The 72,089-nt window shown below is 37.7% G+C and overlaps 1 protein-coding gene across 1 annotated transcript; it reads right to left on the bottom strand.

The window, feature by feature from the left end:
• Window positions 1–25,850: 25,850 nt before the first annotated feature.
• Window positions 25,851–65,836, bottom strand: Btc (betacellulin). Its single transcript, XM_090344022.1, has 6 exons — window positions 65,721–65,836; window positions 42,684–42,782; window positions 34,375–34,492; window positions 29,683–29,829; window positions 28,162–28,272; window positions 25,851–26,378 (listed from the first exon to the last, which is right to left on the bottom strand). The coding sequence occupies exons 1-5, from the start codon at window positions 65,782–65,784 to the stop codon at window positions 28,164–28,166; spliced, it is 537 nt and encodes a 178-aa protein (XP_090200148.1). The 5' UTR covers window positions 65,785–65,836; the 3' UTR covers window positions 25,851–26,378; window positions 28,162–28,163.
• Between the last annotated feature and the right edge of the window lie 6,253 nt (window positions 65,837–72,089).

Raw genomic sequence — 72,089 nt, 5'->3', positions numbered from 1 at the left:
CAGACATAAAACAACATGGATTTTCTCTGTAATTCAAGCTTTCTACAACTTGTTCTCTGAGAAGTCTTCAGGACTGAAGATTCATGATTTCCTTGAAAGAGAAAAAGTGATTGAATTTGAGAGCAGGTGAAAGGTCATGGATGAGCACTTCTTGGTTTTGGATGTAGTTGGCCCTGTGGGTTCAGACACACACGCCCCTGCCAGGTAAATACTCATCTGAAAAGCAAAGAGGTCACAAATAACCTTTCACAATACCTTTTACTTCTAAAAGTCTTACCCTGAATATTAGAAAAATGTCAACATTTGACATTTCCCCTGCCTTGTAATAATGAGTGTTTTTCTGTTTGTATTTACCTTGAAAGTTCTCATAAATAGCACCAATTCTAATCCAAATCAGCAAAGCAGTTGGAAAAAGTGGGGCAGTATAAATTGCATTTATTTTGTGTTTATATTCTAAAGTGCAAGCTTGTAAAGCCCAATTTTTTGGCTTCTGTGCTTACTTATTATCAAAATAGTCTCTTTTGTACTTCTTCGAGATTGGCTGTTAGAGATCGTGGTTGCCCGAGGTATGCTATTTTCTTCTCTCAGTCATCAGGGTTTCAAATTGGCATTAAGCACTACATAATGGTGAAATCAAGCAAGCCAATATAGACACAATTTTGAATAAAATCTACTGTTTTGTGTAGGTTTTAAGACCAATTTCTTAGTCACCCTTTGATTTGTGAGATAGCCCAAGAAATCTTTATTTATTTATTTGTTGTCAGTCATGGGGCTCGAACTCTGGGACTAGGCGCTGACCCTGAGCTCTTCAGCTCAAGGCTACTGCCCCACCCCTGGGCCTGGGTGTTGTTCCTGAGCTCCTCAGCTCAAGGCTACTGCCCTACTACTTGAACCACAGCGCCACTTCCCATTTTCTAGTGGTTAATTGGGGATAAGAGTCTCATTTTCTTTAGTGCCCAGGCTGGCTTTGAATGGTGATCCTCAGATCTCACCCTCCTAAGTAGCTAGGATTGTAGGCATGAGCCACAGTGCCCAGCGAAATCTTGTTTTAATCTCAAGATTAATTCCAAACACAAGTAAAATCTCTCTTATTCTCAGCTACTTACATTGAGTCTTCTACTTGAGTAGAGATTAATCTAGATACTTGAGTAGAGATTAATGTGGAAATTGGTGTTTTATATAGAGAGAAAGGTAAATTTTACTTTCCTAACAAATTTTAGATTTACCATCACCACTGTCTTACGTTCACTACGGAGTAGAATTGAAGCAGGGCTCACCTACCTGCAAGTTAGGGAGGCTGATAATTGATATTCACGTACTCCCCTTTGTGATCTTTCTATTTCTTTTCCCTCACCTACCTATGTAAGTTTGAAAGAGTTACCATGAACCACTATGGAAGCATCTCCTACTCCGAAAAATCACTTTACTCTGCAGAGAAATCCTTACCACATTCGCCTTTCCAAGTCTGGCTAAAATAGTTTCAGTAGTAGATAACAAAACTCATTTATTGAAAGTCACTCTTAATTTGTGCCAACAAGGTTTTACAGGTTTAAAGTAGCTACAAATTGCATCATATCCATGTGAGCGAGAAAAAAACTTAACTATGACTTTTCAGAAATTTTTTCACTAGAGGAGTTACTTCCACAGTGATCAAGACATAGAGAGAGGAGAATGTGCCAAACTAAGTAAGAGGGGAAAGAAAAAGGTCAAGCAGAGAAACCAGAGAAATCTCAAGCATGTAGACACCCTTTTTATCTTGCTTCTGAGAGAATCCAATTTCACTGAGCTGAGACATAGTCTCAAGAACTGTGTTCCCAGCCAACAAATTTTGTCTACCTCTGATGCTGAAACCTAGCCATAAAAGACAGAGACTAGGTCTGCTTTCCATACTTTGCCAACTGGAGTTTGGAGAGTTCTCAGTGTGTGTTTAAAGGGAGCCCACAGTCCCCACTTTCCTGCTTTGATCTGCTATACACATGGGTTCTTATATGATTTTGCTAGCAACAAGAAAAATTGGACTAACTAGTGATTAAAAACACAACATTTTGTTATAATTTATGAGTAATTCTATTCTACATTTGTCTAGTCATACAAATTCTTTTTTTTGCCAGTCCTGGCTTGAACTCAGAGCCTGAGCACTGACCTTAGGCTCTCTCAAGGCTAGAGTCCTACCACTTGAGTCACAGCACCACTTTCAGCTTTTTCTATGTATGTGGTACTGAGGAATCAAACCCGGGTCTTAGTGCGTGCTAAGCAAGCACTCTACCACTAGGCTAAACTCCCGGCTCTTCTTTTCTTTTTCTTTTTTTTATAATTTGTATTTTGACATTTTTTCCAGCACTAGGATTTGAACTGTAGGCTTCACACTTACATATAGCACTCTACGACTGGAGTTAGAACACTAGCGTAGCTTTATGCTGATCAGCTGGAGACAGAATCTCACAAACTTTTCCTCCTAGGCTGGTTTTGTACCTCAATCCTCCAGTCTTCCCTTCCTTAGTGGCTAAGATTACATGAGTCAACCACCTGTTTTCTTCAGGTAAGATCTTACTAGTTAGCTCCAGCTGGCCTCAAACTTAGAAACTTCCTACTTCTGGCTCCAATGTGCTAAGATTATAAACCTATATCACCAAACACTAGAACTAGTGTTATTTCTTTCTTACTGATAGAATTAATGAGGTTTGCTATATATAGTCTATTCTTCTTTTATATCTTTTTCAGAGTGTGACAAGCTATAGATAAGCAAATTGCAAAGAACTCACTTCTATGACCAACACCTCTATTTTCTCCTATGATTCACATTATTTTTCAACTCCAAACATATATCTTACAGTTTACCTCTCTTTCTCAAGAAACTTACATATATATTCTAGGGATTGATCCAGAGAGCCATTCCCAAGGAAAAAAATATCTTTACTAAGCATGAATCAATTGACCTAAAATAGACCCTGCATACACAAACTCTTATGTATTCACTACTTATTCATTCTAAAAAGATGCAAAGTGTATCATCAATATGCCAGTCCCTAGAGATACAGTGACAATCTAAGCAAAACTATTCCTTCTGCTATTTTTCATTCTGCATCCCTGGAAAACAGCCCTAGTCTTGGTAACCTCATATTATTATAAGGAAACTCAGTCATTAGAGAAACAGAGAAACCACTACTTAAAAGGCCAAATAGAGAGTTTCTATTAGAGAGCCAGAGAACTACTTGTGGACTCTTATCTCAAAGATACGAGCAGACAATGTAGATAGCCAAAGCTTCTACAGGCCAAAACCACAGAAGGTTTGTGAAATCAAACCCAACAAAAGTGTTATGCATAAGCAAAGGAGACCAGATAAAGACATTTAAACCTCATTTTTAAAAAAGCAAACCATCTAGGCAAACATTCAGGGGAAATAAACAGCTGCAGAGACCCAGTCTCCTTACTTCAATACCGAGAACCAATTGCCAACTTCCATGAGCAAAACAATCAGCTCCAAAGTTCACAAGATTTTCCCCAGGATGCCCTCTACTTTTCTTTGCAAAGAGTTAAAAATGTGGCATTTACAGAACCATTAATTCTGTAGTTTGGTAACCAAGCAACACTGTCATCCAATAAAGTATCCAAAGCAGAATTGAGTTTTGCAGCAATTAGATTGCTTAAATTTTGAGAAAGAGATACATGAGCCAGACAATGTTTCTTAGCACTTTCCTTTCTCACTATATTTTGTTTGCTGTGCTTGTTTTACCCCAGCACCCTGGAAAACCTCTCAACTGGCCCTGGCATATCTCTTCCTCTCTCTACTGCTTTATGTATTCTAGAGTCTGTATCACAACCGTCAGGTAGAAATTATCTCCTCAAAGTGCAGGACAAAGGAAAAAGCTGAGGAGATCAAACGTGGTCAGGGGAAAGGAAAAGCCATGCACCTCTATGCATATCACAAAGGTACAAATAATTTCTTTTTACTAACCTTATATTGTAGATAGGGTAATTTCAATCATACTAATATTTTTTCCTTTCTAAATATATATACATATATATTATAAACACACATTGTATGTGTGTGCATACATGTGTGTTTATGACATCTCTTTATAGGAAGATAGTGTATGTATCTTCTTTATAAATATATAACAAATATATTTATAAGTATGTAATAGAGATCTTCTATTCAAAAGACATTTCATTAGACCTACATATTTGTGCCCACCCATGGTACATGGTTGTGTTTGAATAAAACATCATTTCTTTTCCAGTTTAAATGCAACAGTCAGTTCTGCAATCCTGAGTATTTCATTTAGAAATGACCTTTAGTAGATTACAAAATAATAGAAACATGAATGTCCCAATTAACAACAAAGTACCTGCACTCTGGAAGCCAAAGCCAGGTTCAAGAATAAAAAGAAATGATAAGCAAGACAAAAGTAAATCACAGTTTTTGTGATATATGTAAATAATGATCTAGAAATAGCATCTCTATAGTCAAGGCACCTTAACATCCACAAGGATTATTAATGATCTCCTTTCACATCACAGAGAAGGAAACTGACAAGAGAAGTTACAACAGTCTCAATCAGTCCAAGCCAAAGATACAGAGACAGCGCAGGTAAAACCAAGATTTGAATCTAGTCTACTGTTCTCTACATTATCACAGAGGTACATCTTCTCAGCTCCAGCATCATCTAGATTTAGTGATTCACTTTAGCGCTATGATATATTCAACCACATTCGTGTTCCTTCTGCCAGTGGTTGTATTTATGCAACATCCTAAATAGAGATGAATGTTGTCTCACTGTTACATTTGATCAGCAACATTGCTTAAACTTATTTAAATAAGTGTTTCCCCAGAAGCATCTCTGTTACGCGGCCCTCATCTGACTTGTTCTTCCAGGTCTTAAACCTTTGGTATCACATTGCCTAGCACCCTCAGACTAAGGACAAATCAAGAACTAATTGTTAGTTCTTCATACTTTTCCTGGCTAATTTTAAACTAGTTTAAATCCAGAACTTCAAGGGGCAACTACTGACACGTGATGGCATTTCTTTCTGTAAACAAAAAACATCATCCTGAAAGTCAAGTGAAATTATAATCAATATAAACTTGACAATGAGAAAAAGTATCCTAAAATTGTCTATTTCACAGTAATCTTCTTGAACCAATTATAATACATTGTGTTCATATTGACAAAATAATCTGTAACTTTAAAAGCTATTTTTAGACGTTTAATAAACACTCCCAGTGTCTTTTCTGGCCACGAAGGGGAAAAAAGCTAGAATTCAGGATTTCTTAGTTCCTGTACAGCACTAAAATGTTATGTATATGTGGTTCTTAATGTTAAGGAGCCACTGTGCCCCCCCACACCTTTATTAGGAGATGTATTGGATGGAAAAATACCAAGGGCCAGGTGGAGTGTGAAGGTGAGTCAAGCTTGCATGAAATGGACCAAAAGGAATGTAAATCAGGCTAGATAGAATAATAAATCAAAAGCCAAGCATGAGACATGTTCTCACAAACATGAAATTCAAACCATTTTCCCAAGAAGAGACAACCAATCAGTAAGGCCCACAAGAAGAAAATAACCAATCAAAAGTAGCCTAGCCCAAATGACTTGGGGTCCTATACTTTAGCCTAGTTTTTCCTTCTATACTTCTGTCTTGGCAAATCTTTTTTTTAACCAGTCTTCAGCAACAAAATCCCTAGCACTGAGCACTCTGAGCTGTGTAGGGAGAAACTGGGGCATAGATTCAAATACGTAGCTGAGTGCTGAAGAATAAAATCTAACTCTGACCTGAATTCTCAGATGTTATAATTTTGTTTCTGTGGTATTGTACTTTGGGTATTGGAAATCTTGAGATCTGCATACTTTCATAATGAACAGTAAATATATATTTCCAAATAACACAAGCTTCTGGGGAAAATGTGTGTATCACAGCGGGTACCTGATGTCATTAAAGAATATGACAGCTGAATGCTGGTGGCTCACACATGTAATCCTAACTACTCAGGAGGCTAAGATCTGAAGATCACAGTTCAAAGCCTGCCCAGGCAAGAAAGTCTGTGAGACTCCAATAAAACACCAGAAAGCCATAAGTGGTGCTGTGGCTCAAATGATAGAATGCTAGCCTTGAGCTGAAGAGCTCAGGGATATCACCCAGGCCCAGAGTTCAAGCCCCACAACCAAAAACAAAATAAAACAAAACAAAAACAACAACAACAACCCAAGAATATGACAAATGTGCTCCTTCCATTATTGGGCTGTTTTGTAATGCAAACCCTGCAGCAATGCCATAAACATTTCCTGAAGTACTGATTCAAATGTGGAATCCCACAACACTTCTCTTACCCATTATATCAACAAATCAGGGTCATGGGCCAGAGAGGATTTCTTAGGTTGGACAGCAATAACAAAATACTATACTGTGGGTGGCTTAAAAGAAAGAATTTATTTTAGCATGGTTCTAGAGGTCAGTAGAATATCAAAGACAATTTGTAATGGACAATTTGGTTTCCAATGGTAGATCTTTTCCTGAATTGCCAAAAGATGTCATCTTTCTGCATCCTGAATCAGAGAGAATGGTCTCTTTCTCTTTCTCTCTCGGTATATTTCTCTCTCCTCCGCTTTCTTCCTTCCTTCCTTCTTTTCTTCCTTCCTTTCATTCCAGTTCCAGTACTTGAAATGAGGGTATCATGCTTTCACTCAATTTCCTTGCTCAAAAATGGCTCTCTAGAGGGGCTGGTGGCTAATACCTGTAATCCTAGCTACTCAGGAGACTGAGATCTTAGAATAGAGGTTCAAAGCTAGCCCCAGCATTAAAGTCTGAGGGACTCTTATTTCCAAATAACCACCAGAAAACCAGAAGTGGGGCTGAGGCTCAAAGGGTAAGGCAATATCCTTGAGCTGAAGAGCTCAGGACAGAGCCCAGGCCCAGACTTCAAGCCCCACGACCCACAAAAAAGGGCCTTTATCACTTAAGCAAAGTCTCTAGTCCAGCATTTTGTAGACTTTTCTGTCCAGGCTGGCTTCCAGTTGTGGTGCTCCATGTTTTAGCTTCCAAAGTAGCTAGGATCTGTAAATTATAAGTGCTTGACAGTGTTTCTTTAGTCAGAGTGGAGCGGGAGAGAGAGAGAAAAAAAGACAGAAAGAGGGAGAATAGAGAGAGAGGACAGTGAAAGAGGGGCTCTACTCTTTTAAAAAAAAAATGCTAACCCTAAAGGATTGGGAACCATTCTTATGTGCTTGTAATTTATTACATCCAGAAGCCTCATCCTCAAATATTGTCACATGGAAGGACCAAGTTTCAAGTGAATTTGAAATGAATGTGAGGAAGTGAGGGGAAACAAATTTTAAAGGAGGAATCTATAATTTTGAGAAAAGTCTCCTAGTGTTTCTTTTGCATGCTGACATTTGAAAACCACTCTCTGAGAAAGAATTAATTTATCTTCAAATAGCAAAGTTAAGATTCACATATCTTTTCCTGTTTTCAGATTATAATGAATAAAAGAAATAGACAAAATGTTCCCCACACAGAGAGAGAACATGTCAAGTTAAAATGAAATAAACCTTGAAACAAGAACTCTACCATGACAGCGAGATACCAAAGGGATCCAGCATGCCAATGGAAAGAGTATTCACAATGTAAGCAACAAATACAATTTAGTGTTGGATTATAACCTGTAATATGAAATAAATATCCAGGAAGTAATATTAATATATACCATTAAGTATAAATACAGGAGAGGAGAGACAAATCATCCATATAGAAACATTTGAAATAATTTATATTAATAATTTACCCCTAAGAGAGCAGAGTATAACTATATTTTCATATCCTGGCTATCTACAGTGATAGCCTTTTAAAAATACAGTAAGAGAAACATAACTAGAAGACTAACATTATAAAGAAGAAATGTGATAACTATTACCTTAATCAGATGCCCAACACCAGAGTTAATACTGATGCCATGTTAATATCTGTCATATAATAATTATGCATACTAGTAGGAGGATCTAATAATAAAAGATACTGGGAATAAAGATTTGTTTAAATTTCTTGCTATGATGGTCATATTTTTAGTAAATATAGTTTAATAAATATTATTTTTTAAATAATTTAAAAGAATAAGTCTCTAAAATTAATGTGAGGGCATTTTATAATTAGCTTTAATTAACATTTGCCTAACTCCTTTAAGTTCGTTCAATAGAAATAAAGTAAGATTTTTATATCAGGAAGCACAAATGAAAGCTTACAAATAATAATCATGTTTTTTCAACCTTGACAAGCGTAAAGGATAATATTCTACTAAAGCAAGGTAAAAAGACTTTCCTTTATTTTAGACATCACATTGCAATTTAATGTTGCATTTAAAATTAACAAGGTATAACATTTATTTCCTCAACCATTGTCTCCAGTGAGTCACACTGTTGGAGAATCAATTAGAAATAGTTCATGTGAAATTTTCATTAGACCAAATTTACTGTGAAATGATTGCCAGATAATTCTCTATTTCAAGTTTCTTGAATTCTTTCCTAATTATTCAGCCTTTTAGTTAGAGCTTCAAAGCACAGCAAGTACTTTAAAAGCAAGTTTTAAGTTATTGTTATATTACCCTAATGGAATAACATACTGGTTTTCCTTTGCCTAGACATGGCATCTCATCAATGTTTGATGGATGAATGCAATTGGTACTTACTGCTCCATTCAACACACTCTGTCTCTTGGCAGTTTCATGAGTGTGATTACAAGTTGTCTTGATGTCGTAGTTTTCTCCAGAATGCATTATCTCTCAGACTAATTCACACTGGAAGGCTTTATCATTGAAGATATAAATCTTTGTACCTTCATAGCTTGTGATTTGTATTTTTTACAGTTTTATTATTATCTTCATCTATCTGTACAAATAGGTTTTGGTTCATTTATGCATACAATGCATCCTGACATGCATGCAATGCTTATTTTCCATCATTTTCCCCCATTCCACCCATCCCTTCTTCAACCCTTTACTTAAAAGATTGCTAATTCCAATGTTACCTATGTGCATTGGGTATTATGGCTATACTCACTACCATAACGCTCTTTTCTCATGCATCCTCCTTCCCTGAGCCTCCACCTCTCTCGGACAAAACATGTTTCAGCTTCTTGCTGTTCATTTGGTTAAAAGTCTGTTAACTGATCAAAGGGAGTACACCATGGCAATCTAACCCATACTTTAGTCCAGCTGGCTGTATCAGCTTTCACTAAAAGTTGTTATGTCTTATCTAATAGTTTCCTTCTGGACTGTCTAAACTTTACCAACCACTTTATCCCAGAGTTAGTGCCATTTTTAGGCTATATTCATGAGAAAATTTCACTCCTTCACATTCTTATATTAATTTTTGCTGTGTAACAAATGACCCCAAAATGTGATAACATAAAACAACAGCCATCTCATTTAGCTCACAAACAACTCTGGGAGTAGCTTGTACAACTGAATAGCTGGGGTCATATTCCAGATCATTTTCTGCCCCTGGTGAGCTAGCTCAGGAGTCTTCCCTTGGTGTAGTTTCTGATTCTTTATGTAAGTCCCAATATACAAGCATTTTCTTGCACTAAACATATGGCTAACTCATATTTAAGGTGGAGGAGTGACAAAAGATCATGGCCATTTGATTTTAGCCTATCTTTCAAATAGCTGTTTAAATATCCTCTAAGAAATTCTCTCTGCCTCCCTCTCCCTCTCCCTCCCTGCCTCCCTCCTCCCTCTCTCTCTTTCTTTCTCTCTTTCTTTTTTCTTTATATCACTCACCCAACCCTTAATTCTCTCAACTTTCTTGCCATGAGACCTAGGTTTTATATCTGCTTCCCTTCCTCTGCCAGCAAACTGTAATTTTGGGTAAATAACTGCATTCCTCGGGGCTGATTTTCTTATGTAGAAAATGAGAAATTTTGCATTAATGAGAACCAAAGTCTTATGTACTTTAAAAAACACATTTACCTAAGCCCACAGCAATAAAAATGAAAGAATGCAATATTAAAATATAGTAGTATAATATGAAGATAGGAGGGAAATATACCTACTATTGCTAGGTGCTAAGGTTTAAACACAGGAACCATCCCTATCTGCCCAAATTCTGTTCTGAGGGAAGAGGCAGCTATTATTCAACCAAATAAAATGTGGTAACTACAACAAAGAAAATATGCTGATTCTAGCTTACTGGTGGGATTTCAAGGAAAACTGCTAGAAAAAGCAACTTATAAAGTGAGGCTTGAAGAAAGATGAAAATTTAGCCAGAAACAGAAATATTTCCATCTGTGAATTGTAGAACATTGAACAAGGTCCTTGATCACAGAGCCTGAGCCTGCTTCCTTCTCTGCATGATAAGAAATGTAATCATATCTATACTACAGAATTCTTATGGCAGTCCCTTGCAAAGTGCTTACTGCAATAGCTGGCACATTAGTAGGCATATGTGGCACCTTTTCTAGTAATGGCAATGATCAGGAGATCTGAGTGAGAAGCCAGGACTTGTTGCTTATCCAGCTATGTCATCCTGAACCACATTCACCTCATGTCCTTTCCTTTCTCAAGGTCATGGTAGCAGTGTTACCTGAGACATCTTCCCTAGAATAGATAAAAGAATTACACGAGCTCCTACATGAAAGAGAACAAGTCTTGGCATATAGGTACATGAATATATTTTGTATTGGAGTAAAAAACTCTCACTGTATCCAATGTGGTGGTTACACAGGAGGCTAAGATCTGAGGATTGAAGTCCAAAGCCAGCCTGAGCAGGAAAGCCCTTGAGAATCTTTATCTCCAATTAACCACCAGAAAGCTGAAAATGGTGTTGTGGCTTAAAATGATTCAGTTCTTGCCTAGAGCACAAAAGTTTAAGGACAATGTCCAGGCCCTGAGTTCAAGCTAGAACACATACAAAAAATATTGTGCGGCTTTTAAGTAAATTGAGACAAAAATTGTTAAGTGTGTACCAAGTTTATTAACTAATGTATTGTATGATCTCAAATCCAAATATAGAGTTTCTAATTCCAACCCTTCTTTCTGGGCCTAGTATGAATCACCTTCTTAGACCCTCCAAAAAGAGCCGCTTGCTAATGAACATAATATTACCATAGCAATAATGGGCTTACATCCTTTCAAAATAGTACTGTACCATCAAAAAATACGTAGTAATTCATATTGCTCTAAATGTTTTGTATCTGAAAACTTTAACATTAGCAGTGAGAAAATCATGTTTATTTACTAAAAAGATTAGAGTATGAGCAAAAATGGGATTGTTCTCAAAACAAAATAAATGGAGCCTTTAAAAACAAAGTGCTTTTATTCACCAACCCACATTGTCATGATGCTCTGTGTAATAAGAATTACCAGTGTGAAAATGCTCATAGGGAAACATCTCAGCAGTGGTGTGTACTAGGTCTGTCTGACTCCAAATCTTGAGCCTGGAGGACTCATTTACAATGGTGATGCTACCAGCATTTGAAAGAAGGAGAAAAGAGGTCAACAAGGAACTGATTGGAAGGAGAAGGACTAAAATACAAAAGTTACAGTGAGAAATCGCTCTAAATTTCAGAGATGGGAAAACAATGCCACTTAGAGCCAACAAATTCTTAATATTCAGCCTTAACTGGGTTTTCTCTTTGGGTTTGGTTTCCATGACAACCTATATTTATCGAGCAATTCCTTGTATATTTGCTGAAGGCAGGTAAATTGCTTTCTGTCAGCCTTAGGTGGATGGGGTAAGGTGAAGCAGTCCAAAGACCTCATTTTGAAGAAGGAATTTTAGAAATATATATATATATATACATATATATATATAATTCTTTAAAGTGTGGTACTCATTTCTTAAGCTTTGTGTCAGGCATTGTCTGAAAGAAAAATTAAACCAATTAAAGGGAAGAATTAAAAATGTATGTTTTGTGGAAATTCTTTTTAAAAAATGATACTCATTTCTAAAGTTTTATGTCAGGCATTGTCTAAAAGAAAAATTAGTATCAAAAGGAAGAACTAAAGGAGAGTTAGGACCTGGACAGTGACACCCCTTGCCTCTCGCTCTGTTTTTCCCTCCTATCCCCACTCACAACTGATATGGTTCATTTTCAACGTGGTGTCCAGTAAGTACCACTGCTGCATTTGTTTGCCTTTGTCATTCCATTCCTGGGTCTCCACTTACACCCCCAGGACATCTAAATGAGCAATGAACAAACAGAAAAAAACCAAACAAAAACAAAAACAGTGAAAAAGAAAATAAAAACAGCAACAAACAACAACAAAAAAACCCCTCTGTTTTCCATTTTCCTAGAGTTTCTCTTAGCTTTTTCATTCAAGACTGACATTCTTCCAATGGAACCGTATTACCATTTCTAGCTTTTTGCTAGTTAACTGGAGATACGCATCTCATGAATGTTTTTGCCTGAGCTGGCTTAACATCATGATCCTCAGATCTCATCTTCCTGAGTAGGTAAGATTACAGGAACGTAGGTACCCAGCGCTGGCCAAAATAAAAATGGTTGCAATTTGAGGTGTAACAGCAAAAGCAGCGTGATTTTCTCTTTTGTACTTCCTAGATTTCATAGCTGGTAACCTCAGCATATAATTTCCCCTTCTTTCTTACATCAAGAACTTTCCACATTTTCATACAAAGAAACCAAATTTAGCCTTTTACTACATACCAACTGCCATTTTACTGGTTTTTTTTTTGCTCCTTCCTGCAATTATGTGGAAAAATAAGGATTACTTGAGCATAAACACTATGGAAGTCAACTTCTCATCTGATAACCTAGCAAGCTTCGAAAAGGTAATATACAAAGGGTCCAGTGGACAAAGTGGGAATTTCCATTCTGGATAGCTAGAACAGAACACTTCTTAGAATAGTCCACAATAGAAAACTTACAGATTGTTTATCCTTGGAGACTTTTTATTTAAAATATATTTATACTGAGGCTGACTGAGAGTAACGAAACCTATGAAAAGTGAAACTGGAGCGTGCTATACTCTCCTAGGAGTTTCACAAAAATACTTGCTCAAAACATACTTGCTGGATCTCTATAAAGCTGTTCCCAGAGCCCTCAGATGTTTGAAACCTTAGCTGTATCTTTGCCATCTCACCAAGCCTTCATCTACAATTCACTCTTCCTCTTTGCATCTGCATTCCAATGACTCCTGCCTTCCAGAACAACTATATCAGGCTATTATTCTCGCCCGTTCCCAGTTCTGCAGATCACAAAATCATGTTAATTCTCTCCAACACTTCTTGACTATATTACAGTCTTTACTTTTCTACCTCCCATTTCTACCTCTCATTTCTTCTGCCTTCTGCCTTAGCAGCCTTTTCATTTAAACAGCTCTATAGTTTGCCTTTCACAATGCCTACAGAATCATCTTCTTAAATTACACATTTTATCATGTCACTTGTCTGCTTGAAATCATTTGTCTTCTCCATCGAGTAAGGTAATAGATCTTAGTGTGACATATCAGCCTCACTATTACTTTGCTCTGCCCACCCTGACAGCCTCATTTCTAGCACATTCTCCTCATAGTCTGTGTTACACTATTCCACATTGTCAGATTTAGCAAATAAACACAGGAGATACCCAACAAAACAGCAATGTTTGAAGCCAACTTACATTGACATAGTATTTGTTGTTAATGTGAAATTCACATTTAACCAGGTGACTTTTCTGGCAACATTTTGACCTTTAAAGCAGTCTCCAAGTGTATCCCACATTTACAAGCTTATGCTTGTCTTACCACGGTTGTTCTCTTTAAATGGAATTCTCTACAGCTGTTCCCTCACCTATCGATTTCCCATCCATCTCACAAATCTCTTAGCAATAGACAAAATCTGGCTCCCCTTCCCTCATGGGAGAGGCCTTGTCTAAAATGCTGTAATAAGGGAGCATATCCTTCCTTCCCTGTGACATAACTCAAAGGGGTGAAAGTGGGGGTGAAGGAAACATTGCCTAGCATATTAATGTCCAGGTATTCGTCTTCAAGAAACAGAAACTTTAAAATTCCCACGACGAAGGACCATGATTTCTTTCTGGCATTTAGCAGAGGTTGAGTCCTTCTAGGAACCGGGTATGCTTGATTAGATACTGAAGTAGGGAGGTCAAGTCCGCTGGCACCATATTGGCCACATGACCATTGGTAGGGTCTGGCATCTTGTCTTCCTGCTAGGGAAAGGGGAAACCACCTCCTCCCAGGCAAGGGACATGCCTGAATCCCTAGAGGCACAGGAAGGCAAGTGCTGATAGCTTACTAAACCTGTAAGTTCAGTGCTTGGGCCTGGGAGTTTTCCTGTGACCCTGCCCCCTGATCTGATCCTATTTAGGCTCAGACTAGCTCAAGCACCATTACTGCAATGCCACATGTCTCCATGTTCCAGTCCTGTGTCCTGTCTCCTGGCTCTTCTCTCCTCACCGTGGCTTCTCAGGTTAGCTCTCCATTGGAGCTGAATTGGTTTGTTGATGCCATTTCTGTTCTTTCTTCTCTGGCCTGTTTCCTAACTATGTTAAGTGTATTTGCTGGCTGCCTGTCTTTGAGACAGGAGTCCACCATGCAGTCACTGGCCTTTTAATAAAGACTCCAAGAACTGACCTCTCAAAATGTGGCTTCCCTGTTTCCTTACCTTACAACAACATTTGGTAAGAAACTAGCAGAAGTCCTGCACATTTCTCCACCTTAGCAGCGAAGGCTGCTGAGTCTGTGAGTTCCCAGGAGGATGAGAAGAGATTGAGCTTGGATTAGGAAAGATCCCAGGAAATGAGAAAAACAGTGGGTACCTAAGTAAAAGAGATTCTTTCAAAGTGAATGCTCTGGAGAGGGAGGGAATGCTCAGGGAAGAGCTAGGGAATTTATCCGCCCCTCCAAAGGCCTATGATGACCCTGATGAGGTTCCGGTTCTTCCATCCCCATTCCCAACTAGTTCATGAATACTCACCACATCTGCTTCAGAATGGCAGAGTTTATTCCGTAGCTCCTCAGTGCACCCTTGCTTTAGGGAAAAGTGTGCCAAGGGCATCTGGACAGAAAGGAAAGTGTTTCCTCATGTTCTGCATACAAGCATCACATCTGTCCTGGGAGTTGGGATGTTAAAGGATTGCTGAGAGCAACTTGAACACTGAATTGATCCTCCCCCCCAAAAAGCTCATGGCATGCTCTAGAGACACACAGTGTCAGGAAATATGAAAGGCACTGTGCAGACAACTCTGTGTAAGAACTTAATACCTCTGCTTTATTTTTACATCGAAGGTTGACTTGTTGAGAAATAAAATTTGCACTGTTGATTTATACTCAACAAACTTACTACTAGAGAAAGCATAAATATGTGTTCCTTCCTTCCCGGGATTAGGCAGACTTTTTGTATTCCTAAACCTTGGGCCTTTGGAGCTTAGAAAGATGATCTGGTTTTCTGTTTGACTACAGAGAAGAGGAAGCTGCCAGAGGAATGAGAGATCGAACCAATGAAATCGTAAACAAGACTCTGTGTCTCACATCCACTCATTTGTATTGACTAATAAAATGAAGAAAAATGGACTTTTTGTGTTTAAGAAGTTGAAAAAGTGAGAGCATCACTGTCAGCTGATTGCCAGGAAGAGGATCAGGGCACAAGGGACCCTTGTGGATGTCCCAGCCCACAGCCAGAGCTGACTAATGCTGCCTAGAAGTAGAAGCATGATGGCCTGGAAGGCCAGACCAGCTGCCTGGCTGAGTTTGACCTTGGGTAATGGAAGTGCAAAAGAACTGCTGACAAGTGCAGAAAAATTATGCCTCATGTCTGGGCAGAGAGGCTTCTACTTCAGTGGATACTGAGAGAAACCTCTGAGGCCTAAATACCTTCTTTATGGCCAGGCACGTCTCCAGAGTAGCGAAACAAAATGAAACAAAAATATATCAGGAAGGGGAGGAAGGCTTGTTTTCTCTCAAACTGAATTTCTGAATCTCATTCAGTCACCACCAGTCAGTTTACCTCCTATCTGCCCTCCCTCCCATTCTGGTTCCCTTTTATGAAAAGTAATGGCCATAACTAATACAGAGCTGTCAAATCTCCAAATTCTCATGTGTGGAGAACAGGGGCATATGCCTTACACAGGTGTGCAGAAAGCAAGCACATTGAGCAGGTTCTTCCATGTTTTGGTCACTCTGCCATACATAGCCAGGACCAGTTTGTGTGGCTCAATGCCATGTGAAAATGCTGAGATTCTTCCTTCAAAAATAAAGAATTTCCAGGGTGTGAAGCCCTGTCTCCCGATCCAGTTACATGCTCATAAACCCAACCAGAGACTGCTATGCACTTACCACTCGTGTGTGGTGGGGAACTATGTTATGAAAATTACAGGTCAAGAAACTGAAGCTGAGGAACAATTTGTGATTACAATTAGCAAGCAGTAGAGTTCCCATTAAAATTCAACTTAATGGCCCTTGAATTAAATCTCCAGAATACTGGTGGGCAGGAGAAAAATGAAAACTTTATTGAGTTCTGGTACAGATGTTATTTGTTATGGTAAAAAAGTATATCACATCATGCCTGCTGTTTTTAAACTCCTGTTTTGCATTTCACCCACAGCCAGGATTAGGGTAGAAGTAAGATACTCATTTGCTCTGGCTGGGCAATGCCAAAAAGGGTATGAAAAGAAAAAAAAGAAACTAAATTAAGGGCCAGGAGTTTGACCTAGTGGTAGAGTGCTTGCCTAGCATGCACAAAGCCATGGGTTTCATTCCTCAGTACCACAGAAAAAGCCAGAAGTGGTGCTGTATCACAACCAGTAGAATGCTAGCCTTGAGAAAGCCCAAAGACAATGCTTAGGCCCCTGAGTTCAAGCCTCAGGATTGAAAACAAAGAAAAAAAGTCAAATTAAGAGTCAATATTAAATTAAACAATTTAAATCCATACAAAATATGGTGAACACAAGATAAAATAATAAAGGTGAGCTGTGGTAATTATTTCACAATGTTGCATCATCATGCATAGCTGTCAGTTTCCAGTTCTGCAGTTCCTCTGTGATCAAGACCCCCAGACCCAGGCTTATGAAAGTTGATACAAGTTAGAACAGAGTACATGATGCAAAGCATTTAAAAATTTTTTTGCCAGTCCTGGGACTTGAACTTAGGGCCTGGGCACAGTCCTTGAGCTCTCTCAAGGTTAGCACTCTACCACTTGAGCCACAGGACCACTTTTGGCTTTTTTGTGTGTATGTTGTAATGAGGAATTGAACCCAGGGCTTTGTGCATGCTAGGCAAGCACTCTACCACTAGGCCACATTCCTGATCCCAGATGCAAAGCTTTATATGTAGTCATAATTTTTTTATTATAGGAATTTTATTAATTTTTTCTACTTGATTTAAATCCAAGGATCTTTCTGTAAATGTATACAGTGGCACACAATCTTCCTTTTGCCTGAGATTATATTAGGTCCTAGGATTGCACTGTTAAGAATTAATTATGTTCTTGAGTATCAACTTAAGTAATGTTCATAATTTATGGCATATTCAGCATGTCATAAAGTAAGTGACATACACCCCTCTTTCCCTACAAATGTAAAAAGTGCTCAAGGATCCCACTGGATTGCATTCTAGTCATTGTTATTAATATGAATATAACATAAGGATAATGCATTAGACACCTGATGTAAAGCTGTAGCATTTACTTGTTTTTGCCACCAGTTTAACACTCCTGTGTCCTTCTCCTCACTAGCCCACACATTTTAATGTCTTATCAGCCACACTTACCTATCTCATCCATGATTCTTCCTGACCTAGTTACATGCTGCTCTCCTAAAATGCCTTCCTTAATCCTCTCAGTCTCAAGTCCCTATAAGTAAAAGTATTGAATATTATTTATACATGGAAATTTTTCTTCTTCTCTACTAGAGATTAAAACTCTTGGAAAAGTCTAAATATAGTTCAGCTTTGTATCCTCAGTACTTGGCACTTGCTTTGTGTGAAGTAAATAATTATTCACTGGGTGAATAAATGAACTATGCTGCTTTTTTATGATAGCTATTCATTATTATGATAACTATAAGTGTGTGTATTCTTTCCTATTTAATAAATTCTTGGGGCCGGGAGTTTGACCTAGTGGTAGAGTGCTTGCCTAGCATGCACAAAGGCCCAGTTTCGATTCCTTACATACATAGAAAAAAGCCAGAACTGGTGCTGAGGCTCAAGTGGTAGAGCTCTAGCCTTGAGAAAGTCCAAGGACAGTGCTCAGGCCCTGAGCTCAAGCCCAGGACTGGCAATAAATAAGTAAGTAAGCAAATAAATAAATAAATAAAATTCCCCTCCACTTAACTCCCCTTGAAATTAGAATGTGTGTGTGTGTGTGTGTGTGTTTACAAGGTCAGCTTTCAGTAATTTCTAATCATCCCATTAGAATCTAAAGGAAGTTTATAAAAATGAAATGTCCACTTTTGCACATGAAACCAGTGTCACCTGAGGTGCTGTAACCAAGCCGATAATATACTGCTGATCAGGTAACATCTTCTATGCTTTGGAAAAGTTCATAACATTGGTACCACCTCTGAGATGTTTTAAAAGTTGCTACTGTTCAATTATTATGAAGGTATATATCTACCTAGTCCAAACCTAAATGATGAGATCATTCCATTATGGTTTTCATCATGGGGTCTAAACGGATGATGTTACATTGAACTCAACAAATCAGAACTATATGGAGTTGAATTTGGCTATGGATAAAGGAATTTTTTTCTAATGGCATTGATAAGTACGAAACTTTACTAATTACCAAATCATCAGGGACCATAAGTCTTCAGCATTTTACTTTTTCCTATCCTTAGCTATTTGGAAAAGCTATTTTGATTCTATCCCATTTTGCTTCCCTTCCCTGGAGCACAGCTCAACTCAGTGTGTATACTATGTTCTGTATCTCTACTTGCTCCACAACATCCTGTCCTATTACTTCAGGTAGGTTATAGGCTTAAGGAACAATATATAGCTCAGCCTATTAAAACTGATTGAAAGGTTAAATTTTAGAAAACTCTGGTGGTGATTGCTGAATTATCAGATTTTATTTCTGGTCATTCTTTAAACTAGTTCCAAGATGGGTCTACTTCATGAGCTTTGAAAGCCTTTACTTAGTCAACTGATAGATTTCAGAACAAGTTTCTTTAACTTTCCATTTGCAAGGTAGATAATCTCAGTGAATTTTTGTTTCGAAGTTGAACTTATCAAAGCTAATAGGGAGAAGACAATGATACATAAGCAGTAAGATTGTTATCAGGGTAAAAAAGCTTCCTGCCCTTTTTACCTAGGAAATGAGATAATAACACTGTGAACATTTGCTGTAAAAGACAAATTGAGAGGTAATTCCCAGTCTGTCTCGTTGTTTTACATTGATCAAGATGCATTGTATTCAAAGACTGCATTGTTTAATAGTAACTTCTTAGATATAATAAAAAAGTAAAATTAAAAAGAAGACATTTTTATAGGTGGGCACTGGTGGCTCATGCCTATAATCTTAGCTATTCAGAAGGTTGAGATCTGAGAATCACAGTTAGAAGCCAGCCTACACAAAAAAGTCCATAAGATGCTTATCCCCAATAAACAACCAAAATGTTGAAAGTGGTACTGTGGCTCAGGAACAATGCCTAGGACCTGAGTTCAAGTCCCAGGATCAGCAGAAAGAAAAGAGGTAGAAAGAAAGGAAAGAAGGAAGGAAGGAAGGAAGGAAGGAAGGAAGGAAGGAAGGAAGGAAGGAAGGAAGGAAATGAAACAAAGAAGGAAGAAAACAAAGAATGGAAAGAGGGAGAGAGAGAGGGAGGGTGGGAGGAAGGAAAACTATCCTTGCTGCTATAACAACAAAAATATCTAACTCCTCTTTTTCAGCATAATTTTTTGATTAGTGGGTCTTTGGTTATTTTCAATAGCATTGTAATCATTTTTCCTTCATTTTATTAGGTGCTCTTATGTAAGAAGTAGAGAAAGAGCGTAGGAAAATAAATGAAGCGCCTTCCTAGCATGAGTCACCGAGGTGGAATTTTTTTTGCCAGTCCTGGGCTTGAGCTCAGGGCCTGAGCACGGTCCTTGGACTTCCTCAAGGCTAGAGCTCTATCACTTGAGACTCAGCACTATTTCCAGCTTTTTTCTATGTATGTGGTACCGAGGAATTGAACCCAGGTCTTCGTGCATGCTAGGCAAGCACTTTAACCACTAGGCCAAACTCCCGGCCACTGAGGTGGAATTTTATACTTAAATACAGTTTCAATAGGAATAAAAACACAGTCTTTTCCATAGGAAATGTAAATCCTGAAGACCCACAGATCTTTCATTGCATCAATGCAGTAATTCAACTTCTGACAAGAATTCCATTTTGCCACAGGAGTGGTTTGGAAACACACTCCTCTTTCTCACTCTCTGCCAGTTTTAACACTGATCTAAATAACGATAAGTAATTGGGACTTGTACCTAGAGAATACCTAAAATATTCTAAACATTAGACTAAACATTAGACTTACTGGTTTAATTTCATTTAATCATTTTATTTATTATTTATTTCGACTTGGTAGATGAAAACATTAGAAGGGCTAAACATTTTGTACACAGCCTCAAAGTTGAGAAGACCTGGGATTGAAGCCTCGGTCTTGTCTAAATAAAGACATTAAACTCATAAATTTTGCATTGCAACAGAACAAAAGTAAATCTTTTCTCCCTCCATAAGAGCACTGATTTGGCTACAAGTTCAGGTATTTTAAAGTCCAGTTAGAGGTGAGAGATAAGTTGTGGTACCCTGTCCATGAACAAATTCTCTTTAGGTATAAAACATCTAAAAATAAAAATGAAAAAGAACTACATCAAAAAGAAAAAAAATGATGTTTTAGAAGTGTTGTGGTTCACTGAGCAGACAAAATGCTCCTAAAGAATTTAAAAAGAATAAATTAGAAAGATGTTTAATTGGTGTACACGTGGAAGTACTTTTAAAATGTTTTTTAATGCTTTTAAAGAGCAAGGAAGATGCAGGATTTTCTTTTACTTCTTACTAAATGCCAAATCATGACACATCATTATTGAACATGGATTTCAGACTGTCTGCATATTTTTTATTTTGCATATATCTTGCAAAAATAATCATACTTAGTACAGCAAGCAACAATAAAGAGGTCTGTGCTTCTGAAGAATTTTGCTTATTTGATTCCTTTTAGGTAAGTCAGAAGATAGATGACAAATGAAACAAGCCTCTGGGAATAGCTCTACTGCACATCTATTTATTTTTGGAATTTAAACTTCTCATTAGAATAATGAAACTTCTCATTAGAATAATGAAACACGAAAGGAAAACCTTCATTTTCAAAACATAGTTGGATCAGTATTTCTCTGAGAATATAAGTACTAACCATAATTGTGGGGAAAGAATCCTGATTATATATCACTTGGAATAATTACCAATTGTTTTTAGGTTATTATTTTTATATGTGTTATAGGTCTGTATATTTTCCTAATGAAGAATTTCAGACTATTTCAAATACTATTTGCTGACAGGTCCAGGGGAGAATGGGAGGCTTCAAGAACTGCCAATGTGATGCTATTATAAGATACACATTCCTAAGAGTCAGTGACAGCAAGCAGGCAACAGTAGAATATATTTGCACATTCTGTTCTGGCATTACTGCTTGGCTGCCATAGACGATCACATGGCAACTGGTTCCTCCACAGAGAAAAATGTTTTGAAGTATACAATAGTTTTTTGAATTAATATTTGTTTCATTTTTTGTCAGTCCTGGGGCTTGAATTCAGGGCCTTGGTTTTCACAAAGCTAGATCTCTACCACAGCACCACTTCTGCTTTTCCTATGTATGTGATACTAAGGAAACCAACCCGGGTCTTCATGCATGCTAGGCAAGCACTCTACCACTAGCCAAACTCCTGGCCCAGTTTTTTGTTTTTGTTTTTATTTAAAGAACAGATGCTTCCATATGAAATGATATTCATTAAGCAGAGAAAAAAAACTCAGTATAAAAAGACGTTCAGGCCAGGGCCTGGAGTTTAGCTTAGTGGTAGAGTGCTTGCCTAGCATGCATGAAGACCCAGGTTCGATCCCTCAGTACCACATACATAGAAAAAAGTTGGAAGTGGTGCTGAATCTTAAGTGGTAGAGCTCTAGCCTTGAGAAAGTCCAAGGACAGTGCTCAGGCCCTGAGCTCAAGCCCAGAACTAGCAAAGAAAAAAAAACAACTTTCAGCCCAGCACCACTGATTTAGGAGACCAAGATCTGAGGACCATGGTTCAAAGTCAGCCGAGACAGGAAAGTCCATGAAACTTTTATCCCAATTAATCATTAAAAAACTCCAGAAGTTGAGCTGAGGCTCAAGTGGTGAGCACTTGCCTTGAGCACAAGAGCTCAGAGACAGAGTCCAGGCCCTCATCTCAGTCCCCAGAATCAGCTCAGCTTCCACATACAAATTTTATTTCAAGGATATTTTTGTCCTCTTGCTATTAAAATCTATGAATTACTCAGGGCCAGGGATATCTGTAAATTCTACCATGTTCAGGGTTCTTCTGAGGGCTATCTTGAGTTTCATGCTCCGTGATGATTAGTTTGGTTAAAAGACTGATAACAATGCCTTTTTTAAAAAAAATTTATTGTCAGATAATGTATAGAGGGATTACAGTTACATTTGTCAGGTAATAGGTGGGTTACTTCTTACACATTGATACCCCTTCTCATGTTTTGTCCCCGTTTCCCTGCCCCTACTCTCCCCCAATCATCTTGCTTTCCCCCTTTCCTTTCCTATTTCAAATAATCAAATAAACATATATACAATATACCAGGTAACAAAGAGAAGAGAAATAACATAGTACATTAAGAACAACAGTCACACCTTATATGGCTCTTGTTTCTATATCTTGGAGGTCCTTTCATTAAGCCTCATCCTATATGGCCTTATGTATCTAGGTTTTGAGCTATTCTAATCCTCTGCTAGGAGAGTCCAATGTTTGTACTAATTATTACAAATGAAGGAAACCATTCAGCCTATGGTCCTTTGGGTCTGGCTTACTTCACTTAATATGATTTTTTTCCAAGTCTTTCCATTTCCTTACAAATGGGGTGATGACAACAATGCCTTTTAGGAGACATAATTTCTTGAATAATTTTGGTTCTCTGCTATGGAAATTTAGACCTACTAAAAGATAAGCTCTTGAGGTCACAGGGTTTATGGGTGTTTTGTTTGTTTGTTTTTTGTTTGTCAGTCCTGGGGCAGCTGGGGATTGGGCTCCAGGCCTGGGCTCTGTTCCTGAGCTTTGTTCAGGGCTAGCACTTAACCACTTTGAGTCAAAGCTCCACTTCTGGTTTTGGAGTGGTTAATTGGAGATCTAGGGACTTTTCTGCCTGGGCTGGCTTTGAACCATGATCTTCAGATCTTAGCTTCCTGCATAGCTAGGATTACAGGCATGATCCACTAGTGCCTGCATTTGGGTTTGTTTTTGTTGTTGCTGTTGTTGTCCTTTAAAGTGTTTTATATAACTTGTATAGCTCAAGCACCTAAGGTACTTGGCACTTAAATGGGTCCTTAATAAATTCTTTGGGTTGAATGAATGAACAATAGGAATGCTCTCAATATCTTTAGGTCAATTATAAGCAGATTAAATACTAAAATAAAAGGTCTCTTTAAGGAAATAGTTTGGTTCCAAAGCCATGGGCATTGAATGTATCTTTGACTTTCTTTATAAAAATGTTTATTCAGATTGGATGTTATTTAAATACCATGTTGTTACTGAACATAGTGGTGTGTGTGCCTCAGACTCCAGAGGCTCAGACAGGAAGACTGTGAGTTTGAGGTTGTCTGGGCTACATCAAAATCTTGTTAAAATAAAATCAAAACAGGTTATTTGCCCCAAATATTCTACTGCAGTGGTGTGTCAGTTACTTCTTCCATGGACAATGAAATAGAGTAGACAATGTGTAAGACAGCTACAAAGTTCTTTTGCAAGCCAGAAATCCAGATACAGCAGGACTATGGGCCAGCCTACATTCAAAGGCCTCAAGCCAGAAAAGTAGAATCCACATGGGTGCTGGTGTAAATCCTAGAGTCCAAAGGCTGGAGAGCCTATAGTTCTGACAATCAAGGCAACAGGAAGAAAAATGTGTACCCTAGTTTTCAAAGTCCCCGCCTTACACCAACCAAAAAGGGCTAGAAGTAGAGTCCGTTATCAGACCAGGAAATTGGACAAGCAGTCCCATAAGTTTCTTTCATGCTTTCAAATACTTAAGATCCTAAGGCAAGCACCTAGACCAGATGAACTATTTCAAAAGTATTAAGGAACATTTTCTGTAAAACGTTAACTTTTTTAAAGTAATAGTGTTCAAACTTACTTTATTAACAATTCATGTCCTAATAGAAAATCCTCAAGTACAAGCACATTTGCTTTGTTTAAAAATAAATTTATTTTATTTCATGATAACATTGACAGTCTACACAGACTATCATTTGTATATGAAAACAATTACAAAACACTTCATGAAAAATTGCAGATGTCTGGAAAATTCTTTCTTCATACCAGAATTGTAAGACACACCATTAAAATGTCAAAGCCAGTACAAAATCCCCAAGCCTGAATTGGCAGAAGAGATTTTTATTGGTCAGCTAACTTCAAGAAAGAAAAAACAAAAAAAATAGCATTATTTTATGTTTTTAAATAATCTAATGAACATTTTTTCCCACAGACCTTTTAGTATCAAGGAAGACATGGGAAATAGAAAAGACAAGAATGAGTTAAAGGAGACTTGAAAACAAAGCATATACAACAGGAATAATTTATTAGTAATCCTGTTACATAGAGGTCCTCAATAAATGAACATCAAGTCAGAACAAAACTGATCTGGAAAACTGTCAGATTTTTAACTTGGCTCTGAACTGATAAATGAGCAAATTTTGTACTATTAGAAACACCCTTCACCCCAGTTTCATTCTAAATAAATGAAGATATTACAATTTCATTTTTCTATCTGAATTTCCTGTTTCACTGTGACTATGGATTTGTCACTGTAAAGAATTTACAGATCTTTTGGGGAAGGAGCTGTTTGGCTGGCAGGCACAATGTGCAGACACTTGGTTTTGTAAGTGTGTCACCTAATTCATGTTAACAAATTCCATATTCTGTGGAATATTGACTAAATGTCAATTTTCAGATTTAATACAGTCCTTACTAAACTCACTGCATAGTTGATAAGAGTAGTTAGCAAAATGGTTCACGTAACAGATATGATGGCCATCATTTTGCTGCATCAAAATTAACCTGAGAGAACCATGTCTGCTGGTGTTGCTTTAAGGTCAAATGGATGAGGGTATGGTCATTACCACTGCGGGCCTGGGGCTGCAGTGCTGTCACTGCCCTTCACGGCCTTTTCCAAAGCCATTGTTTATATTTTATTGAGCATAAATACTTACCCAGGGCTTGAAGAATGTCAAGTATTTACTTTTCCATCTTTATTCATTACCAGAGCTCTGGGGCAAATCTGTTTGTGTTAGGTATAAGATATCATTTGTGTCATTGAAACTTCACTAGGGAGCAAAAACACAATGAAAGTCAACTCCACAGAACACACAGCAGTATCAACTCTGGCATGGCCTTTGTATTCTGTGTTTCTGCAGAAAAAATGTCCTTGTGCATCTCAAAATCCTAGAAAACACAGTTCTCTAGAAAAATCTCAGATTTTATTGCTGAGTTAAGTTGCACAAACAAGGAGCTTATAAAAATGAGCACCATTTTTTCAATGTGGGCAAATATTGGTCCTATCATTTCCTAATTCTGTTAAGCTAAGTTAGAATGCCTAAATTCTTTGGACTTCTTTTCCTATGTGGGAAATAGGAATTGAACAAAATGATAAATTTCAAATTCAGTACATGGTAAATATGTGAACATGGTAGCTTTATTACTGATTCAATCCTTAAGCTCTAAATCCCTTTCCACTTTTAAAATTTGACAAGTAATCCTGGTGATACAATTTCAGAGGAAGTTTGCTGGGATGTCCCTTCTTTTTACTGCCACCTGTACATGTACTTTTTACCCATTACTAGACTATAATAAAATAATAAACAATACAAATGAAGATTACAAATAAAATACAAAAGTAAAATACATATTTAAAATTCATTTTTTTTACTGGGCCAGCAGTTTGGCCTAGTGGTAGAGTGCTTGCCTAGCATGCACGAAGACCCCAGTTCGATTCCTCAGTACCACATGCATAGAAAAAGCCAGAAAGGGTGCTGTAGAGCTCTAGCCTTGAGAAAGCACAAGGATAATGCTCAAACACTGGGACTGGCCAAAAAAAACCCAAAACAATTTTTACTAGCTGTTTTCCTGAGGCATGTTCTGTCCATTTTCAAATGAGTAAGGCACACTTTGTAGCTTGCCACTGGCCTGAAGGTCCCTTAATAGCCTGAAAGAATGAAGGAAATAAAAGAAATTTAAAAGCAATGTACTATGCAATAAAGAGAATAATATTAATAATCACAAATCCAGAACCAGTATTTCTATTTTGGGGTGATTGTTGTTGTCCTTCTTATAAACTAGGACAATATTATTATTAGTTAACAGGCATCTCCTGCATTAAGGTGTTACTGGGATGTTTGGGAAAAGTAGAGAGTTTTGTAGTTTCTTGAGTGTTTTTATTTCTTTATTGGTTTTGTTCAGGGGGGAGGGTTTTGAGGATTTTGAGGTTTAGATCCTGTGCTGGCTTTGAACTCATGATCTTCCTGCTTCAATCTCCTGCATGCTGAGATTACAAGTGTTTATCACCATGCTCAGCCAAGGTAGACTACACATAGAGAAAGCTATTTTTCATGGTGAATGTAAAGAAGTTAAGTGTGAGGCCTGACCACAGTGTCCTCTCTCATCTAGAAGAACTGGCCAAGGACAAAACTACTTCTCTGAATAGGGAAAAGCAGGAAAGAACTCTTCTGTTTCCTGTCACTGTGAAATCCACCTCACCTATGGGCCACGGTTCTCATGAACCCATGTGTCACCTCACTTTCAGCCCATTTAAGTTCTGTCTATCTACAACCAAATCCATCCTGCCTGATTCTGTTGGACCATTCTGTGTGCCCTGTTGTAGACTTGTCTCCAGGGGCCCCCACTACTTTCCATCCTGGGTACTCCATTGTCTGTTTCTGCCTGGGTTTAGCTAGTAAGAAGCATGTCCTGGAGATGTGAAGGTGGAAAAGGATTGGTTTTGTTTGTGTTTTCTACAGTCTTTCTTCCCCCATACACATTTCAGTTCCGGACATCACTATTCCAGAAGTCGCTATTTCCACACTACCTAACGCTGCTCAGTTACAGGCGCTTCTCCAGAGCTCTTGAAAGGCTACAGTAACACTTAATCCAGGCTGATCAACACAGGAAGGGAAACAGGCCTCGACCCTTCGGAGACTCAAGGAGCCATGACATTCCTTGTATGTTCCCTAAAACCTGTCTTTATAGTCCTTTCTTCAAAGTATCTTCATTGATTCACTCTAGAGAATTTGAGAATTCTAAAGAGTGCTGATTGAGGAAACATCTTAGGAGCTTAGAATATGGGAACTGTTCAATCAATGTACCTGCCACTACAACAGCATTTTATAGCTTGTTATCTCTTCAGTGTAATGTGTCTACATTAAAATATTTCTTCATTAGTTGGGCACTAGTGGCTATAACCTGTCTGTAATCCTAGCTACTCAAGAAGCTGAGATCTGAGGATCTCAGTTCAAAGTCATCCTGGGCAAGAAAGTCCATGAAACTCTTATCTCCAATTAACCACCAAAAAGCCAGAAGTGAAGCTGTGGCTGACATAGTAAAACACTAGCCTTCAACAAAAATGTTCAGGGACGGTGACTATGTCCTGAGTTCAAGCTTGAGAACCAGCACCAAAAATACTCACCCACCACCACCAACAAAGAACCCAAAAAACAAAATATCTTCATTATATACAAATGTAGAGCAGAAAAAAATACCACAAGCACAAAGACTTAGAATGCCTCTCTGTAGTAACATGCAGAAGAAAGTATTCTTTAAGGCCTTCTGTTCTATGAAAAAGTCAATGTATTATGGATGTTTTATATTTACTTGAGATGATTAAGTTAAGTTTAAACGTAATCAATTTCCAAGAATTGATTGCTAGACATAATTAAGTTCCTCCCTGTCCCTGAAGGTCACCGAACAGCATGTACCAAATTCATCACACTTACCACTAGGCAATATGTGTCTCTTGAATGTCTTCATCTGCAGGGGTTAAATGTTTACCCGAAGTTTCCATTTCTTCTTCCTTCTTCCTTTTTCTACGATGTTTCCGAAGAGGACTTAGGAAAAAGAAGCATTAGAAATTAACGTTGGCCTGGGCGCTCATAAAAATCTAAAATTATTAAATAAGAGAACTTGTGATCTATCTCATTTCTGGACTATTAAAAAGTTTCCCTTTTTTGGAATATTTTTGCCTCCCCTTTTAACTCATCTCCTTTTCTAGACTCAAATGTGAGGGTTGGAAGTGGTCTACATAGCAAACATGTACCTCTTGATTTTGATTGGAGATTATTGAGCTCCAGAAATATTTCCAAGGAAAATTATTTTATAAACTAGCCCTTAACATCAAAAGAAGTCAAGGAAAGGATGATGGTCACCTTTTGATATGTTAATTGAATTTCTAGGCACATTAATGAAGAAACTGATTAGCTTTTCTGGACTACAGTCCAATTTCCTAAAAGTTCAAAATTAATGTAATAAAATGAGTCATTTCCCAGCCCTACCTCAATCCTGGCATTATAAATATTCCTTTCTACCATAAACTACGTAAATCCATAAACGTTTTTCAATTTTATAGCATGAAAGAATCCTATAGATCATCTGGCTTAATATCTTTGTTTTACAGAAAATACCATTGAAGGACAAGGACTATAAGAAATTTGTCCAAAGACTCTAAGTAGATGACAGAGCTGGGAAGAATAAAAGAATCAAAGACTGTCTATGCTAGTGTTTTTCTCCCATAAATATTGTGAAAAAGGAAATACCACTTTTTTGGTGTGGACTATAGCACAGAAATAGATACAACACTGTTTTGAAAGTTTGACTAAGTCATTCAAGACAAAACAAGAAGACAACACTTTAACAAAATGCCTTTCAACCTGCCAGGTAGTAATTTAACCATGATTTAAAAATGGTATGTTTCACAAGAAGCTAACTTAATTAAGAATTGCCCTGAGTCTCCTGTTTCAAAAAGAAAATAAAATACTTTTTAATCCCTAAGTGTGGTACCTAACTAAAACATAGGGAAAACTGTGTAATCATAATTTGCCTACAGGATAAATTACTTGAATGTAGTCAGAAAAAAGAAGTCATTGTTCCTATATTTTAATTTTCTTCTGCCCTTGCACAATTTTAGAAAAAGGAAATCTTCAGTAACTACTAAAACAACACAAGATATACCTGCTTTTAGTATTGAATAACTGGCATTTCTAAATAAAAGGTTTAGACAAACTTTGTTGAAAGTTCTAATAATGATTTCCAAATAAAACGATTTTAAAAATCGTGCATTGTGTTTCATTGCAAGCAAGTACTTCCATATCAGTGATGGTAAATCTTCAAAGGTGAATTTTTCTCAATTGAAGCAAAAGACAAAGACAAGGCAGGAAACAGGGGAAAAGAAGAGAAGGAAAGAACAAGGAACAAGATACAGATTCTCGGGTTTATTTAAAATGAAGTTTAAGAATACTTACTGGCAGCATGTGCAGACACCAATGACCAAAATGATGAAAATAACCATAACTGCTATCAAACAAATCACCAAAATCTGTCCTCTGTCTCCTCTGAGATAAAACAGGTCAAGACGTTCACACCTTGCCCCGGTGTAGCCTTCATCACAGCTTCAAAAACAAAACAAGAAGGCAAGCGCATAGATGAACAAAGCCTCACTTTGTAAAGAAATCAACTTCATTTTCATGATTTGAATCAAGAACACAGCTCGCTTATTTGGAAACTAGGCAAGCTTTCCTTGTTATGTTCATAGTAACTTCTCTGTCTTTGCTTGGCTGAAAACATATCCATCACTCAAGATTATCATTAACATGTCTCACACAAATAAATAAAGATGATGGCAATTTACTACCATTTGTTTTAAATTTTTAATCTCCACGTTGGGAAGAGAAGGGATGAGACATTAGTCTCTCATACCTATATCAATGTAATTTTATGGGACACTTCAACTTAGCAGATGTGCCAAATCTGCAGTCAGATCTACAAATTTGTTTAACTAAGCTGGGACATACCTGAGCCACACTAGCTAACTAATGTCTCAGAGTTTTGTAGACTACCCACACAGAATTCTCTGAGTTGTGTCAAAAGTGAAAAAGATACATACCAATTTGTCTGAGGACATCTGAACCACTGTTATCTGTTGTAATATCAGCATCTTTGCATTAATAAGTTATTTTCCCTATTCTCAGGCACATTCGAACACAAAGAGATACCAACCAGGCAGAATTATGTAAATGTCAAAAAAGATGAATTCTTCATCTTGAATACATTTCTATGTAGCTTCATTTGTTTTGAAGAATGAATTTATTGCTAGGCTGTTGTGTAGCTCAATTTGACCAGACGGCTGAAGTAGTTAATTGTCACAAGCCTTTTTTTTCTCTCTTAATACTAATATCGAGACAGATATAATGCTTCAGAAGAACAAACAAAAATAAGCTTAGAACTATCTCAATTGAGAACAAACTGCAATTCCAGCAAAGGAGAAAGCCATCTAATATCATGTATTGCCATAGGACCCAGGATAAATGAGAGAGAACTGCTTCCTGCAAGATAGTTAGACATCATCATTTCAAGGTCAAAATACAGAAACAGAGTTTAGAAATACTTTGAAATGTCAGAAATGTGTGGCACATAGCATTGGTACTTTGGGGGAAATCATTTTTAATTGTACGCAAGAGGAAGATTTTTTTAATAGTTGTTTCAAGAAAGTAATGAAATCTTTTTATCATAATTAATAGAAGGGTTACATTTTATTCAACAGACAGAAGGTGCATTCTTAACAATCATTGCTACCCCTTCTCATGTTTTTGTCCCCATTTTCCTCCCCTACCCCCTCCCCTCATCTTGTTTTCCCCCTTTCCCTATCCTATTTCAAATGAAAGTAATGAAATATTAAGAATGCATATAGTCTCTTTCAATTAGCTTAAATATGTCTTTAACAAATTTACTAAATATGGCAGTTTAGAACAATTGTTGTATCCATAAAAAACACATAGCCAATTGTGGCTGCTTTTTTTTATTTTGAAAGTGTTTTTCTAATTATGAGCTCTGGATTCAGTGGCTGAGCTATGCTTTAATTATATTTCTCAGAAAGAAGTCAACACATCCTGTAAGTTGAAACCCAAATTTAGTCATACTGGAAGGTCAAATCTTGACACAGTTATAATAGTTTTCATATTATTTCATGTTTCCACAAATAATAGCATATCAGCGGCTTGAGATTTTTCAGTGAGTATATTTCCCATATGGAAGAAAACAAGACAACAGAAGCAAAATCCTAGTGTGGTCATTAGATGGTAACTAAATGTTTATTTTAACATCTTATAAAACAAAATTGAAACTAAGTTCTCCTCATGATGATTCAGTCATATTTTAATATTGATGTTTAACTTGTAGCTGAAAACAAATAAATTTTCAATTAAAAAGAAAGATTTTCAGGACTCATGAGAGAATGCAAAATCAGGCTTTGAGATCCCTGTTCTGAAATTATCACCAGACACCATTTTAAGAGATATCTAATTACTGATTCTATCATGACCCTATCTTACCCTTTGAGGCAGGCAGTAGCGTTAACGCTGTTTTTCAGGTGAAGGAAGAAAGGTTCTGAGAGTAAGCCTAGGAGTCAATCACAGTCAAGTCTCACTCCCAAGTTCATCCACTAGCCAGTAACTAAGTGAACTTTCACGCATTAATGTCAACTGTGTATCTGGGAAAAGATTATCCAGATGCTGAGGATCTAAATTCTAAGAACATTTAATAAGGGATTTGAATTATTTGAAGTGTACTTTGGTTTTGTGTGTAAAAGCAAGGATCCTAAACTATATGATTTGAAGGAAAATGAGGCATTTATGGTATTCCAAGATTGATATATCACTGGCACAAAATGGTTTTGGTTGATTTCATGCTGCACCAAGTCACCTAATAAGTCAGTCCTGCTTGATAATATTTGCCACTCATCTTGGTAATATAATCATAGAACACTTATTTTGATCTGGATACTTGGCAAAGTGATTCTTATATTCATTATTTTCCCTAAGCTTCAATATTTGTAAAAACAAAAACAAAAACAAAAACTTGACTAATGATTAACACTGCTTGTAATGTGTGAAGATAAAAATTTCACCTGAAAAGAAAAATTTAAAAACAGGAGTGGGGGAGGTAGGAGTTCAGCCTAGTGGTAGAGTGCTTGCCTAGCACGCAGGAAGACCGGGCTTTAATTCCTTGGTACCACATCCATAGAAAAAAAGCTGAAATGGTGCTGAGGCTCAAGTGATAGAGCTCTAGCCTTGAGAATGTTCAAGGACAGTGCTCAGGCCCTGAGCTCAAGCCCAGGACTGGCAATCAATCAATCAATAAATAAACAAACAAACAAATATTTCACCTTAGGTCAATCTGATTTTAAAATCTGAACCTTTACTCCTGTTCTCTGCTACCTGCTATGGGTTCTTTGTCATTCTTCTATTAAGAATGTATTTCCTATTCAAATAAAGGCTTTGGGTTTTTAAATCACATACAGCAATAGATAGATGGACCATGACAAAGCATTTATTCATTTATTCAGTCGTTTCTTCACAGTCGTTAGATTTTTTGGATTCTGTGCTCACAAAAGTGAACAAGCCAGGAAACCTGCCCCAGAAAATCTCACAGCCACAGGAGGAACAGACAAAGAGACAGATAGCCAGTCACTAGTATTTATTTAAGAGCTTTTATTGGAGTGTGGCTAGGATTTGGAGAGATGACACATACCTCAAACAGGGTGTGTTTCTGGAAAGGAACAAGTGAAGGATGCTTCAGTTGTTCCTTCAGTAAAAATAAGCTCCTCAGGTTCTGAGAGGCATTTACATAACAACTATGAAAAGGACTATAAGGTTTTATTGGAATAGTTGGAAATATGTTGAGGCAAAAAAGTTAAGCCAGACTCAGAGGTGCTAAGGAATCCAGGGAAATGAGTTCCACTTCAAAGGAAATGGGACAAGCTGTGTCTTGGAGACAGGTGGCTTACACACTGTGGTTTTGGTTTTAGCAAGCAGCAGCAGTATTAAAGAACAATAAATCTGTGGCTACAGGCCAGCTAGAAAGATGTGCTGAGTTAAAGGGCATTAATATCGTTAAACTGAACTCAGGCCTCCAAGCCAGTAAATGCTTCGTTTTTTGAAAAAAATCAGCTCTATCCTACTTCACACACATACACGTGTGCGCACGCGTTCACACACACACACACACACACACACACACACACACACTTTGTCTTTTTATCCTCTACGCATCATGCATGAATGTTCATTTTATTTTTAAATTTTTTCATATTTTGTAAGCATTTTTCACATTTGTAAGAGCTATTGTGATTTCCATATATGTATATTTTTTCTCTTTAAGGAATTTAGTTCTACTTACATTTTGGCAAGTTCTGTGACCTTCAAAGTTTCCAGAAAACAGTTTAGAAAACTGTTCTGAGATACTTAGAGAAAAACAAATGAATTATGAATACATACTGGAGAAACTGCAGAAGAGCATTAATGCTTTGTGAACTTCAAATCAAATAGTACATAAAGAATGACATGATTTTCTTTATTAGGAAAGGTCCCTAAAAGCATTCTACAGGGGCATCTCTTTAGAAAAATATTTAAAACAAACAAAAAATGTATCGTATGCCTGAATAAAATTAAACATAGACTTATAATCTACTAAGAGAATTTTTCTCTGAGCTGCCTACTGCTCTCGACAGATTATTTATAAACAGAACGTACTCCTTTGCACTTAACTGACACCTGCACAAAGAAGTTTTTTAATTTGGCATATTAGCTAGGACCCGCCTCACACATGCCAGAAGAAATGTGTTTCTATTTGAACCACCTAGGAGATTATTGAGCTAAAAAGCATTTTAGCACTGGGTAGGATCTGTTTTGCTTATACAAGGCCACAGAGAGCACTGCCCAGCTTGGAAGTGGAGCTACACTGACACACACTCCTATTTCAGGCAGAAAGTGTACGTCAGTTTCTCCATAAGTAGCTGCTAAGCTGAGCAGGCCCTAAACAAATGGCCTAGGGCAAGACCAAGGCACTACATTGGGACAGATGGTATGGTTAACTCAGACTTTCCAGCTGTCAAGCTCCAGGCGGGCACAGTTCTCACTGGCTCAGGGTGTTCCACTTACATGCAGGAGGGTGTCTGCTCTGTCACCACAAAGCGACATCTGCCTTTGATGCAGTAATGCTTGTATTGCTTGGGGCACCGAGAGAAGTGGCCTTTCCGCCTAATTTGTGTGGTAGTTGCTGTAAAGAAAAGGAGGAAAAATTCACAATCTATCAACTGCTTTAAATGCTTATGTGTATATCAAATCCCATTCTTATGGCACTGCCCATTTCCCTGTAGACTATATTCCAATAGATTTCAATCTCGCATATCCATTTGTCTCCATACTAGGGTCAGAGTTAGACTTTTGAAAATCCTAACTAGCACTATAGAGGGAGAAATAATGGGAATGTATCATATTAGAGCTAGGATTCATGGCCAACCTACCTCTTAGAAATAGGTGTCATTTAATGGGTAAATTATAAGAATATTGGTCCAGGCACCAGTGGCTCATGCCTGTAATCCTAGCAACTTGGGAGATAGAGATCTGAGGATCATGGTTCAAAGCCAGCCTCAAGAGAAAAGTCCCTATGAGACTCTTATCAACAATTAATAATTCAAAAATTAGAAGTGGAGTTGTGGCTGAAAGTGGTATAATGCCAGCCTTGAGCAGAAAGAGTTCAGGGGCAGGACCCAGGCTCTGAGTTTAAGCCCCATGGTGAACAAAAATCAAATCAAATCAAATAAAGAATGTTGAAGAAGGCTTTTTTTTCTACATGAATGTGACCAGAACCATGCTAGGGAAAGCAGTTAATTGTTTGGGATCTGGGATTTGATTTCATTTCTGTTGATGCTATGGTTATTTTTTTCTACCTTTCAGTTCTCATGTTTTTAATTAGCATCAATTAGTTGAACAAAGTTGTTTCATTCTATATGCACATGATATACCATGATCAGACTCATCTCCTAAATCACTCTCCCTCATGCTCTTACCCACTTCCCACACCAATCTCAACAGTCCTCATTGGTCTATTTTCACACATGTGCATAAAGTATTTTGACCATATTCACCTTTCTTCATCCTCTCCGTTCACCTGACTCCATTTCTAGTACCCACAGTCCAGCTGAGTTTTATATTCCTGTCATTCCATTTTTTCAAGTTAAGAAAATTATATAGCAATTATTGAGTTCCAGATGCCAGTCCACTTACTTTTTTACTTTATCTTATTTGTATAAATTGTACAAATGTTTTATTATGCTATTCAGAGTATGTATGCCCTACTCTAATTTATTCACCTCTATTTAGTGCTCATAACAAGCTTGTAAGCTGAACACCATTAGAGTTTCCATGAGGAAAAGACAATACAAGAGATCAAGTCACTGTCCAAGATAGTTTTCCTTCAGAGCCCATCATCATGCCCTGGCACTCTTTCCAGCTAGCTGTTGGGCAGCTATCTCCCATCTATTTTCAGCCTGGTGAACCCAGAAGTCAGACCTGCCCCTTGTGGGCTTCAGCTTTTCATTATGCCTGGGGATGCTTCCTCTGAAGGAGGAGGAAAACATGGACAGCATTATGCCCTAGATCTCAATCCTGAACTGAATTCCTTGTCTTACTCTTTCAGGCTTTTGTTTGTCAACTATAGATAGTAATACATAACCATTTTCACAAATAATAGTTTAATAAATAAAGGCATCGAAATAACTATCTCATTTGTTTATTCACAACTGATGGATACCTACATCCAAAGAAAACAACTAATAAACAGCTCCAATCAATGGTTAAAATTTCTGCAGAATTTCTCAGAATAATCACCTGTGGAGCCAGACAGCCCAGACAGTATTCACATTAGGAGAGCATTTCACACTGAGTTTGAAATGACATCTAATCTCCCAAATGACAGTATTAATAGAAACGATTTATTTTATTAATAGAAATGACTGCTTAACTTCTCAATGCTATGAGTTGGGAACATAAAATTGCAGGATACCAGAGAGGGGCATTCAAAACAATTATTCACATGCTGCTTTCATACAACAGATTTCTGTGATGATAGTATAGTCATCCTTCAGTACCCAAAGCAAGTTGCTCCCAGGATCCCTTGCAAATATCAATGCCCAAGTGTCATCAAGTTTCTTCTAAAATAGTGTTATAGTTATGTATCGATGTACACATCCTGTCATATGCTTCAAAGAATCTCTAGATAACTCCTACCCCTAGCACAATGTGAATACTATGTAAATAGTTGCTATACTGTATTGCTAAAAAATTAAGAAAATATTCTATCATTAGTACAAACACATTTGTGGAGTAGTTTTGACCCTCAATTTGGATGAATCCATTGATACATCGTCATAGATAGAGGGCCACTATATGAGTTTCAGGGCATGGCAGAATGTTGCTGAGAAACCGGCGTGGTGTTGATTGTTGACTTTCTCTCTTCCCAGGCTGACTGCTTGTGCATGACTGCCAGATACTTGCTTCTGTGCATGCCAGTCAGTGGGATTCATCAAAAGTTCTGAAGTCTCTCCTAGAAATAACTGCACAGTATATCAAGGTATATTTTGACAAATGATTTGATTAATCAACTTCCAATTGGTTCTGTGTTTTCTTACCCTTTAAGAGGCACAGACAAGATTTAAGAGATTTTCTAACCCCTTAAGACATCTGAAAAGAGTGAACATGTCTATGACTATAGACTCAAATACACCAAATAAATAAATGATACTCTACCCATCTATTTTAATTGGTGCAACAGAACAAACTACAAACAATAATAAGCAATCAACCAGTAAAAAAAACAACCATAGTAGCCATATAAACAATTTCAGTACACTGGGAAGTAGAAAGAACAGAGTTAGAAGGAAGGAACTTACTATTTAATTTTTAGTTCTGATCTTCACTAAGCTGTGTGAGCCTGGACAAGATTAAGTGAGTTGCCTGAGCTTCAGTTTCCTCATCTGTAAATTGAAGAGGAGAACATCTCCCTAAATGGGTTGTTTGGAGATGCAAATTAAAAATTAAAGTTGGAAGTTCCTAGCAGAATCACTAAGTAAAGTCCTCAGGAAGCTTTCTTGATCTACAACTGTGAAGGTCTTATACGCATCTAAATACCTATGTCATCAAAAAAAATTCCTTATAAAAATGTAGGTTTTAGGGGCAATAAGAAAATTCTTTAAGGATGGAGAACTCCAGAAGCAACAGCACATAATCAGGACTAATGCAAAAAGTATGTGTGGGTGTAGGGCGGATTTAACTGAAGTGAGAGAGTAGTAAAGGGTCTCTGCTAATGACTGCTATGTTTGAAGTAAGAGACCATAGATGTTACTAGGCTGAAGTAACATACAGAATGGAAGAGAACTGAAGATGATGGGCCTAACCAATGAAATTAAATCATATGATATGCTTTGAACTGCAAGACATTCTGTCAGTGCATGAAATAGAATAGTACAGATTGGATTACAGTAGGAAGTTGGTAGGCATTAGGAGAAACCAGGGAGATCTGAAATTGAATATTAGTAAGATTTGGGCCTGGCCTAGGGAATGAAAGGCAGAGAGATGAATTCAAGAAGCAGCAAGACTTAATGGAAAATCTAGCATGCTACAGAAAGCCTTTCTTGTTTTGCAATGCATGCTTCACGCTAAATAGTATCCATTCAGCTTTGCATTCTCACCTTTGCTAACGCCCTCTAAACTCACTTTTAACAAACACTACAGAGATTGTAATTCCCAAAGGCAAATTAACCAGCAGCTGCTGGTTGCAATGATTTGATCAGTTCTGGCCCATCCAAGCAGAGTATATCTATGCCAGCAAAATAGCTGCCAGGCCCTGTTTTGATCTCTAAAAGAACTGGCTTTGCCAAAGAAAAATGTTCTTAAATATTCTAAGCATTATTTGGATTTAAAAACCTTTTAATGCCACCAGAAAGAAAAGGTCCAGTGATTTCTCTATGAAACTTTCAAATTCAAAAGAAAAATAAATCATACATACTGACATCTGAAACAAAACAGCTAGATGGGAATCATTTCTTCTCTTTACTAGACATGAGAAAACTCAAGCATTCTCCTTTGCAAACTGCACATAAAATTCAAGTTGCTTCCTATCAAGCACTCACTGAAATTATGGTTTCTCAAAATGGAGCTAATGTGAGGGTAATATTTTCTACCTCTCCTGTCTGGGAAGAGGGCAAAATCTAACCTCCTATTCCAAATAAATGTATTGAGAAAAAAGAAAAGTTAATCACATATTATTCCCAACCATTGTGTTCTCTCAAAAAGTGAAAGACATGGTCTTAAGCTTCTAAATTTTCAAGAAAACAATTACCAGCAGTAAGAGACAGTCCACCAGAGGAGAAACAATGTTCCAGAGTTTCACAAGGGAAGAAGAATTATATCCAGAATAGAGCTCCAAAAACTAAACAGTAAAAAAAAAACCAATAGCCCAATTAGAAAATAAACAAACTGAACAGATTGCTCTCAAAAGTATATATGGCAAGCCAGGTGCAGGGGGCTCACACCTGTAATACTAGCTACTCAGGAGGGTGAGATCTGAGGATCCTGGTTCAAAGCCAGCCTGGGTACAAAAGTCCATGAAACTCATCTCCAATTAACCACCAGAAAACCAAAAGTGGCTCCAGTGGTAGAGAGCTAGACTTGAACTAAAGAGCTCAGGGACAGAGCCCAGGACCAGAGATTAAGCCCCAGGACTGACAAAAAAAAAAGTATGGAGTTTCCTCAAGAAACTAAAAGAATTATCAAATGATCCTGTTATATCACTCATGGGCACATATTCAAAGGAATATAAATCAACACACAAGAAAGATGTACTATTTCTAATAGAGTTGTTGTAAATCACCCAGGTTACCCAATAACCAATGACTAGATAAAGAAAATATCACATAGGTAGGTAGATAGATGGGTATACAGTAGTTTAGTATTCAGCCGTAAAGGAGAATGAAAATATGGCACATGCAAGAAAATGAGTATAACTGGCGATTATCGTAGTGAGTGAGATAAGCCCATCTCTGAAATACAAATACTATGTTTTCACTTATATTCATGTGCAGGATGTAATAATAGTAATAATAATAATAATACTCCAATGCTGTGAAACAGAAAGAAAGCAGTTGTTGGGGGAATGAAAAAGAAAAGGCTAAGGAGGGGTAATAGAGAAATATTATATCTGCTTTGTCTTAACTTTCTCTCTTCCTTTCCTTTATATTTTATATATATATATATCACAATGTAGCTATCACAATGAGATACCTTTAGATAATTAATTTGTGCTAATAAATCATGAAAGACACAGTATTTTTAATACCATGTAACAAACAGGAAAATTCCCTCACTCCTGAGAGTGATAAAAGTTAATTGCTCTTCTTTCTTCCTACTTATTCTAATGCAGCACACATTCCGCAAACCAAAGCAATTCCCTGGGAATGAGAAAGGCAGAAAAAATAAACCCTAGGAAAACAACATCCGCCAGTTGGCCACAACACCATACAAACTCAAAGGTGGATGGGTGCTACAAACAATACATCTCAGTCTCCCTACTGGATACTACATTCTAAAATATTCTCTAAAAGATAAAAAAAGAAACCATTAAGGTTACTGCATGTCAGTATAGGCAAAAAATGGAGCTTGTAGAAAGTATCAGAGACTTTCAGCCTCCTGAGTAGCTAGAGTTGCAGGTATATGCCATCATTACCTGGCTGACATCACGTTGGTTTTTGTTCCCTGGTCAATTAAACAGTAGTCTGTTACCTTTCTTGTATCATATTAAGAATTAGATGATATGTAACAGATTGTCTTGGTCAAGCCAAAGTAGAAGAATAGAGAAGACAGAAAATAACTGAATTTCAGCAGTTTTCCAAAGTCAATTGGTTTGTTGATTAAAAGTGGCACAGTTTCTTCATCTTTGTGTCTATACTTCTAAATCTTAAGAAGAAAAAGATTTCATGATTCCTTTGTGACCACAACTCTTCAGAATAGATATCCTCATTAGCTCTATTTTTTTCATAAAATTCTCATTAATCTGATGATGCCTATTAAAATATACTTAATGATTTTTTGTTGGTCGTGGGACTTGAACTCTGGGACTGGGCGCTGTCCCTGAGCTCTTCAGCTCAAGGCTACCATCCTACCCCTTAGCCTGTGCATTGTCCTTGAGCTCTTCAGCTCAAGGCTACCACCCTGTCCCTTGAGACACAGCAACAACTCATCCTCTCACACACATATCTAACATGAACAGAAAGAAATACATGGAAATAAAGATGTATGCAGAAAAGAGCCTGAATACAGTTGAACTTGGAAAGGTTTGTGTTGAATGTATAGAGTTAAAGGCTTTAATGCCTTGGCTTCATAATACCATCCCACTAGGGGCTTTCCCATTTTAAGTCAAAAGAAAAAGATGAAAGTTTTACATATTTTGAAGTTATCTTGTTATGTTGCCAACTATCACCTTGAGATGGGAGAACTGGAATTCATAGTTCCCTTAGAGAAATATATAATTTGGGAAATTTATTATAATTGAGGATTCCCATTTGTCTTACATCCGAAGATAATTTCCTAGGTTTAATAGGTGAATATTTATTATTTTTAGCAGTAATAAGTATGCAGAGAACTATTAACTTAATTAATAGATCAAATAATAGAAATAATAGAACCAATTGAAGGAAAGCTGTGGCTCAAGTGGTAAAGCCTAGTCTTAAGTAAAAAAGCTAATGAACGCACTCAAGCTCAAACCCATGGACCAATTTACACCCCCCTTCTCTCTCTCTCTCTCTCTCTCTCTCTCTATCTCTCTATCTCTCTCTCCCTCTCTTTCTCTCTCCCTTTCTCTCATACATGCACACAATGTATCAATATATAGCAAAACTAGATTGTCCTCCTTAAAAGTTGTTTGAAAAGTAGTTTTGTTGAATGTTCTCAGCAAAACAAAATAAAAATAAAACAAAAATAAAATCAGAAAGCATATTTAAGGTAAGTGTGATGATATACACATCAACTCCCATCTATAAGGCAGGTGGAAATGGAAGACTTAACTTGCCATTCAAGATCAGAAGGGGGGAGTTTTCAAAACTTATTAGAAAAAAAGATAATACAGAAATAACGGCAAATATTTGTAATCTCAGCTACACAGGGCATGATGGTGGGAGAATCAAAGTCCAAGTGCAGATCTGGCAAAAACTTAAGACCCTTCCTGAAGAATGAACTGAACTATAAAGGGGCTGGAGGCATGCCTCCAACTGTCGAGTGTTTGATTAGCAAGTGCAAAAGCCCTGAATTCAAACTCTAATACTGAAAATAAGTGAAATAAAAAGCAGGGTGATGACAAAGAAAATTTTCAAACCCCATCGATCATGGGGTTAGTTAAGCATCAGGCTATAGAAAAATTTCCCAAGGGACACATGGAAAAGTCATCATCTAAGACATGTGAAACCAGATTGAAGAAAAACACAGGGTCATAAAGAGTGGTCTTACTCTCTTGACATGGGTGACAAGGCTGGAACCCCACAAGCATGACCTAACAGAGCAGCATTGCACAGACTATGCCCAGCCCTCGGCTCACCCACTGCTGGGAGGAGAAGAGGAAGACTAGCCTGGAGCTGATGAATCACATCAGACAGATTCTCTCACCATGCTCCTGGCTGGGTGACAGTGTTCCCAGGGGGCTAGGGAAAGGAGCAAGCCTGCTCTTTCCACTCCACAGAGGTTCTTCTCCATTACATCCTACATTTGGCATTGGCCTATATTTTGGGGGGGGGTATTGTTTTTCTAAAATCACAAACAACCCTGACAGAAGACTAGATAACCCAATCTAACTAGAGCAGATAGCATTCTAGACCAAGATTCAGGAAATGGTAGCCCACCAGCCAAATCAGACTTACAGCAAAGTTTTATTAAAAACTCTGTCATAAATTAACAACTTTGGGAACATGAATTCTAGTATCTCAAGGCAAAAAGTATTTAATCTTCCTTTATAAAGATACAAAGAGAACATGGGGCAGAATTAATTTAAATCAGAATATACTGGACCAACTTTCTGTGAATTCAGACCAAGATTTCATTCATCAGAATTTAAAGCATACATCTCTAAGGGCTAATGTATAGCCACTGGAATCAGAAAGACTTGAATTTGAATCTCAGATGGGCTATGTGACCATAGATAAGCTATTTAATCTTTCTAAGCTTTGTCTTTAAGTAAAATTTAAAAATAGTATGTTACTCAGAGAACTTTCATGACTGACTGAATTATTCCATGCCAAGCACTTAACATAGTACCTTCTACATTAGTCTGCACTCAGAGAACTAGCAAACATTAAAAATAGCTATCAAAGATGAAACCTTAGAAAGAACAACTTTCCAAGTTGAATGTGTTGGTTAAGCTTTACCTGCACAGTTTTCCCCAAGCACTCCACAAAGAGGGCCATTTGTTCCAGGACTTCTGGTTGAATTTTCATCTGCTACCACACAATGGAGGATGATTAAACCTTCAAATTCAAAACAGAGCCAAAAGCAAAAATTAGAGCTTCACATTTGCTCAACTTAAAATATCCACTCAACGTCATGACCCACATAGGAAAATAGCAAGCTTTTGGCATCCATTCCCAAGGATATAGGATCTAATTTGTCTTCAGTTTTCATAACTGCTAGAGGTCAAGATTTCAGTGCAAAGAATAGAATTTTCAAATCGCTGTCATTTACAGCTATTTCTCTTAAGAAAGGTCATGTTAGACAGGGACTAGTAGCACATATCTGTTATCCTAGCTACTCAGGAAGTTAAGATATGAGGATCATGGCTCAAAGCGAGCCCAGATAGGAAAGTCTGTGAGACTCTTATTTCCGATTGACCAAAAAACTGAAAGTGGAACTGTGATTCAAGTGGTAAAGAATTATTCTTGAGCAAAAAAGCTCAAGTACAGCACAAAGATGGAATGGAGGAAGGAAGGAAGGGTGATAGCATAGCTATAGCCTGTGACAGAGTCCTATCACAAGAGCAGATCAGAAAAGGGGCAAGATCTCTGTGTTGCTCAGAGGCTCACTATAAAGTGAACATTCTTCCTGGGAGATATGAATAGATATTCAAACTGTGACAATTCTTTAAGAATTTTAGACTTCTCCACTTAAGAATCTCTGTCTCAGAGAAATTGGCTTCAAATCTTACAGAGGATAAAGGACTTTTGTGCTGTAGTTAGAATGATTCAGAACACAATAAGTGATTCATGTAGATTCTGATTCTTATGAATGACATGTGAAAAGTCATTATGAGATCATTAGGAAAATGTGGCACTGATTAGTCCTAAGATGTCATAAAAATCAATATAAATATCTAAATGCATACTAATGACATTTTCATTTTCATCAAAGAAGCCTATGAAGCATATATATAAATGAATAAAACAGTGTATCTGATACTAGATTTATATTTATTATTTGTAGTAGTAATAGGTACACAGAGAACTATTATCTAATAACTAATTAATCGAATAATAGAACTGATAATTAATAGATAATAGAACTAGCAATCTATTACTATTTGCAATGTTATGAATCTGACACAAGCCCTGTATACGCAGGGCAAGTGCACTTCTATTGAACTCCATCTCCCCACATCACCCCTGCCCACTTCTGTCCTTCCTGAGATATGCTTTAAAATAATCTATCATAGTAATGAAGATGCCAAGTAATGAAGAGAACGCATCGGAGAAACAAGATTGGCCACATATTAATTATGGTTGAAGATGAATGCTTTATATATAAAGGTATATTATTCTATTAAACACGTTAACAAAGAAGAGAGAAAGTAGGAGAGAAGAGAAGCCAGGAGAAAAAGAAAAAAATTTCTTGAGAATTGGCTAGTTTTGAGCTCAAAGTTGGTTTTTGCCAATGGTATATATATTCTGTATGTATTAAGGATGCAGAGCATTAAAAATGGTGCTGGCACATAATCAATGCTCAATACAAATCATTCATTATTGAACAACTGACAGGAATAACAATCTCCCAGTGGGTGCACTAAAAATTGTACATCTGGGCAAGAGTTTCTAAGCAACATATGTCCTCCAATCCAATTCAGTTCGAGGAGTTGTGAGCGTCAAGGAACATACAAGTCAATAGAACATACTTGACCCTCAAACTGCTCTGAAGATACTAAGGCAGATAATTAGCCACCCAAGAAACTATAACGCAAAGTGTTCAAAAAATAATAGCTAAATTTTTACTTATAAAAAGACTTCTTTTTATCAATCTTTAAAGGGAGTATTTTCTTAAAAGGAAAAGATATCAAATGTTGGAAAGTAAGAAGAAGAATGAAACTACATCACTGGGAATGAGTAAAATTTCACTATTTCTCTGAAAGGTAATTTAGCACAATATAGAACTTAAAAGCAAAAATAACTTGAAGGTATACAAAGCTTTATTTCTAGCAATTATATTGCATGTAATTTTTTCCTGAGGAAATAATTCAGGATATTCAAAAAGTTTAGTCACAAAGCTCTCTATATGACATAAATTACTACAAAGCTAGAAAATGCCTTCATAATTAACAATAGGACTGACTAAAACAGCACATCTTCATCAACAAAATACTACTCAATCATAAAAAGATGATCAAACATTAACAGAACAATTCAATATATTTCTAAGAAAAAGGACTATAGATCAGTAATTTAGTGTGAGAAGTGTGTATTTATATATGCGAAGCACATTTCCATTTTTTTCTTTTTTATTGTAATGTATAGAGGAATTACAGTTAGGAACATTACTTCTCACACATTGATTCCGTTTCTCATGTTTTTCCCTGTTTCCCGCCTCCACCCTCTCCCAATCATCTTGTTTCCCCCACTTCGCTTTCTTATTTCAAATAATCAAATAAACGTTTATACAATATACCAGGTAATAAAGTCAGATAGAGTAACAATATGAGATTAACCAAAGGGCAACAAAAGAGAAGAGAAATAACTTAGTACATTAAGAACAACAATATACATCCTGACATTGGCAACTGTCTGTTTCATCATAAACTAAATGATTTCAGGATTTTTTTGTTTGTTTTTGCCAGTCCTGGAACTTGAACTCAGGGCCTGGGAACTATCCTTGGGCTTTCTCAAGGCTAGCACCCTACCACTTGAGCCACAGACTTCCTGTTTTTTCTATGTATGTTGTACTAAGGAATCCAATCCAGGGCCTCATGCATGCTAGGCAAGCACTCTACCACTAGACCAGGCTCCTGGCCTTGATTTCAGGGGGTTTATATGGCATACAAGTCTGGAGATTTCTCTCCCAAATGGTCAGAAGTCTTGTAAGTAAATCACAGAATTTTTCACTCTAGTTAGGAGAATGTTCTCTTAATTTGTTTTTTTTTTTTTTGCCACTCCTGGGCCTTGAACTCGGGGTCTGAGCACTGTCCGTGACTTTTCTCAAGGCTAGAGCTCTATCACTGGAGCTACAGAACCATTTCCGCATTAGGTATGCTGTACTGAGGAATGGAACCCGGGCCTTTGTGCATGCTAGGCAAGCACTCTACCACTAGGCCAAACTCCAGGCCCCTCTACTTTCTTTTCTTATTTAAAAATTTTATTGTAACTAAATACATTGGATAGGGAAGGGGGGAAAACAAGATGAGGGGTGGGCGTGGGGGGGAGGGAAATGGGGACCAAGACATGAGAAAGGGTATCAATGTATGTGAATTAATGCACCCTCTATCTGGCAAATATAATGTAAACCTTCTATTAATTACAATAAAATATATGAAAAAATTTATTGTAAAGGTAATATACAGAGGGATTACAATTAAATAATTCAGGTAGTGAGAATATTTTTTTTGTTATCCCCTCTCTTATTTTCTCCCACTTTTTGCCCTCCCACCCCTTTTCCTCCAAGTCATAAAGTTCATTTTCAACATTATGTCCAGTGAAGTATCACCGTTTCATTGTTCCCCCTTTAACCTACTGTTTCTGTGATTCCCCTTCCCTTCCCCACATCAGATCAACTTATATACAAGACAAAAATAAAATAAAAAATGGTGACAACAGGTAATAAGCCAAAAGGGGAGAGAAAGAATAAGTAATAAAGAACTGTAAACAACACAATAAAAGAAAAAAACCTCTTGTTTCCATTTCTTGGAATTCATTTTGATAAGCATCATTTTATATGGTTATATGCACATAGCGATTGAGCCATTGTTATCCTCTCCTAAGAATATCTTACATTTTCACTGTGCAAATGCTTAGAGTGCTGCTTAATTAATGAGGGGCTTTTCTATGACCCAGTAATCTTACTCCTGGGAATTTTCCCAAATGACCATAACCAGCCTGCACTAAAGCCACCTGCATAACCATGTCTATTGCAGCATCATTATTTACCATAACTAAGGTATGGAACCAACCCAGATGCCCCTCAGTAGATGAATGGATCCAGAAAATGTGGTATATATACACAATGGAATTCTGTGCTTCCATTCATAAAGAAATGGAAAGACATGGAAAAATTATATTAAGCAAAGTAAGCCATGGTTTCCCTCATCTGTAATACCTAGAATATGCAAATAAATATACAAAAGTTAATTCAATAGATAGTAAAAGACATATAATTATACCTAGACATGATTAAACAGCACTCTTTAGTTCATTTTCAAGAGTGTCTAGTGAGTATTACTGCTACATTAATTCACCGTGCTCCCCTTTAAGCTGCCCAAATAGATAAACTTACATAAAAGCTGGAAAGTACTGAAATCAAAAACAGTGACAAAGGGGAAAAAACACAAAATAACAAATAATAACAAAAAAACTTCTATTTCTTGGAGTTCATTTGGATAAATACACTTATATATTATCATATGAAGCAAACAATCATTTAGAGCTTTCTTGAGCACTTGCATATTACTCATCTTTTAAATCCCAGTGCCTAATCCAAAACATAATAAACAACAAATATAAAAGCAAATAAAAACTTAAATCCAAAATTTCTAGTAGCAATTTTTAGTGAAAATAATACAACCCAATTCACTCCTTTCTAAAACTCCATAGACAGGCTTTTTTTCATGGGTAGAAACAAGGAATCCTAGAATCTAAGGTTAATTTTCTCTGATAGTGAGAACTGAAAGAAAACATTCAATCTCAAAGATTCAATATATACCAACTGAAAAGTAGAAATATCTCCTCAGAGATTTTATGAAAAGTATATAAGAAGAAAAGATATGGCTTGGCACTTTCTGCTTCCTTTAGTTGCATTATCTTGTACTGTTGCTTATAATTTAACTCATTATTCTCCATTTCCACTTGGAAATTTGATTCCACTGAAACCTTATCTAGTTCTCAAAATGTTCAGACAGGTGACAGGCTTGGCTTCTGGCTCAGGTCCCTTCTGCTAAGCTCCCTTCCACATGCTGGTATCGGTTATCTAAGAAGCCACTGTACCCAGAAGTGGAGCTCTAGAAAGAGGCATCTTCAAATCCAAGCAGCATACAAACCAAGGATAGACACTGGAGCCACACCCACTGACGCCTGCCTGAACATGCTCAGCCCTTCCACTGCAGACCACACAGCACATCTATTTTGAAGAACCATTTTCTTTTCTTCTTTTTCTTTCTTTTTTTTTTTTTTGGAGTTTTTTTTGCCAATCCAAGGCACTGTCCCTGAGCCTCTTTGTGCTCTATCATGAGCTCTATCACTTGAGCCACAGTGCCCCTTCTGGCTTTTTCTGTGTATGTGGTCCTGGGAAATCAAATCCAGGGCTCCAAGCATGCTAAGAGAGCACTCTACCACTGAGCCACCTTTCTAGCCCCAACAATCATTCTGAACAGATTTTTTTCCCTATATTTTTATTGTAATTAATAGAAGGGTTACATTATATTCACCAGATAGAAGGTGTATTAGTTCACAAACATTGATACCCTTTCTCATGTTTTGGTCCCCGTTTTCAGATTTTTTATTGAAAAAAAATAAACAAAAAAAAACACCCAAAAAACTGAAGGAAGGTAATTTCCACCAAACTTTACTAACTTCAGTTTCCTTCACAACAATGGACAATTAAATTGAGGGAAAAAAAAACCCAGATGATCTTTTAAATATCACAACAACATGACGCTTGTGCTCATTCACCTCCTGGTCCCCTCACCGGCATTTCAACTTGTGGTCTGTAAGAAGAGACTCTCAAATGAGAGATCTGGTCACACAGCCAACTACCAAATACTAAAGGTTACTTTGTAGAGAAAGAACCCTCCTGGTCCAGCTATAACTCAACAAATACATATTAAGCATTACGTTTGGCAGTGGTACAAGACATTGAAGGCTCACTGATAAAGATAGTATCACCAACCCCAAGGAGTTCATATTCTCTTAAGGTACACACCCAGATCTTCAAGATGCCATGTGATTAGCATTCGCTGAGTGGAGGAACATCAAATGTAGGATCAACTCTGCTTAGTGGTGAAGACTTCACAGAGAAGTTGAAGTATGATGAGTTTTTTTATGGGGATGAATTGATTTTGCAAGCATCAATTAATAACTTGGAAAAATGTATAAGCAAGCTAAGTCTAGTGCATTATTTGAATCAAGAGTGAATGATGTTAATATGACTCTACTAATGTCAATAATGATAAGTTAACAAAAAGTTGATGTTAAAATTAGGGCAAGTAATTAGCTCACATATGCTGACTGGGGAAATTGGTAGTGATTCATGAATGTCTGTGTTATAACATTTCTTACATAATTTGAGTATCAGTCTTGTAGAATTATTATCTTACCTCAGTAGACAAGATCTGAACTTAATCGGTCAAGAAGTAGTATTGTAAGCAAATTATTTAGCAGTAGGTGATAAATGGCAGAAAAAATGCCTGAAAGAATCAAATGTTGTTTTCTCTAGAGAAGCTGTTTGCTATTTTGAAAACAAATCTCTGTATGCTTACTACTCTGTTATGAATAGAGATAACTTTAAAAATAATGTTGTAATACCACTAGAGCATTATAAACAAAAGCTACAGTTTGTAAGTAAACTTGACATGAAACGGCAAGCTTGTATGGCCTGTTTGGAAGTGGAGACAGATAGCAAGTAGGTAACAAAATTACAATTTCACCTGCAGTGTGAGTGTGGATTTTGTGATGCAGCTAAAATAGGTCAGTGGAAAGTTTTAAGTAAGAAGCAACAAAATCATCCTTTTTTTCATTTGGAAAGGTTATGCTAATTTCAGAATGGATGCTTTATATATCTAAACCAAGATGGCAGAAGAAATGAATATGAGAGACTCTCAAGACAAAAGGTAAACAACTTGGGAGAAAGTGGAGATGAAGGAGCTATCTTAGAGTTTGCAGGTTAGATAACTAGCTATATCATGACCAGTCCCAGGAATATTAGGTCTGAAGGAAGATAATTCAGGTTGGATGTGAAGAGAAAAATTTTGTGATATTGAATTTGAGATGTCCACAACACACAGGCTAAAAGCTGGATCTGTAGATTCAGAACTCTAAAGAAAGAAGCCAAAGGTACAAATTCTATGGTTATAGGAAATAACCTGGCACTTAATTCCATGGGAACAGACTTCTCAGAAAGAAAAGAAGACAGAGAGATAGAAAGAGAAGAGCTCTGCAGAGATTGAGGACAGCAGCCATAAAGCCTAGAGAAGAATGGTTTTCAGAAGAAATTCAATACAATATAATCGACAGATAAGAAATGAAATGTGGTGTTCCCTTTTGGCCACAGCTCTGCCAGCATCTGTTATTCTTTGTTTTCTTGATTCTAGCTGAGGTGAGGTAGAATCTCAACATGGTTTTGATCTGCATTTCTTTTATGGCAAGAGTTGCTGAACATCTTCTTATGTGTCTATTGGCTATTCTTATTTCCTCTCCAGAGAAGTTTCTTTTAAATTCTTTAGCTCACTTGTTAATGGGGGTGGTTATTTAGTTGAGGATTTGTTATTGGGAGTTTAATCTTTTGAGTTCAAGGTATATTTGTGATATGAGGCCCTTGTCTGTGGTATGGCTAGTGAAGATCTTCTCCCAATCAGTGGGCTTTCCATTTATCATGCTAGCTATGTCCTTTGCCAAGCAGAAGCTCTACAATTTAATGCAATCCCATTTATCCGGAGTCTCTTTGATTTGTTATGTTTCTGGATCTTTATTTAGAAAGTTTCAATCTATGCCAAGGAGCCTCAGTGTTTCCTCTATCCTTTGCTGTAATATCTTCAGGGTATCTGCTTTTACTTCTAAGTCTGTTGGTGGAAATGTAAACTGGGTCAAACACTCTAGAAAACAGTATGGAGATTCCTCAAAAGACTAAACATAGAATTCCCCTATGATCTAGTAATCCTACTCCTAGGCATTTACCCAGATGATCACAAGGCCACACTAAAGCTATCAGCACAGCTATGTTCATTGCAGCGTTATTTACCATACCAACCCAGATGACCCTCAGTAGATGAATGGATCAATAAACTCTATATATCTCACATACACACACACACACACAGGAATTCTATGTTTCCATCAGAAAGAATAGTATCACCTTATCCATAAGGAAACTGAAAAACTAGAAAGAATCACATTAAGTGAAGTAAACCAAACCTAAAGAAATATAGGCTGCATGGTTTCCCTCATTTCTAATACTTAGTATATGTCTAGGATAGTCCTATTAGATCATAATAGCTCAATAGTTATGTACATGACCATATAAAATGATGCAAATTGACATGAACTCCTAGATATAGAAACAAGAGGGGCTTTTAATATATATATATATATATCATGTGAATTTATTGTTTGTTTTTGCTTTTTTCCCCTTGTTTTATAGACTGTTGTCATTGTTATTGTTCATGATTTTGGTATCTTGTGTCTTATACATACACTTATCTGATTAGGGGAAGGGAAAGAGAACAGCAAAATGGTGAGACAAAGGACAAAGAGTAAACCAATGTAACTGCCATACAAGATTCTATGCTGGAAATGAACTTTACAACTTTGGGGAAGGGGAGTAAGGTGGAGGGAGAGAGGAAAAAAATAAGGGAGGGGTAACACTATTTGACAAAAAAAATACTCATCTTACTGATGAGACTGTTATTCTTTTGTACATCATCTTTATAATAAAATAAAATATTATTAATTTAAAAAAAAGTAAAATGTGAGCATTGGATTTGCACCTTTGATATGTTTCTAGAGCAATCTCAGTGGCACAAAGAACATGAAAATAATTGTAGATTACTCTTTGAAAATACTGGACCACGCAAAAGGGGAAGATTTTTAAATATGTACTGGGAGTTTCTTTTGTTTTTAATGAGAAATAATTGACAGAAAAGGCCAATATTACTGGAGAGAGAGAGACAAATAGGAACAAGAGTTCTTATCTAAGAGTCAGGGCTTCTTGTGCAATTCATAATCCTTTACTGTCAGAAGTAACCACCATGGAAAATATAATAAATTTGAGAAAATGGAAAATTAGTGTTTAAACCTATTTTATATTACATACATCTCACTTCATTATTCCAGGAAATTCAGCCCTGGTTTAAAATGAATGGAAACATCTAAAAACTTTCTCAATCTTCTCATTACGAACACACATCTAAAAACCTTTCTCAAGCTTCTCACTACTAACGCTCTGAGCTGGATTCATCTTTTGTACATTAAAGAATTAGTAGTAGGGTCTTTGGCTTTTAATATAGCATATGCCAGTAACACTTTCTACTCCTCCACCAACCACTCCTGAGCTGTCATAATGAAAAATGGCCTGGCACTGTTAAGTAACCCTAAATGTTGAGACCATTCCCCTCATGAGGACCAGTGTAATTTTCTGTATCTTATCTTCTTACATATTTTTAATCTAGAAGAGAGCTTTCACTTTGAATATGTCCTTTAATCTCAAGCAGTTGAGCAATCCTCTAAAGAGTCAAAATGTAGCCTCTTCACAATCACTTTTAGGAAAATACCACTATCTCATGAAAAGAAAACTCGCCCTTTAATGCACTACCTGACTTACAGATAAAGAACAAATGTTTCTGACATTTTCCCCATCCCACCTCATTAGTGAGTTCATTTAAATCTAGGAAATACACTATTAATAGTAATCATCTTTATCTGAAGAGGCATAGATATGTTACTTAACTGTCGAAGACAAAAGATTTCTGTTCAAAAGAGTCACTATATTAAATCAGAAATATTAAAAACACTAGAGTTTTAAATTGCCTACTAAACTATCTTTCAACTCCCCAGAAATTACCTCTTACAAAAGGTCACAAGTGTCTACTTAGCAAAAAGACTGTATACATCTCTCGAAAACCAACCATTCTTTCTACCAGTCTTCCTTCATTCACTCCTTTAAAGGATATATGTAGCACGTATTTTTAAGTCATTATAAATGCTTCTTTTTGTTAAGCTGATTTTCCCTGTTAATTTTCTGCTCTACAAAGATAGCTAAAATAACTAGACTCTCTCTTCTCCATAAAATATTCTCTCAAATATTTGAAGTCAGCCACCTACCAAATTTCTATGAAATGTTTTTGTTCCCCTACTCAATATCTTGGTTCCTTTAAGGCACACAAATATTTCACAATTGAAAAAAATTCCATTAAAACAGAACTGAGGAAATGGAAAAACTTCCCATGCACCTGGATTGGAAGAATTAACATCGTGAAAATGGCAATCTTGCCAAGGGCTATCTGCAAATTCAACGCAATACCCATCAATATCCCAATGTCATTCTTTAAAGAAATAGAAGAGGCAATCCAAAATTTCATATGGAATAATAAAAGACCCCATATAGCAAAAACAATTCTTAGTAGAAAGAACAGCACAAGAGGAATTTCAATACCAAACTTTAGACTCTTAAAGAGCTATAGTGACCAAAACATCTTGGTACTGGCACAAGAACAGGCCTGAAGAAGAATGGAATAGAAATGAGGACCCAGATATTAACCCATAGACCTATGGCCACCTAATTTTTGATAAGGGAGCCAAAAAAAAATAGAATGGAAGAAGACAGCCTCTTCAGCAACTGGTGCTGGCAGACCTGGTTAAGCACCTGCAAAAAACTAAAATTGGATCCTTCTTTATCACCCTGCACCAGGATTAACTCCAAATGGATCAAAGACCTGGAAGTAAAAGAAGATGCACTGAAAACTTTACAAGAAGGAATAGGAGATACACTAGGTCTCCTTGGCACAGGTCAAAACTTTCTTTATAAGGACCAAGAAACACAACAAATCAGAGAAAGGCTAGATAAGTGGGACTGCATTAAACTGCAGAGCTTCTGTATGGCAAAGGAAATAGCTAGCAAACTAACTAGAAAGCCTACAGAGTGGGAGAAGATCTTTACTAACAATACAATGGACAAAGGCCTCATTTTTAAAATATATCAACAGCTAAAAAAAATTGAATCATTCCAATACTAATCTCCAAAGACGCAATCATCTCATTAAAAGATGGGCCAAAGACTTAAAGAGAGTCTTCTCTGAAAAAGAAATAAGAATGCCCTATAGACACATAAAGAAATGCTTGAAATCTCTGGCCATAAAAGAAATGCAAGATTCCACCTCACTCCAGTTAGAATGGCCATGATCAAGAAATCTAATAACAACAGGTGCTGGACGGGATGTGGCCAGAAGGGATCACTACTACACTGTTGGTGGGAGTGCAAACTCATTCAACCACTATAGAAAGCAGTATGGCAGTTCCTCAAAAGACTAAACATAGAGCTCCCCTATGATCCAGTAATTCCACTACTTGGCATTTACCCAATCATCCAGAAACAAGAACATATTAAATCCACTAGCACAACAATGTTCTTTGCAGCACTATTTTCCATAACAAAGATATGGAACTAACCCAGATGTCCCTTAGTTGATGAGTGGATCAAGAAGATGTGGTATTTGTACACAATGGAATTCTATGCTGCGGTCAGAAAGAATTACATTGCCCCATTTGTAAGGAAATGGAAAGACTTGGAAAAAATCATAATAAGTGAAGTAAGCCAGACTCAAAGGAACATAGGCCCAATGGTTTCCCTCATTTGTCACAATCGGTAGAAACCTTGGGCTCTCCTAGCAGAGATTTATAGTAGAGCAAAACCTTGATACATAAGACCATATAGTGTGATGCTAAATGAAAGGACCTCCAGGATATAGAAATGAAAGCCATATAGAGATTCATTGTTGTCCTTAAAGTATTATGTTATCTCTCATCTCTTTTGCTGTCCCTTGGTTCTCACATAGTTACAGTATTTTACCTTGTTATCTGATATATTGTATATATGCTTATTTGGTTATTTGAAATAGGATAGGAAGGGGGGGGACAAGATGAGGGATGGGGTTGAGGGAGGGAAATGGGGACCAAAATATGAGAAAGGATATCAATGTTTGTGAAGAAATGCATCTTCTATCTGGTGAACGTAATGTAACCCTTCTATTAATTACAATAAAAAATATATGAAAAAAATTCCCATCCTGGGGCTTGAACTCAGGACCTAAGCACTATCCTTAGGCTTTCTCAAGGCTTAGCTCCCTGCCACTTTAACCACAGCACCACTTCCAACTTTTTTCTGTGTATGTGGTACCAAGGAATTGAACCCAGGGCTTCATCGATGCTAGACAAACACTCTACCATTAGGCCACACTCTTGGCCCCTATTTCACAATTTTTTGTGGATTCCTGATTTCTTCATTCAACCTAAAATCTATCCTTCCCCATTTTGCACAATCTATAGCATGTCTCAGATGTAAAGACAGAATAAAGCCAAGTGATTTTCTTAGCTTCACTTACTAACTGACTAGAACTTGAATCCCTATTTTTAAGGTTAGTTTTTACACATCCATCTCACTCATAAAACTCGAGGGAAAAAAAAGATGGGGAACAAAATCCAATTATACTTCTGTGAGTCAAAACTGATTTAGTTTTATGCACTTGAGATTCTCAAGTCAATAATTACAGAATTTATTAAAGTGTTATCCCTGTCAGTTAGCATGGCAGATGAAGTCAGGGTGAACAATACAAGCATTCAAAGAGAGGCAACCCGACTAGGCACATGACACGCTATCACCCCATCACTGGTTGTGCTGAGGTAAGAGCTACACCAGCTGGATCAACTATTTTAAAAAATCAGATGTAACCAACTTAAACAGCCATGTATGTCGTATTTGCCTCATTGCTGAGCTGAATTTTCCATGTTTAAAGCCAACTACATTTTGCATTTTAAGAATAAATATAACATGATCCCCAAATGTCCACAAAATGTCCAATGTGTGTAACACTTCTGTACATTGTGCTGACAATAAAATCAAATTAAAAAAACTATAATTTGAAAACAAAATGCAATAAAGGAGAGTTTATCAGTTTATGAACACAAGAAAAATAGCTCCAAGAATATTTCATACTCAAGTTCCTGGCTACTAGAATATAAGGGGAAAGAACCGCTGTGTCGTCAGCTAGAAGTAGATACAAATCCTGGATCTGAATTTTAATTGCAAGCTATGTGATTCTGATTATTCTTCAGCCACTGAGCTTTAGCATTCATTTTGTATACGGAGGCCACAAGAGCAAATTCAGAGGGCTGTGAAAAAGATTTACCTGTGTACCCAAAGAAAGAGGGGCAAAAATAACATTATGGTATTTTAACATTGGTAACGCTTTACACAGGGCTGGCACTCAAAAAAATAAAAAGCTGTATGATACCAGAGGCAAAAGAAGGATTACACTCATTCTGACTCAAACAAAACCAAACAAAACTGGCTATGACAAATTTATTTTAGGGTGAAATTTCACTTAAGAATAAAATAGACTTGTAACAGACTACAAAAGATAAGTATTTGTACATATTCATACATGGTACATTTCTGCAGTATGTTCTGCAGTTTATTTATATGCACATTCCTAGTGTGTTGTTTCTCACTACTTGATTGAAAGAGAAATGAGGCAAATCTGCCTCCTTTGGTTGACAACCATACATGTGTGGTTTCTTTGTCCACTTGGTACAGTGATTCAGCTCACCATTTAATGGTACAAACATAGTTAGAGAGTCAGACCTGAGGCACAACTATCTAACAGTTAAGTGGAATATAAAACATATCACTGTGTTTTTCAGAAAGTCTAAGAAAAACATAATAGGGTCTTTAATATGAATTATTTCTCCCTACACCAAGAAATGCTATTCCAAATGGAAGAAACAAAAATCTTGGTGTTTAATGTAGGCAAAGAATGATAATTATTTTTAACTGAGAGAATTACTCTACAAGTTTATATTTTTAAATTTCAGAGGGAAGTAATTTAACAACCTGTCAAGTACAAAATAACTCATATATCTAAGAACTGTCAATACCACAACAATTCCTTTGCCAGTAAATCAATCTCCTTCTTAAGTTTTACTGTTGCCATTTTAAGTATGAGAAGAATGACTAAACAGAATGGGAATCCCACAATGATGTAGTTTCTTAGATCACCAGTCATCAAAATTTGACTTTTTGAGCCCTGTTTCTTTTTGATAAGACCAAAGCAATCAGACCTTGTAACATTTTTAATAAAAAAAAACTCTGAGCTCCCTGAATTTTCATATTTCAGAGAGCTGGAAAAGGAAGCAAGAAAGAAAACAATTTGTTTTCAAGGAGGATTATCCAAGTGTAAAGTGAGAAGGAATTGTGGAGTTTGCCTCTAGGTCCTGTGATAACATAGCCCCTGATCCATGAGAAAAACACTCATCAAACTTTAATAATGAGAAAGCAAAGAAGACTGATCTCGGGATAGATATTTACCCAACCTGAAAAGGCTCCAGAATTTAGGTTTCATAAAAGACATAGGGTAAGCCAACCTAATTTAGCATTGGCCCATTATTATCTTTAGCAATAAAAGTATTTCCAGAGACCAGAAATATAAAGAAAGAAAGAAATATTAGGCTTGATATTGGAAGTACCAAGTACTATAGAAAACAAATTTATTGGAATTTCAAAGAGAAGCAATGTACTGGGCTGAAGAAACCATCAAGTTTCATCAAGAAGTCGAGAGCTGAACTAGATCCAAAGCAATTACAAAGAAATGAACTTGGTGAGTTTGGGCGAAAATGAGCACAGCTGTCCAGCTTAGGTATTATTCAAAACTAAATGGTATCAAGATTCAAGGGCATTCTTGATGTGTATAGAGTGACTGTGAAATAATTCCATTGATTTTCTTCTGTGACCTATGAAAAATGAGAGTCATAAAGAAACAGTTGCACCACATATTTCCAGTTGGCATTCTGCAGTGCCACTCACCACAACCTGTAAGACACATTCCCAATGGAGAATCCAATTAATCTAGAAAACCATTCAATAAGAACTTCATGGTGTTTGCTGCTACTGGGTAGATGTCAGAGAAAGAACAAGAGGCCTAGTTTGTATTAGATTTCCACAAAGGCAAGTGAGACATGAGACATTGATCTAGTTTCATCTCACATCCAGATCAAACCTACAATCCATCCTCTTACCTTTTATTACAGGTTATAATTCACCATCAGAATATGGCAATGTTACCAATATGTGTCACTTGGCATAACAATATTTGGAATGTTTATTGCAGTATTATTTATAAAAGCCAAGGTACAGACAGAACTTAAATGCCCATCAACATACCAATGGATAAAGACAATGTGGAATATAAATAAAGTGTAATAAATATTATTCAGCCCTCAAAAAGGAAAACTTTCAATATCATATATTTCTTTAAATGCAAGTTACTATCTTTGAAAGGAAGCTACTAAATCAAGCCTAGACTAAAAAGTCGTAAAGAATTAAATTCCATCTCCTGGAGAGAAGAACACTGTCTAAATAATGTATTTAATTTATTCTACATGAGAACTTGAGCTCTTCTCCTAGAAATTCTTTCAGCAAAGATCTTAGTATGTCTAGGAAGAGGCATAATACTGTGTACTTCTGACATGCCTTGGGAGAATAGTCATATTTGGATTCCATTGCTCCAGTTCTATACAGTAGTGTAAAATCTTTTATTCTTGGGGCCAGGAGTGTAGCCTAGTGGTAGAGTGCTCGCCTAGCATGCCTGAAGCCTTGGGTTTGATTCCTTAGTAACACGTATACAGAAAAAGCTGGAAGTGGTACTGTGGCTCAAGTGGCAGAGCACTAGCCTTGAGCAAAGGAGTGTCTAAGGGCAGTGCCCAGGCCCTGAGTTCAAGCCACAGGACTGGCAAAAAAAAATTCCTTTTTTTCTCTCAGATTAGCTATCTTGGAAAACGCCTTAATTTTTGTTTCCTCCTCTTTCCTTATACATGATTTGCCTTTAGAGTCAATAAATTCTTGCTTTGAAATATTAACTGCATTTGCTTTCTTCTGTCAGACCAGAAATGCTAACACACAGACACATACAAACACACACACAGACACACACACAAGCTAAGCCATCATTTTCTACCCTATTAAAGAAAAAGAACGTCAAAATAGTCACTCATTACTCTTAAACAGAGGCCTCTGACAGGAAGTAGAAAGCAAAAATGATATCCTTGATGTATGTGATGGATAATGGAGCCTTCCATGGATAGGGTAAAGTTTGAGAATGAGTGAATAAAGTGTGAAAAGTAAGTATATTTCATTATTCTTTTCTTTCTCTGAGTGCTATAGGGTCATAAGTCAATTCTCTTAAATTTGCCATGACATTTGAATCATTTTAATTTATGGCATTAAAATATTACTCTTTTTTAACAGATCATTTTGCTACTATAAGATAAAGCTGCATCCTGATGATAAGCCATCATCAATCTCATGAAGTCTAGCAGTGTGTGGAACTTCTGTACATCACTTTTACGATAAAATAGAATAAAATTTAAATTAAAAAAAGAATTCAGACAACTGATGGTTATCAGCCAGCCTTCAAAAGAAATCAATCTCAATATCTATAAGATTCATCAAAAGTGTGTTTCTATGCCATACTAAACAGAAACCCATGAATATAACAAATCAATTTCTCACCACTAGTGAAAAACTTCATGTTCAAAAAGTTCTAATTAATGCCTTTAATATTAGCTACTCAGTGGCTGAAATCTAAGGATTGCAGTTTAAAGCCAGCCCAGGCAGCAAAGTATGAGAGTCTTATCTGCAGTCATCTAATAAAAAGCTGGAGATAAAGTTGTGATTCAAGTGGAGGAGGGCTGGCTTTGGTCACAAAATCTTGGGGGCAGCAGCCATTTCAAGCCCCAAGATTAGCACAAAAGAGAGGAAGAAAGGGAGAAAGGAAGGAAGGAAGGAAGGAAGGAAGGAAGGAAGGAAGGAAGGAAGGAAGGAAGGAAGGAGCTCAAGAAAGAGAATCTTCTAATGAGAGAGAAAAATCATCTGACAGTGCGGAGGTTTGGGGGGTTTTTTGCCAGTCCTGGGTTTGAACTCAGGGCCTGGGCATTGTCTTTGAGCTTTCTCAAGGCTAGCATTCTACCACTTGAGCCACAGTACCACTTCTGACTTTTTCTGTGTATGTGATAGATACTAGGGCATCAAACCTAGGGCTCGGTGCATGCTAGGCAAGCAAGTCACCACTAGACCACACTTCCGACCCTCACAGAGTATTTATTAATGAATCATCAGAGATACCCTGCTTCCATGCCCTTCCCTCCCTCGCTTAAACTAAACAAATGAAAGTCCTTTGGTGAAAAGATTTCTCATGCTGTTAGAAGCAGAGTCCATGCAACAGAGATGAAGAAACATTCCCTTCAGAAACAGACCACTGTTTTGCCAACATGCACTACATATTTTTTTTAATCTGCTGCCTTTTTAGTGGCTGGGCACGTTCCTCAACAGTCACATGATTCATCCATTCACATAACTAACATGGTATGGGTTCCTATTATGTACCAGACTTACTTTCAAAGTAAAAAAGGGCCAAACAAGTGAATAAATCTTTAATTTTGCCAAGAGGAAAATGTTCTACCAATAAATCCTTCTGTTACACAGCTGATGGTACTTCAAAAATGATTATAATCATTGTGATAGTTTCCATCTTATGTGGTAATTAATGCCTCTTGGCTACAGGCCAGTAAAGAATTATTGCATATTCCTAGGAAAAAATGTAAAGAATGAATGAAAATACTTCATGGTTGCTTGATTCGACCTTGCTGATCAAGTAGCCTTTGCTTAAATTGATATGAATGAAGATTAAATATTCCATGGTTCACCAACCATCTTAAAAACATAACTCCTTATTTCTTCAAATTCTCACCATTAGAGATTCACTTGAGCTACTAAAATTCTTCTTTAATTTTTTATATACATGTATGCCTGGAAAGTCCAGTTATTAGCCATATAAAGTTATACCATTTTAATCAAATTGCTTTCTTCTTTTTTTATTGTCAGGATAATGTATAGAGGGGTTATAGTTACATTTATCAGGTAGTAGGTACATTACTTCTCACACATTGATGCCCTTCTCATGTTTTTGTTCCCATTTTCCTCCCCAACCCCTCCCAATCATCTTGTTTCCCCCCCTTCCCTATCCTATCAAATTGCTTTCTTCTTAAAGTAGACTTGAGAACATTCCTGACCATCTTCTCTATGGACCATGGATCCAGTATCGAGGTCTTTGCATAAAATTCACTAATAACAATTAGTAACAAGTGAAGTACAAAGACAGGATAATATAGCGTTGAAAACAGTGCTCAGAGGACATTAGACAGAAGTCTGAATTCCATCAAAGTAATCTGCTTTAGTGATTCACTCAATCTCTCAAAGTGTTAGTTTCCACATCTGCAAAAGTGGGCCATTAATAATATCTGCCTCGGGCCAGGAGTTTAGCCTAGTCGTAGAGTGCTTGTCTAGCATGCATGAAGACCCGGGTTCGATTCCTTGGTACCACGTACATAGAAAAAAGCCAGAAATGGTGCTGTGGCTCAAGTGGTAGAGCACTAAGCCCTGAGAAAGCCCCAAGACAGTGCCCAGGTCCTGAGTTCAAGGCCCACGACTGGCAATAATAATAATAATAATAATAATAATAATAATAATAATTATATCTGCCTCCTGGAAATGTATCAAGGACAACTAACTTTTAATGTCCTAAAGCCTTCACTGAATCTAATGATGTAAATTGTTTCCTATGTGTCTACAATAAAACTAGCTATTCAGTTAATGTTGGATCATGAAGAAGAGTCAGCAAATCGGTAGAAAACTTTTGGAATCTAGATTGAGAGAGGAAATAGCATTTGCTATGTGATTAACTATAAACATAGCATTGTCAGGTTATGCACAAAGCAAGTGTAGCTATATGAACAGAGTCAGAGAACTTAGAAATCAATTCTCTGTGTGACAAGTGAATCCCTGTCAAGCTTGAGCAACTCTACAATGCAGTGGTCCCTCAAGTTCTCCACAGAAATGAGGCAAGTCTCTCCTCCCAAAGACGGCTTCATTTGAAGCAGTTTTCATTTGTCAGAGCACATGTCTTAAGAGTTTTTTTTAAAACATATCAATGATGGTGTCAAATACTTGCCAGATCTGATGTAAACCTTGTAAACCTTGCAGGAATAAGTCCAAACCTAGCTCTCCCATAAAGTCTCCTGACTTTGTCCAGTAAGTTCCCTGAATTGGAAGGTGCCTTTGACCATGCAGATACATTCAAGCTTCACCATCCAAAAAAATTAACAGATCTTCAATAAATATCTGTGGAATGAATGCTAGTGGAGGATGCACCTGCCACACTACCTCACTTCCACCTCTAGAGCCTTCGCCAACGAGATGAAAGCCACTATTGAGAAGGTACAGCAAGGAAACCACATTCTCTGCTAACTTTGTATTTCCTTATAGACTTTACCTTACAATTATGATCGTTTATCTATCCACTTATTACATTGCATCTTCAAAAACATTTGTGAACTAACCAGAAAACATAGCCCCAGTCCTTGACTAACAGGATTTTTGTGTGTGATATAACTTTAAACTATCTAACATCAACATTTACTATCAGAAAATAAATCCTTGAGAAATAAGAAACTACCATCACTAAATTTAACAGAATATTCAAGTTTCTGGAACATGGCTTAGGATTTCATGGTAGGCCATTTAAAAAGCAAGCAAATGAAAATATGGCTCAGAATGAAGTCACTACAGGGTGTTCCCTTCTTTTGGCAGCAAAGAAGTTATGGATTAGCAACTTCGTCATTTAAAGACTCATACCCAGATAAAAATTAAGTCTAAGTAGGATTGGGAGGGGGGGAACTAGGGGAAAGTAAAAAAGGGGACCCAAAATAATCACACTCAATCTATATTGCAGACTAGGGGAATGATTTTAGAGGTAGAGCCTGCATAACAAGTGTAAGGCCCGAAGTTCCATCTCCAGTACTAAATCCCATTACCCATCATGTTCAAAGATGGAAATAATAATACTAATAGGTTTATTTCTCATGCTTAACAAAGCTGGAAATTTAATACTCAGAAAGCTCTTCTTCAGTTGCTCCCAATCAGACACTGGGGGTCACTTTCTACTAATAACCAGATTAATAAACAAGAGAATACAGTCGAGACATGTAAGCTCTCTTTGGAAAGTCCTGTTTTGAGGGAAAATATGATATGAATTTCCTTTAAATAAAACTTTCTAATAAAATAAGACTAAATTAGCATATAATGAATATTAATTATATAAGCATGCATGTATTCACATGTGTAAATATAAACATATGAATTGCATTTATGTAAAATGTGTATATATTACATAAATTGATCTTCAGCTAGTATACATCTTTATTCTCATATCTAACCCCAACTTACCCCTCAGAAAATTTCCCATAGAGCTTAGTGCATAATTTGCATGTACTTACAAAAAAGAAACCTATTAGACCCATCTACTTAATGCTAGTTAATAAAGAACACCTACATTGATAACAAACACATGCCATTCTTTTCATGTGTCACATGTCATTTGTTTATTTTTTGAAAATAAACATGATTGATGACATGTGATCATCTACTAAGACTCTTTCATTTTGCAAAGGAGAAAGACAGTGCCCAGAAAAGTTTCATTTTATAGGTAGATTAGAGTCACCAAATAGCAAAGCAGGAACCAGGTTTCATATCTGCCCAATGCCAGTTCTCAGGGCATTTTTCGCTTTTATACACACACACACACACACACACACACACACACACACACACACCTTCCTTGCTCACATTCTTTTCAAAAAATAAATAAAATAACATGTGGCTTACATTAAGAAGAGAAATTAAAAGTAAAGTGCATGTGATCAGAATAAGAGCACCTAATGGAAACAATGATGCCAGCAAAGGATACTTGGTGGCATTTTGCAAGAAATAAGAGCTTTTCATATGACTGCAGACAGAACGGAATCTCCTAAGCCAACTGTTCAACCAAGCTGTTGTACATTTAGTGTAGGCTATGTAGGCTGTGTATACCCATTGCACTGGATTCCAGTTGTGTTTTGTTTTGTTTTGTTTTTCTCATGTCTGGTTTTTTTGGACAGGTTTTGAAGAGAAACAGTAGATAAAGAGGTGAGATAAAATGCCCATCAACCTTGAGTAATCATTTCTTTCCTACCACCTTCTGCTGGCCCAGCATCCTAATTTGACCTAATTAGCACATTTCTGAAATACACAGAGACAGTCCTTTGATGCTCTTTCTCAACCCCTTTTTCCCACATTTCTCCCCCATTACCAGACTTACCCCTCTAACTCGTTACTTGCATCCTATCTCCCTTATTCAAGCCTTCTGATGGTATGTGCTGATTGATGGATAGTATTCAACTATTTACTGACTTATGCCCCCAAAGTCTTAAACCAAATTCTTGTATGTTTTTCATAATCTATCTGCATTCTATAAATTCCTCTTTCTAACAGGCCAGACATTTCAATCCCATCACCAATCTTTTACTGAATGTTTTCCTTTGTCTCACCCGCTCTTCTCTTCCATTTCAAGTTTTACCATGCAGGAGTAGCATCCACTCTCATCCTCCCTCTCCTCTCTGCTTTCATGAGTTTGCCTGGTTATTTCAGACTGTCAGTCTGACATTCACAAATGTGATGTAATTTCTTTTGGGGCAAGAATCACATCTTACAAATCTCTTGGATGCTTTCCCCAATCCCCATTCCTGCATACTTTAGCATCTTGTTGACTGTAGTGATTCGGAGTGACTATCTCCATTGCTGGCCAGGTCAGATAGGACAGAGGAGGAGAGTACCTCCAAGGGATGCTGAAAGAAGTTTGAGCACTGTTTCCAAGCAGAGATCTCTGGTGGATCATTCTTCACCCTCCATAGTGTGCTACCATGGTGCTCATACTGAATTCTTCTCCACAAGGATTGTGAGTCAGACCTTTCTCTCAAATTTTGGACCTAAATCTGATGCATCTGCAACCAAGTTCACAACAGCGTTTCATCCACCTCTCTCATTACAAAGACACAGGCAAATGAAAACTTCCTTTTAGATGCCATGAGTTTTTCCTCTGTTGGGGAAAAATCCCATCTTTCCCTACTTTTGGTGTTCCTGGAGGTAGGAGATACCATTAAATCATGATGTTACGCTGGGTGATTCCTTCCAATGACCTGATCCTAGAGGTCTCTGCACTCCAGCTCAGACCAGAACAGCCCCCAGCCATGGCGAAGACCATACACTATAAGGCAGAGGACTGGCCCACCTGGGGCCTTCTTGCTCTCTACCACAGAGGAGGTAAGAAGCAGATCTGTGAAGCTCCAGGTCCCTCACTCCCCTCCAGCTTCTCTCTTCCTCCTTCCTTCTCTCCCCCCAAACGACTCAGAGATTGGAGCCACCCTCCCCTCACCTGCTCCGCCCACCTACCTCACTTCTCCCACCCTACAGTCCTTAAACTAACCATCTGGTTCATCTTTCCAAGTGAAGAAAAGTTTCCCTTCCATGATGTTCCCTTCTAGTAAGAAAGCACAGAGCGCCAGTGAAGCCCTGAGCTGTTTTGTCCTTTCTCTTTGCTCCTTTCTCTTTGCTCTGAGAGTCAGGTGGAGAGAAAGGAGAAGGAGGAGGAGGAAGAGGGGGAGGGGAAGAGGGAGAGGGAAACCTGGCACAGACCAGGGGTACACACTTGTTGTCAGGCCCATTTCTTTCTGTCCGGCTCAGCACACCCTCCCCACAGTCCCCCCCCCCCCCCCCTCCGAGTTGGCTTCCTCTAGATCGGGTGCACATCCCTACTCCCGATCCCCAGGCGCCTTCTTCATGGGATTCCTTCCTAGCACCGCTGCTCACTCGCCTGCCCTGCACCCCCAGATCTCCAAGGCACCCAGGTAGGCGCGGTGCCACCTGAGTGCAACCCCAGCAGCTGGGCCCGGGCTCCCTTCCGCCCGCGGGCCTCCGCCCTCGCCTGCCAACAACCTCCAGCAGGTGCAGCCCCGGTGCGCCTTCGCCCTCTCCCAGCCAGCCAAGCTGCCAGCCCGTGCCAGCCCCAGCCAGCCCGAGCGTGCCCTCCTGTCCACGTGCCAACGCGGATCTCTCCACCTGGGCTCTCCATGCCCAGCGCCGTCACTTACCCAGGGCCAGGGCCAGCAGCAGGGGCAGGGAGCTGGCGCTGCTGCCCGGGGTGACCGGGTCCATCAACCTGGCTCTGCGGGGGCCGGGACAGCCCCTGGAGGACGAGGCCCCCAAATCCTCCCCCTCCTCCTCCTCCTCTTCTTCTTCCTCCCTCTCGTCCTCCTCCTCCTCCTCCTCCTTCGCTGCCTTTTCGGGGCACCCGCGAGGGTGCCTGGAAACGAACCCTGGAGCCAGGAGGAAGCGAAACTACTGGCCCTTGCTGGCACCCTGGCTACAGGGCAGGGAAACACCCCGGCGGGCGGGCAGCCAGAGGGCCTGGACGGAGAGCAGGGAGGCTCCTATTTATCCTGGATCCCGCTGCACACACCCCAGCAAAGAGGCACAAGGCTCAGAGCGGGGAGCCTCCTGGCTGTTCCCACCCCAGCGGCCCCCACACCCTAGGACACTCTCGGGAGGCCCTGGGGCCCAGCTCACACACTCCCCCTGCTGGGTCTCCCCTCCCAGTTCACTTCTCACCCCTGGGGGAAGAAGCCAGGTGGGTGGGAAGAGGGCAGAGAGACCTGCAAGGCTTTATTTAACATGGGCCCCAAGCGCCTGCATTCAGCCTCAAGTCTTCTCACACCTTCCTTTCAGAAGATCCAGTTTACCGGCAATGATTCTGGGGCACCTGACACTTTACAAGCCTTTCTGTTACAAATGCAGTTAATTCAAGAGTCCTTGTTGTCTTTTTTTCTCGCTTTCCGTTTTAGTTGGAATTATGACTATAAGGAGCACCTTTTGGCTGCTTAGCCACACCTCCTTGCTCTGGAGAGCTGGGGTCTAGGGGTTGTGCATCAAGCAATTTCTGGAACACAGAAAGAAGCACCCAGTTTTACATATATTATTAACAGATTTGCCTGCTGGATAATCAAAAGGTGCCAGTGTTTTTATGCACCTCTCCCATCCTAGCTACTCAGGAAGCTGAGGTCTGAGATTTGTAATTAGCAGCCGATCCAGGCAGAAAAAAATCCATGGTTCTCTTATCTCCAAGTAACCTGAAAGGAGAACAACAACAACAAAATGAAAAAGCAGAGCTGTGGTTCAAATGGTAAAGGGCAAGCCTTGAGCATAAGAGCTAAGAGATAGTGCTCAGGCTCTGAATTCAAGCTCTAGTACTAGTACACAGAGAGAAACAGAGAGAGAGAGGGACAGAGAGGGAGAAACACACATGTAGGCACCTTCCTGCAATTAAAAGTCATCCTTCTATCAGATCCCAAAGTCCCATGGACTTTATTTTATGTATAAAATACAGACCAGGTGTCTGCCTCCTTCTGTCCAGTCCATTGTTATAATAGGCAAATTATGCATTTTTCTTCCACAACTGATATTTCATTTCAAAACCAATTCAGATTGTTTTAGTGTCCTAGACAGCCAATATATCTGGAGGAATAAAACTAAGCTCTTCATTTTCTAACCCCATTCCATCCTTCCAGGGTAGTTCATAAACTATTGCTAGAGCAGGAACACGAGGGGGTTTGAGAAACTTGAGGTTAAGAGATAGAAAGACATTGTATGCCACATAAAAAGGGCTTAAATGCAGATCTTTTTTTTTCTGAGATGACAACTTAATCAATAATGTTCCTGTTATTCCAACATGCAATTTTGTTTTCCTTTCTCTAGATACCAATAAGAAATTCAACACACCTAAGCAAAATGATTAAATGTATGTTGAGTATTATAAAGTGCCAAGATTTCATGTAAGTATTCATCATTCACACCACTCAAATGGTAAATTAACTTTTTCAGGCCACCAGAGAATAAAATAGCGTAATTTAATATACTGAATAAGCCAGATAAATTAAAACCTTCCCTGAGGGCTTTATTTACTGCCAGAAATAAAATAAGTGGTTATAAAAGTATGTACTCTGAGAGTTTCCTGGCACCAAAGATCCAATCCTTTCATGACTGAATTTCCTCTCTTCCCTTTCTTTCCTCTTTCTTCTCTTCCTTTTTCTTCCTTCCTTTGTTTTCTCTTTCCTTTTTTCTTTTACCTTTCATACTTCCTTGTTTTTTCTCTTTTTCCTTCTTTGCTTCCATCACTTCCTCCCTTTCCTCTCCTACTCTTCCTTTCATTCTTTTTCTCCTCTTCCTCTACTTTTTCCTTCCCTCTTTCACTCTCCACTTGCTTATGAAAGATGAATCCAGAATTCAACCGTGAAATTTAGAAAGGTTGTAAGTAAGAAATAATATTCCTGTGTCCTTATTCATGTAACTGAGATATATTTTAATGTTTTAGATTAAGAAAGGAACAAATCAAACTTACACTAGAGCCCTACAGTAGAACTTTTAAGCTCAGTATCTTCAAGCTAAAGATTGCTCCAGCAGTCTGTTTCCAGTGCCAGGATTAGGCAGGTGTAACCAGCCTTTCTAAATCTGGTATGAAGCTCAAGTAGATTCCTTTGAAGGGCCTGTAAGCACCAGCCTTTTTCTCTTCCCACACAAAGACAGCTTCTGGGAGGGCCATTCCGCCCTCTCCTCTAGTCAGGACAAAATAAGCTTGAAGCTTTTGTGAAGCACAACGTATATCAACAGATGCACATGTGATGATGTAAAGGAAAACTCTAGATGAGTTCATTCTAGGTCAACATACTCTCCCAATTGTCACCACAAGCTATAAGTTCTGTAATATAGGAAAATTACCCAGTGGCCATTGACATGATTTAACTCAACAAGAGTGAATAAATAAAAGTACTGAAAAACTCTTAAGAATATATTGTATTTTATAGCAATGATAGAAATTATGCATTATAACTTAGCAAACTTAATAGTGTGGTACAGAGAGAGAATTTTTTTTAATATTCTGCTTGAAACTATCCAAGTAGTCTCTAAGGAAATACCTAGAAAAATCACAGCTCAAAATTTGCATTCACCTGATTCTATTTTTAAAACCTAACATTTCTATGGGAAAGAGGTTATTATTTTTTTTCTTTTCTTGCCATTGTATGATATTTTCCTATTCAGTGTTTGGGGAATCCAATGGTTTATATGTCTGGCTCAATCTGTTTGACTTGTTACCTTGTTTAAATGATAGCTTAAAACAAATCCAATAAATCTCAAAGATAATTATTTGTGTGATATTAAATATCATAGTTTCATTTTATCATTATAATTTTATCATATTTATATATACACAAACCTTCTTCAAACCAAGCAATTGATTAAAGATGATCCAAGTTGAAGGAAGAAACAAAATTGCACAATTTTAATTCTGTAAAATGGTATCTTTTTGAAATACACTTTCTACAGTGGTTCCATCCCTTCTTCTGTGTCTCAGATTCTCATCTGCAAGACAGCAGAGATGGAACGTGTTTGCTTAGGAATCTGTTCAGTTCATTCAAATTGGAGCTGTGTCATCAAATATCTGAATCACAAATTACTCACTTGTTGAGTCTCAGTTTCCTCATCTATAACATGGAATGGCAATGAGATGCACACTTTGTACTACTCACAGTGATACATATCACTAAGGCAAAAATAATCGGGTGTACTAGAAATTATTCAGTCCATATTCAATACATAGAGCACTAACCTTCTCTTATTAGTATGGGAAATGGAAGGAAGAACATAGCACAGATCAAGGGTCTCCTGGGAAAGTAACACTGAGCCACAAGGTCACAGCTATGTTACTGCTAGACCTCCTCATACTCGATTAGCCACTCTACCTACTCTCCCGTTCTTCCCATTTCTCCTCTCTCCTTTAACTCTAGAGACCAAGATAGCCTAGAATACAGAATAGAATATATTATTGAAGAATGTGCTCCATATTTCTGTTGCTGGCAGTTGAATGCCATAGACTGGATGATTTATACAGAATAAATATGTATTTAACTCATTATTCTGAAGGCTGTAAGTCCATGAGGCATGAGAGGAGTGTGTGATGAAGGCCTTTCTTCCTATACTATAATGTGATAGGAAGTGTCTTAGAACAAGACAGTGCTCGCTCGGTCTCTCTCCACCTCATAAAGCTATAAACACAATCATGGGAACCCTACTCTCGTGACCTCATCTAGTACTAACAACTTCTAAATACTTCATCTTCAACTATCATTAATGTAAAGTTGAGGAATAACTTTCCAGCATATAAGCACATGGAATGTATTTGCTAGAAACATTCAAATCATAGAATGGAGCCACTGGCCAGAGAACCCAGGCTCTTGTCCCACGCAAAGCATATTTATTTTATCTTAATATCCCCAAAGTCTGTAACTCAGCTCAGCACCAACTCAAAACCCCTAAGTCCAGAATCTCATTTAAACCTGATACGAGACCCAATGTACCCGAAATCAGCACAGTCGACCTACTTAGAAAATACAAGGAAGAACGTGAAGGGGGCTGGAGTGGGGCAAGCAGACATTGTAAACATGTCCCTATTCCAGAAAAGAGAGGGAGAGAGGAGAAAGGAATAGGAAAGGAAAAGGGAATAACAGACATCAGGTAAGTCTAATAGCCAAGAGAGAAAATAACAGTCTTAACATTTCGAGAACAACTTCCTTTGACTTCTCATACCTCATATATTTACACAATGGCTGGCCCCAAAGCCATAGATGGCCCTGACTCCATCAGCCTCTGGGTTCAGCTCATGCTTTAGCTCTCTGACTTGGTTTAGAATCTCCTCTCTGCAGTTAACCCAGGTTGTCGTTTCTCCCTGGTAGCCTTACAATACTTGGTCTTAGAACCACTCTTGTGGTTCTACAAGGCATTACTGTAGTAAGGGCTTCTATGAGGAACTATTGTTACCTTTGTAACCATTTCTACCTGGGTCTCCGGCCACGAACTGCGTTCTTTAAAACCCAGGTGGAAGAAGGCATGGCTTACAGCTCTGGTATTCTTCAGACCTCCATAATTAACATCATTGGTGTGTGCCAATGTTTAGGGCTTGTGCCTTCTAGGGCAATAGGTGGCAACTCACCAGACGTGACTTGAACTCAGAGCAGCCAAACAACACTGTCCCAGAATTTGGATAGCAGAGACATGAGCAGTGAGCCCATGGGTGGTACTCCAGTCTGACCCTCTGAAATCACTGCCCACCTTGTGCTTTGGATCTCTGATGGGAGGGGCAACCTTGAAGACTTCTGAAATGCCTTAGACATTCTCTCATTGTGTTGATGGTCCCATCTAGAGATATTAATTCTCTTCTATCCATACCGAGTTCCTTAACAAATGGATGATCTGGAGCATCCATTCTTTTTTCTCCTCCAAGATCTTCATTCTCTACCACATAGCCACATCATTTCTTTGCCTTCTTGTTTCATTATCAGCCACAAAAGGCAGTCCACACAGTAGCCTGAATGCTTTACTGCTCAAAAATTTTTTCCATCGAGATCACTACTACACTGTTGGTGGGAGTGCAAACTCGTTCAACCACTATGGAAAGCAGTGTGGCAGTGCCTCAAAAGGCTAAACATAGAGCTCCCCTATGACCCAGCAATTCCACTACTTGGCATTTACCCAACCATCCAGAAACAAGGACATACTAAACCCACTAGCACAACAATGTTCATTGCAGCACTATTCACCATAGCAAAGATATGGAACCAACCTAGATGTCCCTCAGTTGATGAGTGGATCAACAAGTTGTGGTATTTGTACACAATGGAATTCTATGCTGCTGTCAGAAAGAATGACATCGCCCCATTTGTTAGGAAATGGAAAGACTTAGAAAAAATCATATTAAGTGAAGTAAGCCAGACTCAAAGGAACTTAGGCTCAATGGTTTCCCTCATTCGTCATAATCAGTAGAAACCTTGGGCTCTACTAGCAGAGATTTGCAATAGAGCAAAATCTTGATACATAAGGCCATATAATGTGAAGCTAATTGAAAGGACCTCCAGGACATTGAAACAAAAGCCATGTAATGAATGATTGTTGTCCTTAATGTACTATGTTGTCTCTCATCTCCTTTGCTGTCCCTTGGTTATCTCATATTGGTATAGTATCTCACTTTGTTATCTGATATATTGAATTTATTTGTATTTGGATATTTGAAATTTGATAGGGAAGGGGGGAAACCAAGACCGGTGGGGAGTGTGGGGGGGGGGGGAGGGAAACGGGTAACAAGACATGTGAAAGGGTATCAATGTATGTGAATTAATGTACCTTCTATCTGGCAAATATCATGTAACCCTTTTACTAATTACAATAAAAAAATTTTTAAAAAAATTTTCCCATCGAGTCTTCTACTTTAATCTTTTAAAGTTATGCATTTCATAAAGCAATGCAATCAAACTCGTGGCCACTGGAGAACAAAATTGCTCTTTTGTTCAGTTTCCAGTCGTATGCTACTTAGATTCATTTGAGACCTCATTTGAAAATAGCATTTACTGTCTGTT

Source organism: Megascapheus bottae, chromosome 13 (assembly GCF_031878675.1).
Source record: "Megascapheus bottae isolate mThoBot1 chromosome 13, mThoBot2.hap1, whole genome shotgun sequence".
Taxonomy (NCBI): domain Eukaryota; kingdom Metazoa; phylum Chordata; class Mammalia; order Rodentia; family Geomyidae; genus Megascapheus; species Megascapheus bottae.
The sequence above is the reverse complement of the archived record's forward strand: the minus strand, read 5'-3'. Positions and strand labels throughout refer to the sequence as shown.

Coding starts and splice junctions, on each gene's coding strand:
- Btc (XM_090344022.1), bottom strand. CDS start 65,784: ATGGACCCGGTCACCCCGGGCAGCAGCGCCAGCTCCCTGCCCCTGCTG. Junction 34,493..42,683: donor GCTTGGGGAAAACTGTGCAG/GTAAAGCTTAAC, acceptor TTTTCTTTACAG/CAACTACCACACAAATTAGG. Junction 29,830..34,374: donor GAGCAGACACCCTCCTGCAT/GTAAGTGGAACA, acceptor TTGTTTTTGAAG/CTGTGATGAAGGCTACACCG.